We start from the raw sequence: 72089 nt of genomic DNA, 5'->3' as shown, positions 1-72089 counted from the left end.
GCTCACGGGACAGGCAGGCCTCGCGGCTTTCCCAGTAAGGGCCTTTTGCTTCCTTTCCACCCAGATGAAAAAATAATAAACCATCTGCATCTTGCAACGGGGCTAAACTGAAACCACCCGGATCAAGGGGTTTCTCTTCTCCCTCTCTCCTTGTGTACACGTGTGTGTATGCACACAAATACACTCAAAAGAGTGCAGTGTAGCGATGATCTTCTCTGGTAGTATATCATTTTAAGAAAAGACAGTTCGGTTTCTACACTGTGTTTCTCAGTTTGAAATCTTTTGTAAGTCTCTTTACCAGATTTCTTAGACTTCTTTCTTCAGTGCACAATGCAGCTCAAGCTGTAACCAGAGGGGCAACTGCTGCCTTTATGAGAGACGCAATTACTCTAAATTATTTTGGTCCCAATGGTTTCTGAAGACATTTGATTGTTTTGCATCCTGGATTTTTCTGAGTGTGGATGAAAAGCCAATGCTTTTGGAGTCTTTGATATTGCAGATTGCAAAATGTCCCCCATATGACCACAGGGACTCAGAAAGGAACAGAAATTGCACTCTAGTGGCTCCATTCCCTGTGATTTAAGGGAGCTCAGAGAACGGATCACAGAAACTGAAGCTGAGCTGCCTTTTGCTGCTCAGGCTCTCAACATAGGGCTCTTTCACCTTGCCCTGGAAAGCAGCTGGTTGTGACATCCTAGTTAGAAATGGGGAAATCCTCACTGCTTGCTGTCAGGTGCGCTGTTCTGGTATGTAAAGCCTGGTTTGCAGCTTATTTAAGGAGAAGTTTGAGGGATAGATTTTATCTGTGAAACCTGATGTGGTTCCCAGGCACTGGCTCCTGCCTCGATTCCCATAGGAGATCGTGGCCAACCCAAGCACTCCGGCTGGGAAACAAGTGTTTTATGGGGAAAGAACCAGTAGATGGCGTCTTTAATAGTCCCTGGCACTTGCTTATGCTAATCTGCCCCAGCCTGAATTTGTGCCTCTCAGCCCCGCTCTCCTGTGGGGAGAGGAGAGCCTAGGGGACAGGGGCGATGTTTTTAGCCATGGGTATTCGTCCAAGTATGTAATGCCAGGCTTTAGCTTGCTAGGTTACCTATATGCTTAAAAAGGCATTTTATTTTATATCTTCTAATAGTTACCTAAATACTTACAGTTTCTAAGATTTCTCCAAAGACTAACTTAAAACTTTTTTGCATTGTATAAGAAGGTCATCATACAGTTCCACAGAAGGGAACATACTCATGAGGATGTTATGATAAGCTGTCTCTTGGTGTGCCTCAAATTATTTTTGGTAAGACCTTTTATACTGATGCCCATTAGCTCAAAAAACTAGTGTCCTGTATCCGGAGCTTCAAGTTAAGAAAGTATTCAAAGACTATTTGCCTCTAAGAGTTTCAGTATGGTCCCAAGAAACAGTTCTCTGAGAAAATAAATCAGAAGTTTGTATTTCTAACATTTTAAGTAATTTTAAAATTTAAGGAAGCGCAAAATTTAAGGGACAAGCTCATTGACTCAGACCCATTAAAAGCTGAAGTATGATACACATATATTTAAAGAAATACATACTTCTTTAATTTTTTTTCCTGTGTAATCAAGTAAATATTGTGCAGCCGTAATTCAGTCTGGTTGTGGTTTTGTCTTGTAATAAGGTGCTATTCTTTTCCACAACATCGTAGCATTAGAAACATATACCAAAAGTATTGCTTAAATGCTGGCCAATCTAGATTGCTTGTTCTTGTTTGTTCCAAAGCTTCATTCTCAGCTGAGAAAGCTACATTTCTGTGTCCCAGTAGATTATTATTATTATTTTTATTGTCAAACTTATTGGCATTGAATGAGAAAATATAGGAAATGCAAATAGCTTCTGGGTTTTACAGATTGCTATGGAGGAAATTCAATGTACAATCTGTCCAGCTGTAACTTGCTATGTGCTGAAACCTTTATATGCTAAACATATGGTATATGGTTTAAGTCTCCTCATGCTATGGATAGCACATCTTTGAAGGTGTGACTTTAAAATGTTCCTTTGCTTGGGAGACTTACCAATGTGCAGCAGCACTTTTTGGGCTGATGGTCATTGCTGGTCTTTATCAGCAAACAGACTGGGGAGAGGGACAGGTTCAAGCCCTGCATTAGGGGTGGTTTACATGGTGCAGGGAAAAGCCTATAGCCTGAGGACTGTCTTATAGGAAACCTTAAAAGCTGAGCAGAGCTATTGTTTACATACCAAAAATGTGAATTTTCAAGGGAAAAAAAGACACTCAGAAAGTTTTTATTGCTGAAAGGCAAGTTTTCCTTACTGGCGCATTTGTGCCAGCATAAACACTGCTGTGTTGTGTATTCAGAGGTTTTCCAGATCACCCCAACATGAACCTTCTTGTTGAATTTTCTAGCTGTGGATCAACTTTAAAACTCTCTAACTACTCCATGCATCTCTTTATGGGATAGTGTTGCAATGTTACAAGAAATGTCATCTAAAGAGAATAGTGTAATCCTCCACCATAAATTACGTTAGTCAGTCTTCTGGAAAGCTGAATTGCCAAGGGCAAAACATCACCTCTCTGTGTCTGTCAAACTGGAGTAATAATAATACTTACCTATATCACAAGGGTGCATTTAGGACTAATTACCCCTTCTCATGCCAAGGATGAATTTATCCCATGGTGTTTGGTACTGCCACCCATTAGTGGTAATTTGTATAACTAATTATTTTAATGTCTGCCTGCCAATGTTTTCACACACACACACACACACACACACACACAAATACACTCTACAGTAACTTCCTTCTAGTAGACTTTTTGGCACTAGTAGAAGTTCTGAGCAGATCTTTTCCAGCTAGGTCTTGTTCATGTTTTCTTTATCTTTAAAGCAATCTTGACTGATGAGTTCCCAAGCAGTCTGGGCTGTTTGTCCATAAGGTACAAGTATTTCCTGCCGACATTTTAGGACACACTTTCAACTATCTTTTAGAAAAGGAAGCACAGTAGGATCTAGAGAGATCAGAGAAACAAGGCTGTGAAATTTTCTTCTAGGTGGTGACATCAGGTTATAACATGCAGCTCAATGAGAAGACTGTATTGCTTGGTTGTGTCAGGGCTGAGGTAACTAATTTCCCAAAACTAATCGGAATAATAATTTCCATTTCCAAAAGTCATTTACAAACTGACTGAAACGTTAATGTTTAAGGGATTCACCTCTCACAGCTTCAGCAGTATAAATGCCAGCTTTGTAAACTTGAGTGATTCCTCCCATCACAGGGTAAGCATCCAAGGCAGGTGAAAGAGTCTCTCTGTTGACTGAAAAATAAACTGAGGCAGGAGCTTGGCTAGGATGCCTAACATTAAGACAGCCAAAATTAACTGAAATTAAGACACTTTTGAAGATGAGAATTAGTCTGTAAAGTCACTGCAGCCCAGAACATCAAAGGTCAGTGAGCACCTCACTTGGGCTCTTTTCCCAGCTCTGAAAATGTTTTCTCTGCATCACATGAAACTCTGGTCTCAGAGAAAAATGGTTGCCTGGTTGTGTATCTGAACTTATGAATACTATGTCCTGTATACAGCACAGCACACTATACTGTTTGCATTCATTAAATCCTTTTCCACTGGAAAATTGGCTCTCTGGCTTTGGACGTGCATGACACAGAGGAAGGATGTCTGTAATCACTTACACAAATGTCCATATCCTTCTGTTCTTCCTGCTCCTTCTTTGCTGTCTCTTATGCCCAACCAAACTGCATCTTAAACTGGGAAATGACAAGCCATGAAGTATTTTCAATCAGTTAGAATTACGTCTGGGTCTCGAGTATCATAAAAGCCAGAAAAACTGCATTTACTGAAACCTTTTTCTCTGAAAATGTATTAATAATGTATGATCATACTTTGTAGATAATGCAGTAATTGCTTGCTTGATTATGTAGCCAAAATACTCATTTTCAGAGATGCTTGATTTTTGCCTGGTGACTGCATTTTGTAACATTTTCAGGGCAACAGATGCTCAGCTATTTGTTCTGGTTCAAAAAACAGCCCTAAATTGAAAGTGAATTACTGTAAGCCTTCCACAGACATCTAATTTTACTTTAAAAATACATGCAGCCTAAATGGTTCTTATACTCAGGAGGGGAAAATCCACACACAAAGTCCATGTTCAAAGAACTCAGCGCACGACAATTAGCATCACACCCTGCTAAAACAGGCAAATTACACACCCAGAGAGTATGTATTCACACACACACACACGTGCAAAAATGTGCTGTCTTTCCAATCTGGTTTTTAAATGTTGATTCTCCTTCTGTACTCCTACGTGACAGTATTTTATGTATGTTTTTAAAGTATGTGCCTATTTCATTAAATAAATAAAGGTAAATAAACAAATAGACACATAAATAAAAGTATGTAAATAACTAAACAAAAGTTAATAAATAAAAGTTGTGATCTTGGATAGGCTGAAATGCATTTGGAAACCTGTTTGGGTAATGATTTGGAAAGTAACGGACTATGCAAAACCTGACCTCTAAAATGAAACCAATCCAAACATACATCTAGGGATAACAAAACAGTAAAATAAAATTTAAAAGCAAAAAATAGAGAAGAAAAGGAAACTTTGAACTGACTGTTTCCACCAACTGTTTGGGTTGAAAAAAGACCTTTAAGAACATCCAGTCCAACCGTTAACCTAACACTGCCAAGATCATCTCTAAAACATGACTCTCTGAGTGTCACATCAAGTCTGCTTTGCTCATGACAGTAATTGTTAACCAATCATCCTGTCTTTATCTCAATCGATAAGATTTTCCATCTTATTTTGTTGCCATTTGTCAGTACCAGCATGACCAAGGCTTGGTGAAGGTCTCAGTTTACAACTTTGTCCAGACCAGCTTTCTTTCCAAGTGCATAGATGTGTATTTTGCTGCTCAGAGTCATCTCTGTAGATGGATCTTTCCCACCCCTGGTCTGGTGCTGTGCAGCAAGAGCACCATGGCGAGCATACTGCTTGTGGGCAAAGCCCAAACAGAGAGGGCATCCACTCTCATGCTGAAGTGCAGCACAGCTGGTATGTCACCCAGTGAAGCTGAGCCTCCCACTGTGGCATGGCTGCCCCAGGAAGAAGGAGGCTATTTGCAAATCTGATCACACTATGGGCTGTTGATTTTTTTACTGAATTCTGAAAACTTCTGCTCTTGGTTTTGCCAGCTACTTTTTATTAAACAACAAAGTGTTCTAATTTTTGCATAGATACGGGTACATTGTTTTCTATTTATCTTCTCGCTTGCTCAAGTGTATTTTCACCATGTCAGGCCTGCGGTAGGAGGTAATTTAGTGCTTGGGAAGAGAGCTGTGACCAGATGTAGCCAGCAGCGTAAATGGACTCCCTTCTACTCAATCCCACTTATCAGATCCTCATTCGGGGTGTTGCAATTAGATGAAGTAATGTCTCAGACTAAAAGAGGGAGAATGATCTTTTCTAGGGATAGTTTTGTAAATAAGACATATAAATGAATACAAGGCAATGCTGCCCTGAAGAGGAAAACAGAAGAAAGAAGTGGCGAATTTGGTTAGTGAGAGACTACTTAAAATCAGTTTCTAAACAGGAACATGGGGTGGAAAAGGGGAAGAAAACATCCCAAAGGTATGATTGGTCATGGCATGCAGACTAAAGATAAGCATCAAAAAGAGAATCTATGCTCAGCAGATGGAAGAGGTCGGTGCTCAGAAATTATCTCATACGTTTTGGGTGGGAGGTAAGGAAGAGACATTCTCACCCCTGCTCCTACAGGCATCTATCCCAGCCTGGTTGCATTGTGGTGCCTCCTTCTTGTGCTGTCCACTGCAGACATCAGAAAGATTTCAATAAAAATGCTAAATGCTGGGAGACAAAGTTAAAGAAAATAAGAAAATGTAGACACAATCTAAGCGTTTATCAACCACTCGATTTAAGGGGTAATTCTGATTTCAAATGTTAGAATATAATTAATATGGTTAAAAAGTATTCCTTGAATGATCTGTCTCCAATCACAGCCACAGGTCACTGTTCCATGAACAACACGCAAATGTAGATTAGGAAGCAAACCAGGAGGCAAGAGCTATGATACTTCTTGATTTCAGCTTGTTCTTCATACCATGCAGCACAAAATCCTACCTGCTCAAGGACCAGATGTTGGTTTGTGTACTGTCTAAGCATGAACTGAAACCTTCTTTAAACAAAACATAACAGGAAGTACCTCTGTTTCAATAAGGCCCTTAATGGAATGGCACAGACAGTGGTATTAGACCTGTTTTTATTTAATATATTTCATTATTCATGATCTAGAATTTTACAAAGTAGTCAATTAATTGTAGCTGCAGAACAAACAAAACTGGAAGGTACTTACTATGTTGCTGCCAGTAGTTAAACTGTTTCTCTGCCAGGAATATTTTTTTCCTTCCAGTCAAAATTAGCTATGCAGTTATCCCAAATTGCTCTGTCTCCCTGACCCCAGAGTAATTCCTTCAGGCAGTGGAGCTGGGTGCCATCCCCATGGAGTACCTCTCAAGGGAGCTGTATGTCTGCTGGTGGTGCCTGTGCCAGACTGTCTCAGGAGCTATGTGACTGTGCCTCGAGCTGTCTTGTTCGAACTGCACAGACAAAATAACACAGAATCCATGCCTTCCAAGCCCTTAGCACATCTAGCCTATCTACTTTTATCTGTTCTTTATACTTCCTCCCACATACTTCTGTGGTAGGGCATGGAGGAGAAGAGCAGATGCGCAAGGACTACAGGTGGATGCTGGAAGGCACCGGTAAGGATGAAAGGAAGAAGATGCTTTGGCAGTAGCTATCCTAGTAACAGTGAGCATCCTCAAAAGCAACCAGTTAGTTTAGCAAGTTGCATCTGCGGGCAGTTGGTAAAACAGTTTTCTTGATAGAATTCTCAAAAATAATCAGATCTTTTTTCATGATGAAAGGCTTCTTGACACTAAGACTAAAAATGCTTCACAAAGGATAAGTGAAAGAATAATGTGAATTCTAAAGTATTTTTTCATCTTGTAGAGTCTCCACAGTTAGTCTGTCATGCATAGTCATGTCATAATATGCATAATATGCATAAGTCATAATGCATAGATGTAGAGCTGGCTGCCACAGCAGCCCTGTAGAGCCCACCTTCTACACTTGGGTTAAAATGCTAAAATCTGTTGCAAAAGAATTGTATTAAGTCTGTCTGCTTGGAAGTGATAGACTTTCTGAAGCTATACTGATGTTCAGGAATGGTCTTTTCAAGTTCAGCATATAGGTAGTCAGGAGAGAGGTTTTGGACATTACAAGATAACATGAACCATATTCATATGGTGTTTATAAAATACATTTGGTTGTTATTTCCCACTGCAGCATATGGTACCCAAAATAAGAAATGACCTGGAACCTCATTACCAACTGCATCAAGTCTGTACAAAACTGCTCAGGGAAGTAGGAAAATATTTGACTCATTTTCTTTTGAAGAAGGCTTTGCTTACTTTCCGGCTCTTAAAGAGAAGTATAGTGGAAGAGATTCACCACAAATATCCATCGTGATACTGGGGAGTGTGGAAAGTTAGAAGAAATATCCAACCTCATGGTGAAGGGTACCAAACATCAGTCCCTGCCTTGGGTTAAGAGGACACATGCCCGCCACGAGGCAGCTATTCCCAAGGTGTAGGTGATGAGTGACTTGTTTCCATCCTCCTCTGAGGCAGCTGGGGCTGTTGTCCAAGAATGCAATGCTGAATACTAGAATTCACTTTCCAGGGAAACAGCTGGAGTTTCAATAGATGATCAGCTTTGAGGCTGGATCTGCTCAAAGATTTGGGTCTTTGTTGGGTGTTTGACACCACAGACCCCACTGTCAGTATGGCTCTTACAACTCAGCTTTATTGCAGGGTTCCTTCACTCCTGCAAACTGTTGCTGTGTTGGCTTTCCCCCTTCATGTGAGTTTGCAAAAAAGTCTGTCCTGGCCTCCCCACTGAAGGAATGACCTCCAGCTACACCAGAATTCATGAGAGGTACAACTGCCCCACGAGAGGCTCAGCCCAGCCCAGCCTGTTGGCTCTGACATAGTAAAGTTTGGTTTTCCTCCCTCTTCTCCTTTCCACTTCTTGATTCATTGAGTGGTTCCATATTTTGGAATTTGAATCTAGACAAATGTGTGCCAGTGTGCAATTCATATCTAATCTTTCACCAGAAAAATTACTCTTTTTAATTTAAAATAACCATCTATTTGATGGTTGAGCTTTTTAGTAGTTTAGCTGGAAGAAGAACCATCTCAGAGAATAATAATAATGCTTCAGTGTAGGAAAGCTGATTTTAGCTTGTTTTCTAAAATTTCCACTGAGCCCCAGAGGCTGTTTTTTTGTCATGGTGGAGAAACAAAACAGTTTTTGTTCAAGTTCCTTGTGCAAAGGAGCAGATACATTTTCTTCTCCAGCTGATATGCTGTAGATCAGCTTTAACCATATTTGTAGGTATTGCTGTGGTTATGCTGGTATGTAACCACAGATTACAGTTTGGGTGCCAAACAATCTAGATAGCTCATCATATGACTGTAGTGATCTCATGGCACAGTGCAAATGGGGTCCATGATTCTCTGTGCCATTTTGTTTGCTCTAGAACTGCCTGTACACAAGTATAAAACTGCAACTTTTTCATATCTGTTCTTGCGCTGGAAGGAGAAGGCTTGGGTGGGCAGCCATGGTGCACTGATACTTGTCCACAGCTCTAATTTGTGCTTATCCGTGGGCTTATGTGTATATCGGGTTCTGCTTCAGAGAGGCTTTTGGTATCAGAAGAAGAAACCTTGAAAAGACCGTAAGTCTGCATGCACTCTCTGGGCGGCAACACCAGCTACATGTTGCTCTACGAGACTTGCAGGCATCAGGCCAGAAAACATCCTTGGTGATGTTATTTCTGAAAATATTTCTCTTGTCATATAAGTGATGCCTTGGACTGTCCAGATACTAGATGGTAAATAAAAGCATTGAAATTCTTACTTTCCAGTTGGTTAACAGATATTCTTTTCATCATTTGTAACAGCCCTGCACTGTATAATGCAAAATACTTTGATGTTCAATCAAGACCCTCATTTTTCTCTAACTCTGAACTAGGGGCAAAGTATGAGGAAGCAGATGTGTTGTTTTCAGTCTGAATTATTTTCTGCCATGAAAAACATGACAAAACATGGCTCTCCTTCCAGCCTTCCCATTCCCTCCCCTCCTTCCCTTTGAGGGGAAGGAGAAATGCTCCTTCCTTTCAACAAATGACAAGAGTAGGTCCAAGTCACTGTCACATGGTCCTTCACACAGGCAGTGCTCAGGGCAGAGCTGACAGCACCACTCTGATCCCAAGGAGGTAGATCCATCTATTACTTGTGATTAGAAAAGTGCCGGGGTGGTGATTGGCACACATGACCATCATATGGCCTGGGGATCCTACGTAATTGCAACAATAGCTTACAAAGATGATTAAAAGGAGATTTGTTCCTAAAACCGTTTAAAGAAGAGGCCAGAGGGGCTTGGGATAAACTGCTCTGCCTGCCCTGGCAGTGCATTTGCCTGTAGGACAGTGGTTACTGCAGCTGTCCTAACCAACACACACACACACATCACAGAGAGGGAGCCAGAGCCTCCCTGCTGCTAGAGAGAGGCCTTGAGCAGTTTGCTCAAAACCAGAATCTTAACCAATGTTGTACTGTTTCACAGAAAAATCAAAAATATTGAACATGGCAAAAGCTGAGGTTTGTACGGCAACTCTATTAAGGAGCAATTAAAAAAAAAAAAGTGAAGAGGGATTAATATACTTTTTTCATCCCAGCTGTTTGGGACAGAGACTGTAAGGCAGGTAATATGCTTCCTGTTGAGATTAACTGGCAGAGGCCAGTAACAGAGGCCATCTGAGAAGCAAATCCTCTGGATTAACTCTTATCACTCCTGGAGAAATTCCTGTCCCCTGTCAAGTGCTGGTGGCTTCTTTGCAAGGGGCCAATGTGATACAGTGCAGATGTTCTTCTGTACCCTAGAAGTGCCACACGTGCCCCCAAAGAGAAGTTGACTGGTGCGTACTGCTGGGGATGCCCATCCCTGTGGTGGAACCCCAGCAGTCTTGCTGCTCTGGGTCCTACTGGTGCATCCCACAGGGGACCACACAGCAGAGTGCAGGCAATGCAATACTACCTGCAGTAACAGGAGGGATCTATTTTTATGATTAAAAAGATTGTTTTGTTTTTCCACTTCAGTGTCCAAAATCAGCTTGGTTCATTTTCCTGCAACCTTACATGTGAAACCCAAACAACTGCTGCCACTCGAAGGAGCCTGAGAAATTCTAGGAAATCTCTATGGAGATTACAGTTAATGGCCAGAAGTGATGCAGCAAAGCTCATCAGCCATGTCCTCTGGGCTCCTGCTGGGGCTGCCTCCCTCCAACCCAGGGCTCTACTTGTGAAGAGCGACTCCCCACTACCAGGCCCAGGTAATGCCCCAGGCCTCTGAATTCTCCAGCAGCTTAACCATGAACTTTTGAAAACTAATCATAAACCTTGGGTTTTTGACATTTCATGGAGGAGGGAGGGTTACCAGTACTGCTCATATTTTTATATTTTTTTCCATGCCCCAAAATGCCAGAAGCTCTAAAAGAAAAGAATAAACCTTCAAAAATTAGATAACTAATTGTAGTGAAGTGATTTGATTTTATCCTACTTAATTAATTTCATCAATATAGTTCCAAGTATTCTGACAAACCTGCTCTACAAACATTTGTTTTCATTGTTAAAAGAGGGGTAATTTGTACTACACACGGATGCGTACTGATCTATAAGGAAAGCTACATGCTGTGGCGACCTGATGGTTGGATAGTGTTAAACCCGCCACACAAACCCCTTATCTGATATTGTGACATTGCTTAGCAAGGAGCGCATCCTCAAAGCTCAGCAGGCTCTTTGGGGTCTGCTGGTTTCTACTGCCCGTCACAACCTAGCTAAAATGATTTCCAGAGCATGGACAGAAAAATTAAATGACCGGACCTATCACTACTAGTAAATAATCTCTGCCGCCTGGTTGGCAGCTGACAGATAATAATTCTTACCAAGAAGAATGACCAATAATCAATTTATGAAATATAGACAATCTTTCAGAAAACATAGCCTCAGAGCAACTTTTGGACACAAAATTACACTTATAGCATAATCTTTTAAGAAATTAGTGCTCAGGAAACATGGTAGTTGAAAGTCATCTGTAACCATTACTCACAGTTACAGAAGTTTCTGGAAACCACAACTGAACTGCAGAGTAGGTTATCACATTTTTGTTACAACTTTAGCTCTAAACCAGAGGCTAAAGTCTATGCAACTGCTCCTTCTCCTGTGTTGAGACTTAGACATCCTCACAGGACAAGTAGGAAGTTTCCTAATCCATGAAGACGAAAACATTTCACTCTCTTGGTTTCAGCCTATAATACAGTAGAATTAGCGATGCTGTTGTCCAAATTCTCTGGTGATCACTATGAACATTTTTGTCCAGGCTGTGACTGGTCATTCCCTGGTGACTCAGCCCAGGAACATCATGTCTCCATTTACATCCCCAAAGGCCCATATGGCATATAGATGTGCAAAAGAACCAGAAACAAAGAAATCTGGTGGCGGTGATGCATATGATACTGGTCACTAATTCCACATATACCCTAGTGTTTCCATGTTCTTTTTTCTTTTCTCCCACAGAGCCTATAGGTATTTGCTTGTCTAGTCAGTAAAGAGGACAAAAGACAAGTCACTCCCTAGTGTTTGGCATAAGGTGAGGATTTTCTTTTCTACTTCTGGCTAAGTGCATGTTACAGTCAAGATTCTCCAAAGGGCCCTAGCTGATTGCAAAATCACAGAAGAGTTGATGCTGTAAGCCAGGTCATCTGGCCCAACTCCCCTGCTCAAGCAGGGACACCTAGAGCCCATTGCCCAGGACTGTTTCCATATGGTTTTTTAGTATCTCCAAGCATAGAGACTCCATAACCACTGGGACAATCTGTTCTAGTTCTTGGTCCCCCTCACAATAAAAAAAAGGTGTTTACTGATGTTGAGAGGGAACCATTTGTGCCGACTGCCTCTGGTCCTGTCACTGGGCACTGAAATCAGTGACAATGGTTTCAATGTCACTGAAAAAGAAAAGAGCCTGAATCAGTCTTCTTTGAACCTTCCCTTCGGATACTTGATCCACGATGGTCCATGCTAGTAACGTGGTGCTGGTTGCTTTCCATATGTGGGCACAATAATGCTTTGAAGGACAGATAAAATACATAGTAAATGTTGTCCTGATGTGCTTTTCCATGTAAGCTATTGCTTAGAACTGGCACAATAAAATAATTTGGGGGAAATGGGCTGTGTGATCATGAGCAGGGATAGAGGCAGTAATCATTGTGAATATTGTAATAAGAAAATAGAGTAAGATTCTTTCAGAAAGCAGAGATGCCATATCCTGGGGTGTTTCAGAAGGGGAAACATTTCAGGAAAATAAAATTAATGATGCGCTAACCAAATAAATACATAAAATAGCTCCTTTGGCTACGCTAAATGAGAACTCACAGATTATTTGTACAATTCAGCTACTGGAATCCCTCAGTATGAACTGAACTCTGCTTGAATGGGGGGGTGGACAAGACAGGAAACAAAATGAGTCCAAATCAGACACAATCTTGGTATCTTCTGAAGCATTGCTAGAAACAATGACAATGCTAATTGGGACAAAACCTGCACCTCCTGGTTCCTGGCAAAATTGGGTTTTAATTTCCTTAACTAGTTTTAACAAACAGAGTGAAGACCTAGGTGGAAGAAAAAAAAAAAAAGAGAAAAAAGGAAGCTGTTTAACAAAGGAAACTAAAGGAGGAGAGCTCTTCAAGGAGGTCTGCTAACAGAAATGTTTAAGGACCAAAACAGCTGAGGTCAGTCTCTCCTGTGAAATAGCAGGGGTTTTGGCATCTAGAATCTTATGCTTATATGCTCTATATCTACTATTAAACCATGCACCAACCAGGCCTATGAAAACTCTTATGCAGCACATGAACAAGTGTGAGTAGGGCACTCACAGATTTCAAACTTGGAGTAACTAAAGCAGGGGGTCTCCCACTAAGACACAAGGTACCTGCTCAGCAAGGGAAGCATCCTATTTTCTCTTTATGACCTCCCCTCCAAAGAGGGGTCTGAAGCAGCACCAGTTATTTCCTGCTGCCTCCCCTGCAGTGCTGCACTCAGCCAGCCCAGCGTGAGCTTAGTGCCAGAGTGCAGGCGGGGACAAGAGCATGTACATGTGTTTAAGGAAGGGGGAATATTCAGTATCACTGCAGCCTTTGAGTGGCTCCAACTGTCTCTGCAACCAAACTCTTAATAACACTGAGATATCTTTGTTTTAAATACTGTTCATGACACATAGACTGCATCAACAGATGACAGGATCAATCTCCTAATTGCACTTCTTTCCAGAATAAAGCTGCATCCAAGTATTTGTCCCATATATTCACAGGTAAAGAACTCACATAACGAACACACAGTAAGGTTGTCTGGCATATATTTGCAAAAATGTTTCAGAATGCCAAACTTGACCTGTGTGTGGCCGGACACTGAGATTCTGTTTCACCCCAAGAATTTATTAAGACTTATATGAAAATAGTCCATCTTAACATAGGTAAACATCAGTAGCATTTGAATACGTATTTACAGATTTATTTGAACTTTTCTGAACTGCAATTCTACAACTGAGCAACATATCCATAAGTGTTTCATAAACTTTCAAACACATTTTTATACATATAGTTTTTGCATATATATATATATATAAAAATATTTTTGAGACTCAAGGACTGAGAATAGTCAAAAGGACATTATTGCTACATTTCCATATTTACAAAAACAATGCATAAACCCACTCAAAACACCAAGCCATTGCAAAATAAGTTTCAAAAACCCCAAAATTATAAAAATATAAATTTCAAGAACGAAAAAAACCCAAACCTCTTTCAGCTAAGTGTCTGTAAAGTACCGAGACATCTATAACAACTAGTTTGTCTACAATTGCTCTGAAAGCCAACATGTTACAAAAGAGCTTTTATAGCATTAAACTGAAAATGCTCAACAACTATGCACAAGAGTGCATCCAAACAAATGGCTAACTTTGGAAAGGTGCAATAGCCTAAGTTCAGTGCAAATGGCTAATTTTTGACTAAACTCTTAAAGACAGATTTCTGTAACAATAAACCAAATGCACAGTCATAGGAGGAGCATGGTATTCAATGTAACCCAAAATATACCACCAGTGTGTGTATTTACAATTACCTTGTATTTGGGCAGTTAGTTATACTTTGAATTGCATGTAAACTCAACCAAAATCCTGGTAAAGTAAAAGTTACAGAGTGCTTAAGTGCATTGTAAATAAATAGGTACTCAACTAGTACTCTGCCTCTGATGAATGCTTCTCTCAATGCTATTACATATTTCTAGGGGTCAGAAACAAAGGAAGAAAAGAACTAGCAGTGCTCCTGATGAGAATAAAAGGGGTTAGAAAATACTTGAGCCCAACTCTAGGCTCAACAGATGCTGATCCCAAAGCCTCCTGTGTGTCAAGGAAAACTAAAGGGATTCTTTCTTCTATCCCATTTATAAATTCAGCACTCCCCAGTTAGACTCTTCCTTATTACCCTCTCTGGACTACCATGGAAAGATCAAACAACTCAGGGTGGGGAAAATAGCCCTTTCCAGTTAGCACCATCCAAGACTGCCTGTGGGAAGAATTCACCTCAGTAGGTGAAGATAAAGAAAGGGCCCCCAGGAGAGAAATTTTTGGCTCTGCTCTGACTTAGATAAGATGACTCGTTAAACGGCCTCTCCTCCAAACACACAGTTTATTGGAAGCAGCCCTCCTCCTCTATTTTGACCAATTTGGCAGGGCCACTAATCTTTGGTGAACATTTTAGGCATTACTATTAGCAAAACAAACATCAAAGCCCTTGGGCTCTCAAGACAGGAGGGTACAGGAATGGTTCAGGCTCCATGGTGGAGTGAGACCCAATGATGGGCAGCTTTATTCCGGCAGGGAATGTGCCAGTAGGAAGTAGTGCATATATCCGTGGAAATCTTGCAACTAGTTTGCAAGGTTGACAGTGCAGGTGGGAAATAAAGATGAAGATCCATACTCTTTTTCCCTTCTCCTCTGGTTCAAACCCCAGAGCTCCCAGGAGGGTTTCCAGCTGTGCAGATCAACTCTGGAAGGGTCTTGGTCCATTCACCCCTCTTTCCCAGGTACATACAGTGCCCTCACCGGCCTCCAACCTATGATACCTGCCAGGGAAAGCTTCTCGGGCTTGACTGGACGTGGAAAGGGGTTTGCAAAGCCATTAACTTCATATTTGTTTATTTCTTAAATTCAGCAAAACAAGATTAACTAGAAAATTACTGTACGCATTCCAGGCACAGATCCAGAGAAGGATTACTGCAATTTTGGTTTGATCTACATTCATCTCATTCCATATTCTGGCTCAGGAATTCTTTTGTTGGTTGGTTTTTCCTTCGCATCTGGCTCTCTACTGCAAATACACACAACACAGCAAAATATATACAGCTTCAGTTAACACTGTAATGATGCCTGTAACCGTGCTCAGCAGATTAAGTTTTATGTGTAACAGTGCATGGTAAAGGACAGTATTACAACAATGTTTCAACTACACAGTGGTAGTAGTGAGTAAAAGTAAGAGAAAATATTGAAGTCATTCCTCTCTCACCCCCTGCACAATACAAACAGCTCTGAGCTCCTCTTCTTTAGAGGAGCCACTCAAACTTCTTCGCGTACCAGGAGAGGCTGAGTAGATGAAGCACTGCTACCCACTGAGTTAATCCTCACTGAGTGATCTGGAGCATTTCCTTGACTGGAAGGTGGGGTTGAGAAGTTGGCATAAACCTGCAGAAGCCAAAGACTGGTGTCAGTACTCTGCAGACTGCTCCCTTCATGCATTCTTGGAGAGCTCTCCTTTCCTAGCCTTTTCACAATACACACCACCATGGAAGGGTTCCAGCTCAGGCATTTCAAATCGAAATAGTTTCAAAAGGTCTTGGGCTTAACTGCTCTTTTAAAGAAACAAGAATCTTAATCTCAACAACACCACAGCTTCAAACTGCACGCCAAATTTCAACTGAGCTCGAAAACACACAGCTCAGGTTATTACTAAACTCCCCCAGAAACCTCACTAATACTTCCTTCACATTCTTGCTTTTGTTTTAGTAACGCCTGCACCTGCCAAAAATACGCTACAGGATGCAATTGAACACCAGCAGCTTTCAGTTTCCTCTTTTCTCAAATTGTCAGGAAGCCATGTACTCTGCACCTAAACAAGGCATCCAGAAGGTAAAGGGAAGTTTTATTTTTAAACCAGGTTTTAAAACACACTTTTTCAAACCCAAATAACACACAAAGTTATGGAGAGAGAAAATCCAAGTTTTTCATGTGCCTCCAATTTTTCTTTAGACTGTTTTGTCCAGTTAAGCCACTCAGAATAGGCTTTTACTCAGGAAAGAGCAGCAAATACAGTTTGTCATGACATACCTCCAAGGTCATATAAATAGAACTAAGGGAAGTAAGCGAGAAGACGCAGAGGTGCACCAAAAGCTCCACCCCTTCGTCCAGAAAACATTCCTAATAAAAGCTAAATATACTTCATTTCTGTTTCCCAGATTAATAGAATTTTTCATAGTTCGAGATAAAGGAATTTATGTAGTAAATGTATGTACATACATACAACATGTATGTAGTTACATGTTGTAACATCGAAATTGTTGTGACAGGTCTATTTTGAGTGAGAAACATCAATCATGCAAAGAGTCTCCTCCAGTTGGTACATTTTTGGTGTGGGCTTAGATAACTACTGCCTAATGACACAGCTAAGCAGAAGTGAGTAGCCCAGATATCGTTCCTACAACTCAAACTGACAGTGCAAAGCTACATAAATAATACTGGAAATAAGTGCCTGGGCTCTCTGCTCTAGTATAACATCTTGCTTGAAACTGCTTGATCCATAACTTACCCGGGGGGCATTATCTGAAAGCTGCTGCTCTATCATCTGTACAATTTGTTTAAATGTGGGTCTTTGTAAAGGATCAGCATCCCAGCAGCTCTTCATTATATCATACCTGTAAAGATACTGAAATTAAGTACTGCTCATGGGGAAGTCCTTAGAGCTTTTATCCTGCCTCCATTATTATTTTAAAGAAAAGTGTGACCCAGTCCCATCTTCTTTAAACAACTTTTAAGAACAGGAATGGTGTTGCTAACACCTGTGCTTGTGACAAGGGAAGACTCAATACTAATAGGAGGCTCTGGACACAGTTTTCTTTGACACCTTGCTAAATGCCAAAGCATTTACAAAACAGTGAATTGGGGGTAGCTAATAAAGAAGATCAGTAGCCAGTCCTCTTGCCAGTCCTTCTTGTCAGGAAGTACAGCACAAATGCAGATGCTGTACAGTCTGGTTATACATCTCACTGACTTCTTTATCTGAAGTAAAAATGTTTAATTATGTACTGTGATCTGTCAGTAATTTATTGACACAGAGCAGATGCCATGAAAAAGTGATCAGATGGCACAAGGCATGAGTGTATTTCATTGCTTGTAACACATGCATGTATTCTGCTAGTTAGAGTACATGAATTACTTAAAACATGAAAAGAACTTAAAAAAAAGGCAATGGGGCAGTGCAATGAGCCTTAATGCAAGAATGCATCATTACTGATGTTTAGATGATTAGAGGTGCTGGTTGCTTGCTTACATTTCAGGTGGTGCACACTCAGGGCTAAACATCCTGTATCCCTCCTTGATCATTTTATAGAACTTAGAGTCCACGGGTATCCCTGGATAAGGGCTGCTTCCTGTTGAGAAAGCAGATGAGCAACATGATTTCTGCATCTCCAGTAAACCTCAAAATGAAATAGATCTGAAGTACAGATCTTCAAGGAGCTTACCTAAAGAAAAGAGCTCCCAAAGCAATATCCCGTAAGACCACACGTCACTCTCAAAGGTGTAGACGCAATTGAAAATACTTTCAGGTGCCATCCACTTCACAGGAAGACGAGCCTTTCCAGGGAAAAGGGAATGAATTAAGACAATGGACATAAGGCAGACAGAATTTAAAAGATAAAATTAACCTTTTCTACTTTTAATGTGCTTTAAATGCTTGTAAAATAAAGAAGTAGAAATATTCAACAAAAATGAAAATCTTAACAATGTAGAGTCTCCAAGTGCTGCATCACTACTGATCTACCTTTCTGTGGGTCTACCGAACAAATGTAGTTGCTTGCACTCTGATTTCTTGGACACTGTTGGATTCCCTCTGTCTAGTTAATAAAGGGTATCAGGGAAGTCAGAGGAAAATAATATAAATGACTGTGACATGGTTCTTCAATCAAACATGCAAGTCTACTTTCATTGACTAGCTGCCATAGGCACATAGATGAGATTCACATAGTTGAGACACTTTGAGGCTTTAATCAACAGTCAGTAAATCTGCTTTAGCTCCTCAGTCTATGAGTAGACAAATTAGAATTCATATATATATTAACATGCATATTTGGGCCAGGAATGCTGATCAGCTGCAGAGCAGGAGGGCTCTGCAGAGGGATCTGGACAGGCTGGATTGATGGGCTGAGTCCAGCTGTATAAGGTTCAACAAGATCAAGTGCTGGGTCCTGTACTTGGGTCACCACAAGCCCAAGCAGTGCTACAGGGTTAGGGAAGTGACTGGAAAGCAGCCCAGCAAAAAAGGACCTGGAGGTGTTGGTCGACTGTTGTCTGAACATGAGCCAGTGGTGTGCCCAGGTGGTCAAGAAGGCCAATGGCATCGTGGTCTGTATGCAAAATAGTGTGGACAGCAGGACCAGGGCAGTGATCATCCCCCTGTACTCAGTGCTGGTGAGGTCACATTCAGGTGCTGGAGTGTTTCCAGAGAAGGGTAATAAAGTTGGTGAAGGGTCTGGAACATAAATCTTACAAGGATTTTAGTGCTCTCTGCAACTACCTGAAAGGAGGCCATAGCAAGGTGGGGAACAGTCTCTTCTACAATGTAACAAGTGACAGGGCCACAGAAAATGGCCTTAGCTTGAGCCAGGGGAGGTTTGGATTGCATATTAGGAAAAAAGTGCTTTACTAAAAGGATTGTCAAGCATTGGAACAGGCTGCTTGTGGAAGTGGTGGACTCACCATCCTTGGACATATTTCAAAGATGTGTAGATGTGGGGCTTAGAGACACAGTTTAGTGGTGGACTTGGCAGTGCTGGGTTAACGGTTGGACTCAATGACATTAAAGGTCTTTTACAACCTAAACAATTCTATGATTCTGTGATTTTTCCTACGTTTGTGTGGGGCCCTCATGAATGCCAACTGGAGTAGAAGAAAGGACAGAGAAAGCCTTTGCATTTGCTTTCACCTTCCTCTCCTTGCTTTGCCCTTTCCTTGTCTGACTGTAGAAGCCAGTACTAAATTGTCCTAAACATTTCATCAGTTCACAAAATCACAGAATATTCTGAGTTGGAAGGGACCCACAAGGATCATAGAGTCCAGCTGTTAAGTGAATGGCCCATACAGGGATCAATCCTCCAACCCTGGTGTTATTAGCAACATGCTCTAACCAATTAAGTTAATCTCACTTGTCCTGTTTTAGAAGAAACCAGATCTCTTCATTTCACATGGTCTTGCAACAATGTGTCCAAAGATACATTTCAACTATGCCACAGAGAATAGCCTTGATGTCTTGTAAGGAAAGGAGACCAAACAGGAAACGAGGAAAATGGAGAGGAAAAGAAGCAAAGTGGAGGAAAGGCATCATGTGCCAAGGGATGGCTCACCAGAGAGCGAACCAGAGCTGCTTATTTCCAGCTAAAACATTTCTTTGCCAAGCACTCAGCTGCTGTCAGCACCACTGCTTCCCAAGCAGTGCCCACAGCTAATGATGCCACAGCCCCAATCTGCTTTAAGATCACACCAGATGCAACTAGATGCCTCCTGCAGCCACTGCTTCCTCCCTCCCCAGGCAGGTGCAGCATGTCCTCCTCTCACCCTTGCTGGCTTTGTAAAATCCTATTCTCAGGCAACTGTTATGATAAGTTTTGTCAAAGCAAACCGAGCCTTCTAATAAATATTTTGCATGACTCATCAGTTCTGGGATTCCCAGTGCAAGAATGACTGTGGTCATGTTAGAGCAAGTCCAGAGGAGGGCCATGAAAACGATCAGAGGGCTTGAAGACATCTCCTACGAAGAAAGTTTGAAAGAGTTGGTGGTGTTCAGTCTGGAGAAGAGAAGGCTCCAGGGAGACCTGACTGCAGCCTTTAATTATATAAAGGGGGCTTATAAGAAAGATGGAGAGGGACTTTTTACCAGGGCTTGTAGTAACAGGACAAGTTTTCAACTGAAAGGGCATAAATTTAGATTAGAAACAAGGAAAAAAAAAATTACAACGAGGGTGGTGAGAAACTGGAACACATAGCCCAGAAATGTGGTGGATACCTCATCACTGCAAATGGTCAATGTCAAGTTGGATGCGACTTTAAGCAATCTGGTGTAGTGAAAGATGTCCCTGCCCATGGCAGGGGGGTTGGATGATCTTTGAAGGTCCTTCTATGAGTCTGTAATTCTGTGAACTCAGGAAACTTAAAGGATAGCCTAGACAAGTAAAAATTAATTATCTATAGTACATTTCCCTCCTGAGCTGCTAGTCTGAACTTCCTACTACCAGGAACCTTTGCTGATGAAGAAGCTCCTGACCTGACCCCTGAGTCTGAAAGCAGCTTTCTTACACTAAATGCTACCCAGTATTTCATCAGGGCAGCCACTCCTGGATTATTTCAGCTCCTATTGTTCCCTCATCCCAACTTCTAAGCAACCAGTGGCTGCTGCCAACATTGTTTCGAAGAAAACTAATAGACCCGTCTCTTCCATAGCTGAAAATAAGGGCCTGAGACATAAAGGCCTGCTGGGTGACAGCACAAGAGCAGATATCTCAAACATCTGAGGTGCCATGGACTGACTCAAGTGGAATGTGGCACACCCCTTCGGTGATAGATGCTCAGGTGTGGGATTTTCTCTCTTTATCAGCTTGCCCAAAGCCAGGCCACATAAGCTTCAGTTCCTTTGTTGTCATATCCCTAACTAATGACCAGCTGCTGAACACGGAGCCCTCAGCTGGGCTGGGGAGGAGAGTTGCCTTGCTGGATCTTCTCTCCTTTGAAAAACAGTGCAGGTGAAAGCATGTGTAGTCTGAAGGCAGTGGCTGGCTGCACCTATATGACACAGACTAAGAACAGTAGTCTGTGTCATATAGGTGCAGCCTATATGACACAGCATAAATCAGCATAAATCCAAGCAGCATAAATCAGTTTGAGACGCAAAACAACTACACTTCATACGCACTTCTCCAGCTTAACCACAGAAAAACTCAACTTTCTTTTGCAGTAGGACTCTTTTTACTGCACTAGCACTTTAAAGGGGACTTCAAGTGCTGCCAAAGTAATCTGCATCACTTCAAAGTGTCTTTGTACCCCTCTAGAGGTTTCATCAGTACTCATGAGATTGGTACTCTTCTACATGGAAAGTTTTAAACTTTTCTCATCAAAATATAGTGTCTTGTTCCAATCCTGTTACAGAGATTGAACTATAGCTACAAGTTAAAGATGTATTTACACATATGAGGTTAAGATCTCTGTATGGAATCAGAGAAAACTAAGGTCTTTTCGCCTCCCTAATTTATGCCCTAATTAATAAATTCACACTTCAAAATTCACTTTCTATTGTCTGAGTGATCTCTAACAGAAAAGAATGGGCTGCAAACCCCTGATTATTTAGGTTTTTTAAAATATACTCAGTAATGGACAAATAGAGCAATGTTCAGAGAAAAAGTTTTCAAATAATTATATTTAGGATTGGGCTACCAAAATATTCCTATGACAAAACTTGCAATTATTCACAGAGCTGTAACTTTTAGTACATTCAAATACAATAGAAAGACTGGACATTATATCAGTGCAGCAAAAACATCTCTTCCACTACAACATATATTCAGATACCAGTACGTTTGCCAGTATAACAACATGCATATACCCAGGGTTTTGTCAGCACATTATGTCAGAAATTGCCCCTCCTAACCTTCCTGACCAACACGGATATATGCCACAACTGGGAAATCCAGATTTCCATTTAACTAAGAAACACTTTTCTTTGCCTGTCAAGATAACAAGAACTCCTTTAACTTAAAACAAGTGGATAAAGTATCATATATACTTACATTTCCTTTGACCACATAATTTGAGTCATTCCTTATATCTCTTGCCAGGCCAAAATCACAGATTTTTGTAATTCGACCGTGAGTTAGGAGAATATTTCTTGCGGCCAGATCCCTATGAATGCACTAAATAACAAACAGACAAACAAACAAAGCTATTTTATAATATCTTTAAATGGCTGTTCCTTGGTTACATGTTTACTTAGCTATATAAGTTACTGCATTATGCATTTTATGGCAAGCTGAAATCCATGTGCTAATAAGCTTACTCAGATGATTAAACATTCTGGTGTAGTATCTTTACAATCATGACATTGATCCATGTCATTGAGGTTGTCTATACATTTATTTTAGAAAAGACCACTTGCAGTCACTTTGAATTTTCCAGTGTTCCACATTTTCAGCTAAAATATAATGTATTTTCCCCTCTTTTTTATCAAAATCATCATTGGCTTACTTTCTAATAAAGGAGAAATAGGAGAAAAATGTGGTTTGTTTCCAAATTAATTCCAATAGTCTATTAAATAACTATTGTGGTTCAGGGGAAAATCCTGCAAAGCTGAAAATAGGGAAAATTATGGTAACAACTTCAAAGCACACAAACATTGAACTGAATTCCATTTCAGAAATACTTCTTTGGAAAACCCGAATTACTAAATACCTAGGAGAGCTTTATAAGCAGACCCAAATATTTGAAAATATTGGAAATTTTCACATTCCAATGTCTTTCAGTGGACAGTCATGCATTCTGTGACCTAGCTAGCTTATATTCCAGTTTTCACTTGAGAAGTGGGTATGTGTTGATAACTCCAGCTACAGAAGACTGCCTGAGTTTCCCAGAAGCTGCATTTCTTTGTATGCAACTGTGGAGTCCTTGTGTGTTTGTTAGAGAATGGACATGGCTCTCTAACAAAATGATTTCTTTCTCCGTCTGGAAAGGAGAGTATTAAGCTTCTGCTTTACTAATGGCATATAGTACACAGGTGACATCTATCTAAAAAACAACTGAACAACAATTTTTCTTTTTTCCTTGAAATACAAAGCTTTCAGAATTCCCCACGAAAAATTACTTAAAATATCAAGAGTTACACAAATCAAGCTCAGAAAATAATTGCAGATTGCATAAGCAACCTGCAGTCACTTTAGCATGCTTACACAAGGAACTATTTTTAATGACAACTACTGTCTCAGAGGACTCTTGTTCAGCTCCTTATGCAACATATTCTGCACTTTGCATATGTAAGGCTGAGAACATAACTGCTCTGAAGCAGGATGGCGATGAAATGGCCAAGCACCAGCATGACTCTGCCTTGCTCCTCCAGAATCAGCGCAGTTTGCACTGAATAAAGACTTTGTCTAACAGAGGAAGCCCTGTCTTGTGATTAAGGCACCATGTGCTTAAGGCAATTACCCTCCCAGAATAAGCTCCTACACAGACTCCTGCATAGCCTTGATAGGCAAGCAAAGTGCAGAAGTGCAGCTGGGTACTATGCCCTGCTGGTCTGCTTGGACCCTCCTTCCTCGAGGACTTGAGGAGATCTGAGGCACCTTGTCCATCAGCCCACGCTACTCTGCATTACCTAGCTGGAGCTAAATGCATGTACATATACAACGACTGAAGAGGACGAAGCAGACTAACATGTTAGCACACTGCAACTTAATTCTTGATATAGTTGTTAATTCTACATTGCCAAAGCGATACTGCACATTACTTCCCAATCTCAAGGTGAAGTGAGGTGATGTTACATTCATTATTGCCTTTGCTACTCAACACCACCGTGTCTGTTTGTGAAAATGGAAAGACTATGAAGAAAAAGTCTTCTGGGAATGATATAAAGTGAATCCTGGGGCTACTTTATAGGAAAATAGAAGAAATGCAGAATATGTGTGCTCAGCACTGGATGTTCTGAATAGTGAAGGATGCAGGAGCACGGTGAACACCATTAAAATCTGTAACATAATACGTTTGCATGTCAGGCCTGTTTTGAACCTGTTGATAGATGAAAAATAAACTAAAGAGAAGTTTATGGTTTGGTTTGGAAGAAGGAACAGTGGGAGAAAAAAAACAAGTGCAAAAGCAAGTTTTACTGTGCACTTTCCTTGCAGCAGAATTTGAGATGCATTTCCCAATAGTAACACAGGACTCCAGGATTACCTTTCTTTCCCTGAATTGCCTAAATTTGGTTTTGTATTTTATCCAAGGTGCACCTGTAGTATCCTGCGCCTACATTAGTTATAGTGTTTACATGTTAAATGGCATTTTTCCAATAAAATGTGAGAATAACCATTGGAAAATCCTAATTATGCTGTACTTAAGACTTCTATTCTTTATAAATCCCTTTCTGTTATGCAATACCTCTCCTAAGAAACCCAGAGAAATATCTATTATGCTCAGTGTAGCCAAAAAAGATTAAAAAGATTCTTTGTGGGTCTCTCAGCTGATTTTATCTTTCCAGAAAATTAAACATCAAGACATCTCCTGTGAATTAAGCCATACTTACAAAAAAAGCACATAATGTGATAGCTCCCCTGTTTATGGCAGTATTCTACATGAGAGAAGTAGCAGGTGCAGCATTGTTTAAAACTCGTGCAAATAGATAGTTTTGCACTGATTCTACTAGCCTGAACTGCGGATATACAATAGCACTGCTTCACATTGACTACTGTGCACCCTATATTGTTTTCTGGGATATAAAACATCACTTTTGGCCAATAAGCACAGTATGGAACTCCACCATTAGGCAAGCTTCAGGTATGAGAGGGAGTGTACCAGTTTGCAGTGCTTGTTGAAAAGAACATAGAAATATCTGGCATTTAAACACATGGATCACATTAGAACACTGAAAGTGATGCTGAAAAAAAATAAAAAAATATATTGGTTCTGTCCAGCTCTGAAAAATTCTTAACTTACATTTTTGGAGGCAAGGAAGCTCATGCCCTTTGCCACCTGGTAAGAAAAGCTTAGCAGATCTTCAACATCTAGAGCAAGTTCATCATCTTCCGGCATAGAAAGGGTAACATCCTGATCAGCGTAGGATCCTATGGAATATAAACAAAAAAAAGCTTTTGAGTTGAGCAAGTGCAATCATGTAGAAACATGAGTTGTGTTAACGTTAAACAAAACAGTTATTTGAGTAAGTACCAGTCTAGTCACATAAACAGCCCATCATCAAAATGGAAAAAACAACCCTGATACTCCATTTAAGTGTGGAGAAATACAACACACTGTAATTTAGCATATTGTTCTTTTTCAAACCTTCTCATACCAATTACTGAGTTTTAATTGTCCCCATTCATGAGAGACAAATATGATAAACCTGAAAAAGACTCTGAAGCCCCTCTTTCTGCACTCCCACCAGCAAACAGAATTCCTTGTCACTGAACTCACCGGGCTTCACAGGTCGTTTTTTATCAGCCTTTGGTGGGACTGCATATGACACTCCTGGTTTCATGTCCATGTACTCATTGGCAGCATCACTGTAGAGGCAGAAGATCAAATGAAACATAGTTTAACGAAAAAGGTCTCAACAGCCATCCAAACAAAAAGCCAAGGTCACGTCAACCTTCTGAATATATTGCTTTACAAATCATCAGTAGATTGGAAACTAATGGATGGGTTAAAAAGATGAGGAAATGTCTGTACAGAAAGAGAGGTTTGACAATACAGCTAATGATACATCTCAAAGTTTGGAGTTTGGCTCAGGTGAGCAAACAAAACCTTTCACATGAATACTGTTTATACAGATTTCACTCTCTATAAAATAACATCCAGATGTTTCACAGGATATGCTAAGCTTCCTTCTTCTGCTTAGGCCAACTTCTACCAGAATATTTCAGCGGCACAATTGGCAATTGAAATGCGGAATAAAAACAGTAAATAATGTTAAATGCAGAGATTCCCAAGTTCCATAGGGGATTCATATGTATTTCAAAAAATCAGCTGAGGCTTGGGATAGCCATCTACTACATTCTTTTAAGTCTCAATTTTCTTACTGCCCTGTATAACTCAAATGTACAGATTTTCATACTATATGATTTATAAATAAGTAGTTAGGCACCTTTAGAAATGACGGATGTACTTTGGCATTTTTCACTTCATTGTCATTAGAACTCATATACTTCCTTAGCCTGACATATGTGTTTAGTTTATGTCCAATAAATGCAGCCAGAGAGCTAACATGGAAAGGAGCAATGAGATCACCAGCAGTTTTAGTTACCATCAGAAACATCTATGATATATTATTCAGCAGGTACAACTTTACAGTAAATACAAATACGAGAATTTGGTAAATAATCTGCTGTTAATAACTCAATTTATAAAATGTGCTCAAACAGTGAGATTCCTTCACTAAAGAGGGCACAGCTCCAATGGCAAATCAGAGTTTTGTGTTCATCATCTCTGGGGACTCAACCCCTATGGGGCATCCCCAGCTATCCGTCTATTGCCATGGCACAAACAGTATTACGTTACTGGGAAAAAGGACTTTATCATGTCCTATGGCTCTGCCTGGTTCTTTTGTGTCTGCCATCAAAGTAATGGGCCCACTGTGGCAATAAATAGACCAAGAATGGGCAGGTATTGTAACAGACCCTAGGTTTTGGTAAGTTATTTCTCCCTCACTTTGCAAAGGGAAGGAAGTCTGCTTGGAAACGCACTTGGAACAACCCTGGGATGATATCTAAAATGCAGCAGTTAAAAATATACAGATAAAGTAACTGGAAAAAAAAAGAAGTACAAGAGTAGTCTCAGAATTGTGACAACAGGTTGTTTCATCACAAAACGTAGTGAGCTGTCAGTAGTAGCCTGCCTCAGACACTGTAAGGCACCGGTTTGATTTTGTAAAATCAATTTCTGAAGGCAGAAACTTGGTAGAGCTCAGAGTACTAACATCCCAACACTGGAGGAATTGTAATTCATGCTGCTAAATGAGCACTGGTAGTGTTAAATGGGAACAGCAAACACAAATACATATGAAGATTGGAACCAAGGAAGTGCATAAAATAACTGCAGAAAATTTGATAAAGAAGTAAAACAGAAAGTGTATACAATCCATTGCACTCTGTTAGAATAAACCATCCGTTGTACAAATTATCTCTTAATTGAATTGCTTCCTTGTGCAGCAAAGAATATTCAAAGCCTGTTTCGTGAAAGGTTTCTCCACACCTCTTATCTTGAACAAACTTTGATATCTCCTCCTTCCCAATCTTCTAAAAACACAAGTACATTTCAGCAGGTCATACTTACGCTGCAGGCTCTGCCTGATGCAAAAGGTTCTCATAAACTGCTGTATCTGCATGTTCTTCATGTTTTGGGCAAATAAATGAATCTCGCTTCCGTCTAAGAAAATTTAAAAGATCACCATAGCAGCAATATTCTGTAATGACCAGAGTGGGACCTGTAGATGCATGTAAGGTTTATAAAGCTGGTGAATATTGTTTTCAAAGCAGTAAACCCTACATAAAGATAGCATTCAGTGAAGCACACAGGCTGAACTATTAAAAAAAAAATCACGCTGCCTAGCACTGTCTAGACTTGAAAAGTTATAGAAATGTAACCCAGCATCTTCCCTTTCACAAATGAACAACTATGGTCCAGCTAAAGCTGTGTCCCAATTAATTTTCTGCCCCTCAATAGCATTACACTGTACAAAAATTAAACAAATAAGTCTTTTTCTCTTTCTTTGTGTGATAATGTTTCTGGCCAGACACATCTGTTTGATTTTGCTCACTTCCTGAAGGAAGTTATTTGTTCCAAACGTTAAGAGTAATTCAAGCTTCAAACATTAATCCTTTTGATTCACTTGTGTTTACAGTAGAGCTTCACACTCCTTCAGTAATGTTTTGGAAATGATGTAGAGTGTTATATTCTGCAGTATAATAGGAAAAATCATTCAAACAGAACAGCCTGCTGCGACAGAGAACTACATTGCACAAGGTCTTAGAATATTAAAATGAAATCAGAAAAGAGAATCAAGTCATCTTCAGCACGGATGTTTATAGATCAAATATGTGTTTTCTGAGTGAATGATTCCAGCTATGGATCTTGAATATGTAATTGCACTGTGTGTTATTTCATCTCTAATTTTATTCTGTGCCATTGTTTCCTAACCTCACTAGTTTATTTCCATTTTTTTGCAGTTAAAAACTATAGCTTTCACAATAGCAAAACCAGTGTTACTGGCAGGATTTTCCTACAGACACCACATTTTTTCAGCTGAGACACATGCACTTAGGCCAGTGAGTCTACTTTGTTGACTGCTTGAACAAAATTGTTTCATTCTATTTTTAAATCATTAAATGTGAGAAATGTTTTGCCTTTGTCTAAAACTATGAATTTTTACAAGCTCCTTTTCTTTGAAAAATTAAGCAGAAACTTAAAGAACATATATTTGAATAAGAAGCAACACCACCTTTCATATTAAAATGCACAGCTATTAAAAGTACAGGTCTCTATCATTCTGTAAGAACACTTCAGACGTTTTGTAGCTTTTATTATGTATGAAAACAAACTTATGAAGTTAATATTAAATGTGAAACATTGTTGTGCAATACTTTATTCGGAAAATTATTTTTCTCAACTTTCTGCTGCTTAGAATTTGTAACTTTAGTGGTGCCTTAGCAGACACATTTGCAGATTAAACAGAAGACTGGAAGACTATACAAAAGAGGCCTGTTGACTTCAGTTTGGATACCAACAAGACACCAGCTCTCACTAATGAGAAAGAGCGTGTGAGAGAAAAAATTTATACCGTACACTTTGTCATATCTCAAGAAGAAAGCACACAATGGTTCATATGAAAGAGAATAAAAGCAACCTTCTTGTTTAGCTGCAACTACAGCGCTCTTACTACTGGTTTTAGGATTAAGCTAAAATCTGGATTCACTAAATCACAGGTGATAGTCATGATGATCTGCAACCTGTCTAAGCATGGAACGTATTTAAGATTTCTATACTTATAGCAGCACCTTGGATTCTTCTTCACAAGGTTCATTCTCCAGGCAATAAAAAAGGAACAGAAATAATCAATAATGTGTTGATAACCCCACCTCCAATAGTGCAAGCTCCAAGTAGATTCACAATATTAATGTGGTTTCCAAGGTAACTCAGCACTTTAAGCTCTGACATCAAGGCTTCTCTTTCTGTTAAATGGGCACTTGCTGCAAGGCAAAGCACAATGTTCAGTACGTAACACACCGACCAGATAGAAGAGAGAAAAAATTGGTGAGTATACTACAGTAACTTACTTTTCAACATCTTTACTGCTACTGTCATAGCAGCATCAGATTTAAATAAACCATAAGCAGTGGCTTCAACAACTTTTCCAAAAGCTCCAGCGCCAAGGGTTTTACCTAATAAAGCAAACAAAATACTCTGTAATGACTTGGAGTACTTCTTCCTGAAGGGCTCAACATTTTATTTTTTGATATAAAGAAGCTATTGCAGACGCGCCTGCTTGCTTTTTGTCCCAAGGTAAGAATGAGCAATTATCACTATCTGCATTATTGCACAACATCTTTTTGACAAAACCCTGCTGTGTTTGACCAAAGTCTCCTATGAGACCTGAAGGTTTCACCTTGCAGATGAAGTTAAATAAACCTAAACTAACCAAAACTCAAACGGTTTCTTGGAAATTCCCACTTGTGATCGTAAGGAAGCTGTGTTGGGTCTATGTAAACATAGTTGTTTCCATTTATTTCTTCAACAACTTTCCACTGAACTTCATACTTGGGTTTCTGGAAAAGAAAGAGATTGGCTGTCACTACAGAAGCCTCCACAGGCAGCTCACACACTTTTCTAACTCAGGCAGAAGGGCTTCAGAATTTACCTGCAAATATACATACACCAGGATCATGACTATGATGCACATCAGTCCTGCAGCGACTCCAAATGCAGTTAGTAACGGGGTAAAAAGGGTATGGGTACGGATTTTCTCTGGAAAGAAACACAAAATTCTGCTTAAATACTGAACAAGAAAAACTATATTAAAAAGATGCAGGTGAAAACCTTTTCTTAGTTCTTTTTTGTGAAACAGAGTTTAGGGTTTTGACTTTCCCAGATGTGCTTCAGGTATATCAGAATGTCTTTTCTGAATGAGCTGTGGGAGACGGAGCTGGCACAGAAACCATCCAGTCTGATGCCTTGGGAGTCTCAGCTTCATCAATTCGGGAGGTGTGACACCAAGATCAGTTAATGCAAGGGGTCTGCATGATCTCAGTCAAATTAAGTTAAAGAGAGAAGCTTTTTTTCTGAAGTCCTAATTTCTTCTCTTCCCCCGCACCCTCCCCCGCAAGTATAATTTCTACAGCACAGTCTTTACAAGTAGAGGTTGTGCCGAGTAGCGAAGGAATACCATTCCAGTACAACCCATCTGCCCCAAATCTGGCGTTTTTGTTTGTATGTTGTATCTGGGTGTAACAGAGTGAAAACGAAGCAGAACATTTGGTTTCGCAAAGAAGAGTACAGTTTTACACATACATTTCAAATCATCTAGGTTCAAGTGCTTTCCCCCACAAACCCACAAATACTGCTAAAAAAACTCATAAGCCTTTCTGCAGTATGTTGTTGTTACTTCTTTTACAACAGCAGGACCCTTGAGCTCCAGGCAAGTTTGGGACTGCATTTTTCCCGAGACATTGTAAAAACCTAAAATAAAAGGCAATCTTTCCTTGAAAAAAAAAAGTGATGGCCTAAATAGTCAAAACAGACAATGACAAGAAAAGGGAGAGAGAGAAGGAAAGACAGGGTAATGTTGTATGTGGTTTGCCCCTGTGCTGCACAGACAGAATAAAACCAGCTACCTACTGCACTGCAGATCTGGAGCCATACAAGGATGGTACCACAATATTAATTGAAAAATTAAAGCAATGCTTTGACAGCCAGAGTATGTAACATAGTGTGTTATCATACACTCAGCCACAGTACCGTCAACTTTCTTATAGTAAAGGTAAACCACTTAAAATCCTTTTACAGAAAGAGCTGCAGGACACCCTTGTTGGTCTCATTCACTCCAGCCATTACCTTTAATAGCAAAGTTGAAGAAAGCAGAGCTCCTGTCCCCATTGCTGGAGGCCTCGCAGCACACAGTGCCGGTGCTCCTGAACATGCTGGTGTTAATCGTGCTTTCAACCCGGATTCGTTCAAATGATGGCACTGATGAATTTGTGTAACCACTTTTGATAAGCATAGGAGATATTGTTGGTGAATCAAAACACCTGGGAGAAACAATACTGACAGTTACCTGCCATGCATTACTATCTGGAATGCCAGACCAACAGGTAACTAAACAACACTGCTCTACAAAGGGATTCATCTGAAGCTCTTATCCTCCAAACAGCCTACTCATGATGTCTCATTGTCTTTAATGCAGTGGGAGAAACTGATACATAAACCCAGCCTGACCCAGCTGAACACCATGATGTCTTTGCATTTGCTTTTGGTTAGAAATACCTATAGGTCTGAAACTTCACTAGGGATTTTATACCATTCAACCCGCACCTCCAACTTCAGCTTCAAGCAGTTATGGGCTATTACCTACTCCTGAAAACTTTCCCCAAGCATCATCTTATTACAGAAAAAAAAAATGTCCATGATGTACATAAAACACCATCAAGCTTATATGCAGTCAAAAAATTAGCCAGCTCTTTTCTCTTAAGATGTTGCTTCTCCTTCATATATCATGTATTGATAAATGAAGCACACATTGATACATGAGCACACATTTAAGATTTTTAAAAAGGTACTGTTTAAAACAATTAATGAAATAACAATTATTTCAGACATAAAACAAATTACACAGGTGGGAGGGAGACCCATGACTTGCTAGTACGAGACCTACAGCTATGGTGGAAGTAAACCAGAACCTTAAAACTTGCTTCACAAATGCTCACTTCACAGTGAAACTCTACAATCTTTTTAAAAATGCGATGACTAAACATCAGGTTTTATTCATAACAACTCTGGACTTGTATACTTGTCATATGTTTCATGTGAATGGAAATCTAATTACATTATGTCTTGAAAAATTACTTCATTACACAATAAAACAAATTATAACAGCCTTATTCACAAGTGATTCCATGACTGGCATTCAGTGAAATTGCATAGAGAACATGTGTCATTTGAGGCCAAACTGATACAAACCATAGCTAGCTTGCCGCAGAAAGTTTGCCTTTTATGCAGCAGAAAGTGTTGGTTATTCTCCTTTCAAGGACAGAATGCAAAGGAGGAAAATGAAATGTATCCCTGCCTTCTCACAAACCATTGCAAACAATGTGATACAAAGAATGATGAAAACAGTGATGCAACATTTGAACATAACTATTACCAAGTAATTTTATGTTCCTAATTTTTAATTAGAAATTGGGTGTGTTGCACCTTTGGAGACTCCTGTTTACTTAACTCACCTCTGCTCAGTTCCTGGGCTAAAATACCAGTATATGGTAGGGGCTGGGAATCCAGCTGCTACGCACTGAAGTACACCATTGCCAAGTATATCCAGAGTGAGAATTTCTGGTTTTGCTGCAATAAACAAAAACAAGAGTCATCCATTAGGAGAACACAGAATTTGCACTACCATTTGCTCTTCACCCCAGCAACCTGTGTGCATCATCATCCATGGAATCGCCCAGGTGAGCAAGAGCTCCTCATGCTCAAGGATGTCCAGGCCTGAACTGGTGTCCTACAAAAACCAAACATTTGTGAAAATATTAGCTCTTACACTGAATGTTTTGGCTGGATGTCAGAAGAATACTTTATCTCCCCTGAGTATTCGGTTTGATGAAAGATCCTAAACCAGCAAAGCTCAGAGATTAAACAACCCAAAGAATTGTGTGCTTGGAACAACAGTGCAGTTCCCGTTTCTGCATGGTATGACTTTACCCGCCTGTAAAAAAGGACAGTTTCTCCACCGTTATAATTGTACTAAATCTGTCAAACCACATCCCTCTTACATCTGCCCTGTGTATTAAATATTACCACCGCAGCCAGAAAAGGAACTACAGAGCATGGCAACCAGTGCAGACCCCATCCCACAGAGGACAGACATCCCTCTAAGATATTGCTAATGAAATGCCCAACTGCCTGATTCTCTGAAACACTGCATGTACAGGAAACTAATATTTGGCAGAATGTATCAGCTTTCCAAATGAGAATTTGTGATTGCTCTGGTAGTTTAGAAAGCAATCCATTCAGCTGATGCCTTCTGCCACATCCTGAACAGGACTTATTCCTGCAGTTGGTTCAGGAGCTGCTGTTTCAAGTATGGGAGGAAATGAGAGCAGTCAGGTGGACTTCAGAGTCATTAATCCAATGTCACAGGCTTCAGCCAAGGGCACCACCAATAGAGCAAGATGTTTTTCCTGGTGAAACTTGAATTAGAGGTTTTATTTCCCATAACTACCTTAGCTTCCTTGCAAAATCACCCAAACAGAAGCTAATGAAAAAAACTATAAGCAATGATGCTGCTAATCTGATAGGTACAAGTTAAGAGTCCATTATCAGCTAATACAGCTTTATAGAAATGTAAGATGAACTTCTAATTCTAGAAAGTAGTGAAACTGTATAGACTGCAGTGGGAAAACACAGATTTATTTCAGGAAAATTCCATGTACAAAGACTGTATGGTGTTCATTTTTAATGAATATTCTACTCACTGATTAAATTAAAAGCAATAAAGCACACGTATATTCTCAATCACATACCATCTCCTTGTGACTTGTTACAGGAACCAAATGTTCTTTCATTTCTAAATCACATGTGTTTTATGCAAACCACCAAGAACAAAACATTGTTGTAAAATGCTGAGATTGATTTTCAGCATTATTCATTTGGTGAGGAATTTTCTGAGAGCACACAGCATCTCATCCAGCCTCAGTGCTCACAGAATACATGCAATTCACATTTCTGAAACTCCAATCAAAATGGCTGGATTGTGAAATTGTAATTAGTTAAACTATTACCCATGTGCTATTTTTTTACGCATATGCTATGTTTTAGGCAACATTATAGCACAACATAACTCAAGAAATGAGAGACATGACAAGTCAAATATAAGAGGAGTGTGAGCATTAAGCCCTGGTAAAAATATTATGCGAGAGTTGGTCTGCATCTAACATCTTCTGACTTTGAGTGAGGGAAACAAAAATGCCCGTATTAGTCAGGCTCTTTCCACTGTAAAAACCTAGTGCAATAAAAGCCTGTCCTCATGGCCACAATCTCATGTGGACTTATCCTGCAGCAATGGAGGGAAACAAGAGGCTGTGCAGAGTTAACGCCTCCAGCAGCCCAGGCAGAGTGGTCCAGCCTTGGTTGTATGGGACGCTGAGCTGCATCAGCCTCCGAGAACAGCTGACCTAACAGCAGTTCTACCTGTCATGCACCTGGTGAAGCACTTTGATGTGGCAATTAGCATGATCAGCCTCTCCCCACCAGCACTGAGGGCTCCCAAGCTTCCCTGGCTCAAAGAAATTAAGGGATGCATTTCACTTGAGGCAGCAAAGAGCCCCCTAATCCAGTACCCAAGAGGACTGAGACTGCTGCTACTGCTGTCCTCCAGGCTGTGCCTTTGCTGGCTCAGGCCACATATGTGTCTCAGCACCTGCACCCCGTTCTGGCAGCCAGAGCATCTTCCTCAACCACCAATGTAGGTGCTCCAGGGGATGCTGGAGCAAAGATCGACTAGCTTTTGCAAACAGATGCCAAGCTGTCACCAAGCATCTTCTTTTTAAAAGGGATTTTACTGTGCTAGATTTTATGACTTTCACTGCCTTATTACCCCTGCTGTCAGACAGACTCTTAATGACTAGACTTTGCTTATTGTTTTGGCTTTAACCCTTTAAATATTGAACACTTCATTACATCGCTCAGCATATATGCATATTGCCTTCTGTAACTGGTCATTAAAAGTCTTAAACTTCTAATTTCACTAAGTTTATTAATTGCTTTTCAGCTTTTATTGATTCTATTGATTAAATAACCCTAAATGTAACAAATATGACTTATAAGAGGTCACTTGTACTTTAATTCAATGTACTGTATCCTGAATTTTGCATTTAATTTCTTTTTATTGTCAATTTCCCTTTCTTCATTCTTAACAAAGTGAATGTCTAAAAAGCAACACTTAATAGGTATTGTCAGTCGTCCCAGACAAAGAGAGAGTGCTTCCTCCTGGATCTACAATTTCTGGATTGGAACAAATCTTTTTACAATATCATGGCAACTCCTCATTTTTTCACTGCTTAGTTCAACAAGAGGAAAACAGCTGAACTTGGCTTCATGTGATCTATAATACTATGACCAGTTTTCTCTTTGCAGCATGAGCCCCAACTGTGTAGATAATATTTTGTTGACTATAATTAAGCTCAGATATTATTTTGCACTAAACTCAGTTACTACTTGGAAGGTTCCTCTGCTAATTGCTAGATGCACCATACCTGGCCACTCTGAAGATTTCCACAATATCTTAGTTGTAACTGAGTACAGTATGCTGCATGTCAAGCTGTAATTTTCTTTTTGACTCCTAATTTCAGAACTCCTTCCTTACTTACTTTATGTCACATTTACTATGAAATACTATACTATTTCTTAAAGCAATTTAGTATTATTTCAAACTAGCATATGCAATTGCTAAATATGTTTAAATCCAAGCAAAGTATTTCTGCACTAGGTTTTTCATGTCTTTCAGCAAATGCTTTGGCATCAACTTTTGTTTATGTGAAGACATTCTCTGCTGATTATGTATCCTGTTTTACCTGTTTGATTACTTTCTGCTGATTACTTGCCCAAGCCAGACGTGTAAACATCACGATCTACATCCAAGCAATTTATGCAAAATCCCTGACAACGATGCCAGGTCAGGATGCACCATAAGATCAGGATACAACCAACCCACACATAACTTACCTTTGACAATTACTCTACTATGTCAAATAATAGAGTATGTTGTCATGCAGTTTGTGTCTCATACCTAAATGATGAGCATTTTACAAGCCAGTGAAAACAGGTTATTTTTGTTAAAAACAAACCCCTAGAAAGACCAATCTATTTATCACTTCTTTTCAAAATGAAAAAAATGTTTGCAGAAGCTTAGTCAAAATGCCAAAAGAAACTCTTTTTTAGTCAAGTGCCTCAAATCCATCTGCTTCAGCAATGGCTGCAGTCCACCCAGGGCCACAGTGCATGGTAACATGTGCTCCATGGGACTGCTTAAATGTCCTCAGGGCATCCCAAGATTTTTCTTCCTACTTACAAGACCAGTAGTTGAAGCAAGAAGGAAACAGACTTGCTGGTTGTACGGACAAGCCATTCAGAAGAACTAAACTGTCTATGCTCCCTCTTGCCTTGTCCATCTTGCTTCACCATCTTCTTCCTAGTCTGGTTTTCTAACCATGATCTACAGAGATCTTCAGCTTTTATTAAGTAGCACATACCTCAAAAGCAGCAAGATGGAGATCTGCATCGAGAACTGACACCTGATGATGACAAAACTGGTTTTTTTAGGTTATTTTTGGCTAGTTTTTTTGACTTCTTGTGCCCAGACTATGTCCAAGCAGCCTGCAGAGCCTGGGAGAGCTGGGAGAACCATGAACAGCCTCTCGCTCCAAGTACATGTATGACATTGTAAGTTGGAAAACACTATCCAACTTCATGTGAACTAACAGTTCCACAGGTAACCTGGAATTTCTCCCATTCCTTCACAGAAATTAAACTTCTGGCTCAACAGTTTGCTCCATTAATCTGTTAAATACTAGAATTATCCCTCATGACTGTAACCCACACTCATGCACTGAGACAAAAGACATCTGAGGTCACCAGTGCCCTCATCTCAGAAATCACAGCTAGGAAACAGAAAAGGTACAATACAAATGACAACATCCATAAATGAAAGAAGAAATACCACGTTCTGAAAGAAGCTCAAGTGACATTTCTGATCCGAACCATGTCACTGCATAGAGATGCTACAAATGTTGATCTTCAGTGATAAATGAGAAGAATTCAGAAATTAATATATAGGACTTGACGCATTTGTGGAAGTCTTGATAGTCCTCTTCATAAAGCTATGCCTGGAAAAGGACACACTGCTGCTAAAGCATAGCAGCAACACAAAACTGCATTTACAGCACATTCATTTACTTTCTATACAGTTCCTCCTGCTGGGCTCAAAGGCATCATTGCCTACCTCGCCCTAGTTTCTCCAGTTTGCCTGCAGTCCCCTCTTGGCTTAATTTTCCTTAAGCCTAGCCTTTAGCAGCTGCCAATATCTGTCTGCTGAGAGCATGAAATGCTCTAAGTGGATGCTTCTGCTAAGGACAGGGTTTTCTGAAGGTTTCATTGATTTACTTTTGAAGTTTAGCTTTTGTCTTGAAGAATGCTATTTGGAACTGAAGCCAATGCTCTTTCTTAATAAGCACATCCCAAAGATGACAGCACACATATTTGTAAAGCTATGCAGATTTCTCTAAAGCAATGGTGATTTATATTATTATACAGAAGTATTTAGATGCCAAAAGGCATTTAAATGTTAGTAATTCCCCTGACAAGCATTCAAATTCAAGTCAAACAAATTAAGAACAATTAATATCTTTACTTGGTTGACAAAAATGCAAATTATAATGCCTGTATATCCTGCTCCACCTCAAATTATAAAAGGTTTATGTTACATACTTATTTTTGAGATCATGTTTCCAGGTGCTACAGTTGGGGCTTTTTTCTGTATAAACTACCTAGCTGCTCTCTGGTAATCTCTGGAATATGTTTGCTAGAATGTAAGGTCACGCTGGATACTACCTGGATTTGTGTAAATATTCTGCAGTTTTATATCCTGACATTTAGTTTTCCAGCATGTGCTTCGTTTCAGAAAGCCTCTCATATGCTGAACCACGCTGTGACATCTTGTGCATATATTATGCTGTATAAAATACAATGACTGTGATAATGAAATATTTCAGACTGTTCACTTTACTTACTTTTCACATAGACATTAAATGTTACAGAGGAGTTGGCATCAGAATTGGACACAAAAAATGTGTAAATGCCTCCTTCTGTTCCTTTTAATCGTGTAAGGTGAAGTTCACTTGTATAACTGTAAAGAAAAAAATTAAGCATTACTAAGGCACACAGCTTGCTGCACGGAAGCTGAGGAGGGAATGAATAGCGTGTCATTTTCTGCAGACACAGTCCATGCAAACACTCTTATCGTGCATTACAACAGCCCTTGCACTTCTAACACTCACAAGTTTTGTGACTTCCAACATCCAGATGTGTGCCTGGTGACAGCTCAGTACCAGGCTCAGACCTCATGCAGGCACCACCACCTATTCTTCTTCTCACTGAGGAGGGAACCCAGATTTACAATCTAGACCACATGTGCTAGGTGCTTCACTGGATTTTTGGAGGACCAGGGATCAGGGAAGAACAGTGCACAGCAGAAATAAAAGTATAAGCTTTTATCTGGAGCACTGGGGTCTGCTGAAGCAGCAGAGGGAGTTTCTGCACACAAACAACTCTAAATTCTCACTGTTGCTCATTGGACAGGAATGTAGGTGAGTCGTGAGCATACAGCATGCCGGTCCTCAGATGGTGTGGTTAGCTCAATGCTATTCCACATCGAGGTTAGCAGTCTTTGCACCAGTTACTGTGGCAAGCCACATGTACTAAAAGATCTTCTTTAGTAACAATTTTCTCACCATCTCCACTTTCCTCTTTCTAGAGCAGACTCTAGTTTGCTGTTCCCAAGTGAAATTAATAGCACTTACAGTCATGCATATTACCTGTTATTACCCACGCTCCTGAACTTGACATTATGGTCTGAGGAATTCTGTAATGTTTCATTCATGAACATCCAGACTTCTTCCTTTGGTTTTGGATATGCGTCATATTCAACTGTTAAGTTTCCATTTTGTCCTGCATTTATATCTACTGTGGTATTCATTGTTGCAAACAAACGGACAAATCCTTTAGCTGATGGTCATAAGAGGAGAAGAAAAACAATTTCAAGGCCATTTAGAAGATTGACAGTACTGTAACCACGCTTAGAGTACTTCAAGATCAGTGATCAAATATACAACTGTGAAACAGAAAACCTTATCTGCAAAGCAGAACTTGAACCCTCACCTGCCAAAACCAAGGCCAATAGCTATATACAGTAGTGAGACACAGGATTTAAAGCAGCCTTAGTGCCTTAACATCCATAATTCCATCTTCTGGTGACAAATATCCTCTATTTGCTTTTGGAAAAATGCAAGGACATGTTTGATTCTACTCAAGTATTTATATTTTTCCAAAAATCAGAGTTGTTAACTGCCTGGTAAAAAAGAACTAAGAAAAAAGCAAGATAAAATCATTTATGACAATACACTAAAGTATTAAATGTTTCTTTGTCAAGTGTAATTAAGAACAACATTACAAATGAAGCTATTAAAAGCTGTAATTAGAGAAAAATGTGCTAAGTCCATAGGCCTGGATACCAATCATCTTAAACTAAGGCATTTTTGTACATCTGCTGCTGGGTCTTAATCTTTTATTTGGCAGATACCATGTACCATTGTGCAGTTCCGTTCCAAAATATCATGTCTAACAACATCCTTGCTGTAGCACTTTTAATTTCATTAATAAAGTCATCAGCTTCAGGATTTACTTTGAAAAGACAAATTTTTCCATCCTATTACACAAATTCATAAGGGAATTATCAGTTTGATGGGCAGATTGCAATTAAAAGGAAACACATTTACTGAGAGCTTGAATTTAGACCTAAAATCAATCTCAGATCCCTGCTTCTTCCCACTCTTTAGTAATCAAAATGCTGGGGCCAGCTGGGCACCCAAGCTCAGGAAAACCAAAGCCAGTGGGGCTTGGTGAAAGCATATGGAGCTGCCAGAGCACTTGACAGGTGCTTTGGAGAAGAAAGGATGAAGTAAATTCACAGCAGGTAGGTATGCTCTAAAATGCTCTCCTTCACTAGGAAAGAGAAAAAGGTTTCAAATCTGGAAACTGAAGATTTGTTGTTCCTTTGCAGACCTTTTTTCTGTTATCTGCATAAACACAGGATCCTCTATGCAACCTATATTCAAAATCAGACACAAGAGCTTTCAAATAAAACTTTATTATGATGCTATTGGTCCCTGGAATGCAGTTCTAGTAACTGTCTACAGTTAGATAAATTAACTGCTAGAAAAAGTAATTAGGAAATTTACCAAAAAATACACATTATTTCTTGTAAATCTTTTGGCTAATTTTAAAGCCACAGTGATTTAGGATTCGATGCAATCTCAGGATCTCTGTAGTACACACCATATACCACTTCCCAGGACCCTGGGAGCTTCACAGCTCAGGTAAATATAGTCAGTCTGAATGAATGGTGAAAGGTATCCAGAAGTTGCAGCTTAAAAATTTTAAGTCAAATTTGAGAGAGTGGGGGGAGAAAAGTATCTCAAAAAGAAAAGATTCCACCTTTTCTCTGGTATTTTGTTATTAAATACAAAGTTACTAAATAAAAACTTGCTACTTTATTTTCTACTTTTTATAATACCATGCTTTATTTTAAACCCCAGACTTTCCAAAGTCAATCCTTTTTAAAGCCACATTTGCATACGTAGTAGTACTAAGAATTTCTGCAGTCAAGAACTTCCCTCTTCTTATAATAGAAGCTTTCACATTGATTCCCTTGGGGAAAAGATTTTCTTTCATACTTCACACTGTTTCACTCTTTTACATATGAATGTAGTCTCTTCTGTAAAAAAATGAGGAAAATATCCCTGTAGTTCTGAGCCCTACCCCCTCCAACGGCAGAGCAAGGTAAAGGGCACTTAAAACCTCTGCGGCTTTGCTGAAGATCTGACCCACATAAGTCAAACACTTCTGTTTTCTTTATGTTACCAGGGAAAGCAAAACAAGCATTGTTGCAGGAGTGTGTGTCTGTGAAACAGAAAAACGGATTTGAAAAAAAAACAGGATCCAAGGCTACACTTCCCTCAGTTACTACACCCTTGAATAGTACGGAACTGAAAGAGTTGCAGCCAATTACACAGACCAGAATGATACTATTAACATACCAAGATGTCCTTAATTGTACTTAATTTATCAAATGAGCAGCTTTAAAATTTAAAAGGCACTGTGTGTCATTCAAGTTAATATATAGCAGACTCTAAATGCACCTGTTATTAAACAAGAGGAGGAAGGGACTTTTCTCACTGTTTAAGGTCATGATCCAAAACATGTAGATGTGATGGATAGTGGGTTTAATAGGGGGGTGACCTCTGGAACAATTTCATGCTGTCTATGCACATCATGATGTTCCTCAAAGCATCATTTTAAACAGAGGTACAAATATAGCTTTTACGTAAAAACATTGACACACTGTCAGTGAAATTTCCCATTCTTGGAAGGCAGGTATTAAAGACGCGTTTTGTGCTTGTGCTGCCAAATTACTTAGGCACAGGGACAGTACTAGGCAAAAGTAAATCACTTGTTTTGTCAAAACTGGATTAAATTTTAAATTAAACCAGGAAGGATAAGACAAACCAGAGAGATGGAAACACTGTTGGGTGGTTGTTCTAACATCACTTTCCAATAACATGCAAAGGGTTACAGAAATCAAAGTAGTCATACACACCACAACAGTTCCTGAGCCATCCCATATGGTACCAGTCAGCAACAACCTTTTAAGAAAAGCAACTTTACTCATTGAGGTTTGGGGAAAAGGAGAAAGAAGGGAGGGAAGACTCCCTATTGTTCCCACTCTTCATCTCCTGCTCTTAGAAATGTTAAGATTTCTACAAGAAGCATTTACCTAGTGCTTTCAAGGTTACTGTGGCATTGGTTTTTCCGAAAGGGTTTTCTGCTTGGCATATGAATTCTCCAGAATCATTAACTCCCACTGAACGGATGTTCAATGTTAATTTCCTTTCGTATCCATAATCACCCAAATTTCTGCTTTTGCTTGTAACAATCTGTCGGTAAAAAACAATTAACAACTAAAACACTGTGTATGCATCATCTTTCCTAGATAAATTAAAAATAGAAGTAATTATAACTTTGCTATATTAATATTCATAACTTTAAACTGGAATAATAAGCCAGCATGACAAACCTGTCACTAGAATCTCTCCGTGCAAAACAAGTGTGTGATCAGCTGCCTTTGGGAGATAATGTTCTCTCTCTTAAGTCCTATTCCCTCCTCTTATTGTTTTTTTTTTTTCTCTCCTCAAGCTCCCCTGTAAGGCCAGAACGTGGGGTGGGGTGAGTGTGGGGCTGTGCTCACCTGCCTCAAGAAAGCCAAAGGGGGGAAGACCAGCCCAAGCCAAGAAACTAAAACTCTAATTTCTTCAAATGTTTCCATTACATGATGACAACGGTGTTGTGCCCAAGGTCAGGCCCAGCTTATTCTGGCTACATTTTCAATATTGATGAAGGTGAGGAACCAACAGAAGGTTTTATTTACACTAACAGTGCTTCTAGCTGTAGGGCTTAATGCAACATGACCACTGGGTGCTGATTTTTCTAATGCTCAGAAGGTGCAGTTCTCATATGAAGTTATTGCAACTCTGAAGTGTGGTTCACCACTTAAGTGGTGCCTGAAGTTCACTGACTGCTCAAATGGTTGAAATGATTATGTAATTTTGTGAATTACATAAGAGAATTTAAGGTCCTGGGGCTTCATTTTAAACTGTGTTGTTCTATGTTCCAGGGCCACAGCATCTTCTGATTGCAGGCATGCTGCAGAGCCCTGCTGGCAGCAGGCTTTACACAGCATCCTTCCTCTGGTACCCACTCTGACACTTGGTCCTTAGCAATATATACTTACTACTCTTAAACGCAATTGGAAACTTCATTCTCTTAAGTATAACATGACCCTATGAATATGCATAGAAAAAATTAATACTTTGATGTGTTGACTTTAGTTTCTGTGAGAATGTCTGGTATGGTTGGAAAGACTGATAAAATTTACACTGATTAATACAAATGCAGACCTGGACTTATTATGATTTTCTAATTGAATTATTTCAATTCTTAGAGGCTCCAAGAGCTTCTAGACAAATTAAAGCTTCTCAATGCAATTTTGATTCCTCCTGAGCTATAATAATCACAAGAGACGTTTATTTAGTATGGATGTGCTTGCTTATAACAATTCTACTAATTTTCAAAAGTGGTGATAACTTCAGTCATACACAGAAAAAGCGTTTTTTTTCCCTCTCATCTATTCAGGACAAAATGTAATTTTGAATCTACTTAAATATGAAATTTATGTGTACTCTCTCAATACAAAATTAATTTGATAGTCAGTATTTAAAAGACAGCATCTCCTGCTATTTACTAGAAAAGGCAGAAAGGTCAAAAATACTTTCCTTGTAGCTTTTACTCATAAAGCGAAAAATGGTAAAGCACAAAAACTGAAGGGAAGGCCTCAATTTCATCACATATAACAAAGCAAAGGGAAGGGAATCAGAGAAGAAATGAAGCTCTCAGATGAAAGGCTTGCAGCTGACCTTGGCACAGGACCAAAAATGGATCTGCATGTCCCATGCCGCCTTCATGTCACTTAGACCTTCTCAACCTTCAGAGCTGTGAGCTGGGATTTCTGGAGCAGAGAGCACTTAGCAAGAACAGCTTTGCCAAAGCTGGTGGATTAGCTAAGCATGGCATTCCCAGCCCCTGGGAATGGGACTCCTGTTCATTATGTGCCCAAGGCGATGGGATTTATCCAAATATCGCATAAGTCTTTTCTTCCATACACATGGACTAAGAATTACGTATTCTGCTCACTACCATTAGCAGTAAACGACTGGCCAATTAGCATGGTGGGAGTTACTGAAAGGTCTTCACAACGGCTTTTAATTTATTTAAATTTCAGGGTATACCCAGAAGACCTAGAAGCATTCTCAAAAACACCCCAGTGCCTGCTGCTCATTTCAAAGACAGAGCTGGCAGCATGCTGGTTTACCCCAGAAGGAGATCTCTCTGCTCCTCTTCCGCAGAATTGTTGTGCTGCTGGTAACTAACTCACCTGGAGCACCTAGACTGTCAATAATTTAATTTGGTGATGACAGTCAGTAACCTCATCTATCTCTGTCAGACAGAAGCCCGTTCACTGGTTCATTTTTCAGAACTTTTCCAGTTAGTGAAGCACACCATGTAATTCAAATGAATTAATCATTCCTGTGAATGCTTACTACTATTCCTGTCACACACAACCCCATGCTAATTAGCAGGTATTTTACTGTTAATGATAACAACTAGAATATGTAATTTGCAGTCCATGTGCTGATATTTGCAGCTCCCATTGATTGCAATGTGATGTGTAGGCACTCCGTGCTTCCATATTTAGGAGGCCCAATAGAGGTCACCTAAAATTCACATTGAAGAGCCTAATTTTAATTTCTGTTTGGGAAGAGAAGCCCGTGCAGTTGCTTTTCCTCCCAGCTGTCCTCATGGGCATAGGACTGTTGTTGCTCCCTCATCAGTCTGTGGGATGCTGGATCTTTGTAAACGCAACAAATCCAAACTGACATAGCATCAGGTAGCCAAGACAAATGTGAATGTCTACAGAGGGTCTGTGAACTGTGCTGAAGTATACATGATAGAATTAAAGGAACTTACCCCACTTTTGTGAGAAATCCAACTAGCTTGTACGCTGCTATCCACATCTGTGATTATGCATGTAACTTCAAATTCTTCTCCTTCTTTGAGAAGCTCATAGCTTTTTGATAAGGTGATGACAGGAAGAGTTTTGTGAACTGGAAAACAATTTAGAAGCATATCATTTTTCATTAGTTCCAGTGCTTCTAAGGGGGGATAAAAATCAACAGTCATTAACTTTCCAATAAAATCAAGGCTCTGATATGTATTCAAATTTTTCTGACATATTACACAATTGTTCCTTTACAACAAGCACATTTCTGCTTCAACCTCCCTTCAAACTACACTTAAAAGTTAGATAGTATTTGTTAGAACATAGTAACTTGCATGAAGAAACTTGAACGATATTGAACCATCAATGAGATGATTCACTCCATGACAGTGATTAAAAAGTAGCACTATGGAACCGAAAACATGGTGAGGATCAGTCACTGAAGAACAGCAACCTAGCACTAACTGCAAATTTTAATTACAAAACATTACAGCCGACAGAAAGTACTGTCTGACAGGTCCTTGAAAAGCTCCTGATGGACAGCCTAGGAAGGACAGGTAAAGCTCAAGGACTTCTGCACACCTGCCTCTGAAAGCACTACAACCTGTGCTTATGGTGATGGTTCAGAGTTTGTCACCCAAGGAGTAGGTGGTTACAAGTAGCTGTGGACTAGTTGTACCCCTGTTCTGCTTCTGGGTGTCTTTTGTCAACAGTGAAGTATATCTGAGGACTGTGTGTCTCTTGTCTCCACAAAGCTCTTCAGCTCTTCCCCTGCTCCCTTCATGGTTTGTTTTTCTGTTTTCTTCATCCTTTCTTCAAATTTTCTTATTTTATTAGACTCCAGTGAACTTCCCACTAGGGCTTTTACACAGGATGTCTCACTTTCAAACTGTGAATGCAACATAGATAAGGTCATCCAGACTCTTTTCCTGCCTCTGACACAGGTTTGGTAGTTGTCTTAGGTAAATTGTACAAAACTTAGGAAAACACCAGGCTTTTCAGGTATTAGTACTTTAATAATAATGTTTTCCTCATGTTGCTGTAAGTGGCTACAGAAGAGAAGAAACATGTTGCTCTCTTCAGATATAAAGGCTCACACAAAAATGCACACCAGCATTCAGCAGCACCCAAGAGATAGGAGGAAGCCAGTGCAGAAGGCATTCTGTGTTCTCATCTGTCAGAAACATCTATGGACATCCAAAAAACCAAACCCCAAGTCCATAAAGCCCCTCATTGTTTTGAGAAGGGCTGGACATAAACTCTACCTGTGCTGTTGTAGTTGGTGTGAGTCTGAGCACCCCTGCACAGCTCCCTGTTTCATGGATGCCTGTCTTTCTGCATCAGAAACTCAGATCTGGAGGTCTGAGTGCCACGGTGGTAGCTACAAAAACATTACCCACCAAAGGGTCTCCAACACATTTAAATGCTGAGTGAAGGAGAAAGTGGGAGTTTTACCTTTTTTACCTTTTAACTCAAGAAGGACTGAACACTACTGCACGGTAATTACAAGACTGAGAGTGATAATGCTGTTGATGGATTTCAGCAGATGTTTCCACTTACTGCAGGCTTCTTGCAACATGGGCAGAGTGCCGAGGTGCCCCCAGCCACCTACGGCTGCCCACCATCAATGGGCTGCTGGCAATGGTGCCAGCTCAGCACTCTTCCATCTGAAGTCACCACTGTATTGAGCAAGTACAAGCTTTTATCCATTAAAAAAATGAAAAAGTCCAATACTACAACTTGCACCCTCCTTTGTCAGAGAAACATCAGTTATGTCAAACAGCTGGTTTCTTTCTTTGGACACCACTGAAGAAACAGATGAAAAAAACCACAGAGCAAACAACAAACAATAGAGATAGTAAGAATGGACTTGATTTTTGTTTGTCGAAGGCAAATGTCAGAGATGCCTGCACTGACTCAACTTTTATTATCTTCTCATTAATTGAAATTTTATAACTCCTTAAAATTCACTACATCAGGATTTCGAAATCACCAAGAAAAAAAGATTTTTTAAATTTGCCACAGCAAACTCCACACTTGAGAAGGTCCCCACTGCTCAAGTCCTTGCCCCACCACCAAGGAGCACATCACTGGGCAGGTCACAGAGCCCCAGGCAGGTCACAGAGCCCCTGCCACAAAGCAAACAACATGTGCCCTCATTACACCATGGGGCAGACCTCCTTCTCCAGAACTAGGGCCATGATGCTAATGGCCTGGCCTCAGTTCCCAACACCTGGCACAGTGCAGGCAACAAGAAAGACGCATACCAGCTCGCTGGCCCAGCCCTCCTTTGGCAGCAGCCTTGGCAGCACCACTGGGATAGCATCGCTGACAGATGGATGCTATAGGAAGCACAAAGTGAACCAGCATAGCCCCCATGTGCTGCTCTCCTTTCAATAACAAAAACCCAACCAGATACCTGAGCAGAAATGCCCTTGCAGCCACGGCAAACTCCTAGTGCACAGCCTACGTGTGTGCCCAGACAGGGGATGCCCTCTACCCTGACCCCACTGCAGCCCCCACATCACACACACGCCTTAGTAGAAACACGCTCTCAGCTGCAGTGAGGAGTGCCTTCATTCCAAGGGCCCAGAGCTACACAGACAACAAACTCATTTACTTGCCCCTTAGGAAACACCGAGCCGGCCTGGCTTGATGAACTGCTCTCTCCACTTTCCTCCTGGAGGTATTTAGACAGCCAAATAATGACACACAGCGTAAGTGTAGGCTCCAAACTACCCAGACAAAACCAGCCTGTAAAGTACTGCAGACAGGCATTGGGCTTCTCCTCTTTCCCAAACCCACCTAAGCACCCAACCCTAGGGCCCAAGCATGTGTGAAGGTCAAGTGTAGGCTATTGCCAAGCTCACTGGTGCATGTAGCAGCTCAGCTACAACACATTCCTCACCACGATCTGAGCACACAGATGCTGTTCTGATCACCTTCACTCCCAGATATGGAAACAAGGACCTTCTCCTTCCCCAAGTTCTGCTTCTCCACCAAATCCCTCTTCTTCAATGCCATCAATCAGTTCCTCCTGCTGTCACTTGTGGGCGACAGACATGTGAGTCAGGCACTGAAATCTCCATCCTGCTTGCACAAACCTGTCCAAACCTCAAGGCACAGTTTCATCCTCAGAGTTCCACAACACAACGCACATTTCTCATAATGATGAAAAAACCTCCTGGAAATCATCAGGAACAGAAAACAAAACTCATCATGGCCAAACCTTCTCAGCACATCTACAAGCTAAGTGTCACGAGATCAATCTGTGCCCCAACACAATTTGCCCAGAACAAGCTTCCTAAGCTCATCACTTTCCTTTGGACAGTGGTGAGGTTTCACAGCCCCTTCCATCAGCTTCTGGAAGGTGAAGAGTAAAACCAGGCAAAAAAGGCAAAAATCCCGTGTTACCTGGTCTCACATTCAGGTAAATGTTCTCTGATATCTTCTCAACTCCATTGTGCTTGGCCAAGCACTGGTAGCAGCCCTTAAATGACCTCTGGACGTTCTTTATAATGATGCCTTTCTGGGGATTGGGAATGAATGTCATGTTTTTTGGGAGACGTTTGCTGTCACATTTTTTCAGTGTGAAATCCGTAATATTTGGATCTGTTAGCGGGCACACTAGCAAGATGTCACTGTCTTCTTTTCCGTAGATCAGAGAATCAACGAGGAAGAGCACATTTGGATCTGTGAAGAAACACAAAGATCTGTCAGAAAAGCTGGCATTGCACAGGGAACTTCTGATTACCCTAGAGCTCTGCAATTGGGCACTTATATCAAAGAAAGTTTTACTTTCAGACAGTAAAACTGAGTATTGCCCAATTCATGTTTACCAAGAGACATTAAATTTAGTCCTAAAAGAGCAGTATGAGAGGAGATATGCAGTAGCATTCAATACTAGACACACTAAAGAATCATGTGCACTAAAAATAATCTTACTGCTTTTATATTTGGAGATGGAGGGGTTTTTTGCCTTGTTTAGCTCCAAAATACCCCCACAACAGTAAACAGATTTTCACAGACCATTAAAAGTAATTTGCTTTTAGCTAGTCGCAGGGCTGTAAGGTTTCATGCCCACAGGAGGATTTGGAAGAAATTTATGAGCAAATGGAAGTTGAAAAGCACCTAGATTATGGTTTTCACTTCTGTAAAATATATAATCTAAATGAACACACACTGCTACCAGAGGAAGCATCAAACAACTTCTCTCTTTCTCTCCCCTCCTTGAAAGCAGGGATTATTTTTAGCCTCCTTAGAAGAAAAACTGGGCATACAAACAGCGTATCTGATTGAAAAATCATCATGCAATCTTTCACAAGGTAACTTTTCTAAAGCATTTCATCTTAGCCAACCACAGCACACAAACATATAGTACTTTAAAAACTTTTACAACCAAAGTTGGAGCCTGTGATAGGTCATGACCTTGAAATGCAAAGAACCTGGCAAACACAAAAATAAAAGAATGTGTGATGACAAACCCTCTATAAAAGCTTATTTCAGATTCCATCTGCCCTCCCTACAGAGTAGAATGAATTAGAAACACAAAAACAGAGGGAAAAGTTTTCTTTCTTTTTTGCAAACATGCTTACAACTTGAATGATTAGAGATCAACAAACCATGACTTAACAAGGAAGACTAAGAGAATTTGGTTTTAAGATTCTGGACAACAAGTACCAGGCTGAAAATGAAGCATGGGATTTTACGTAAGCAATTTGCTAAGTCGAATGCTGCTCATCACCGAACAGAGAAGTTACTGGCTGGTTTCTAGCTTAGAGTGAGGGTGTAGCTTCAACTTCATTTTATACTACCACCCAAGATGCCCCCACAAACTACAAGTTTTGAAGCATCAGTCTAGAACTAAGGTAAAGCATGTCTGAACAGAAAACGTGACATTTTGCACACAGAGATACTTAGATAAATGCTATGACTAGATGTCACTCCTGAGCTGGAACAGGATGGATTAGAAAAGCTCATCTAAATGTCCCTGCTAACAGAGACTTAACTGATTGGTTTCCACTCAGCCCACTTTTTCTCCAATATGTACAGAGCCAAGATATCTTCATTATGCAGAAAGTACGGCTCCCCAGGAGAAAGAAAAACGACATTTTTTGAAAACAGAAGAAAGAAACAAAGACCTGTTTTGCTAACAGCTGAAACTGTGGGGAAGGCCTTGACTGGGGCAAGCAGAATTGTTGAGGTTCTCCTCTTGCATCTTCAATCCCCCTCTAGAAGGGACATATCACAGTGAAAAGACATGAAAAGATTTCCTGTAGGGAATCCACGCACAAACAAAGCTGCTCATGCTCATGTTCCTCCTTTCATGGATTTCCACCCCATGTACATCTTGGGTTTTACTTGCTTTCTGTGCATACCACAGGTTTGCAACACAAGATAGGGTAGAGCTAATCATTGCTTTCATCTGAAAAGACTTGAGATCAAAATTAAAAGATTTTTCTCTCTTATGTAGGTGTCTGAACTAACTTGATCTTCACTAGTCTTGCTTGGATCAGAACATAAACTGCTTCTATAGACACAACACAGGCCCTTTCAGCCAAAACAGAAAGGTGAAACAGGTAAGCGCCCATGGTTTGTCAACACCGTGTCACTCTTGGTCACAGAAACATAGGAAATTTAGGTTTAGTAGATCCAGAAGAAAGTGAGGTATAAACAGACGCCATCATTTCATGTTCACTTGGGACTGTGCAGGATCAAGGTTCTTGGTCCTGTTCCCTCTTCACTTTCAGCTTTACAAGCAGAAAGTGTATGGGGTGCTTGCGGCAATGCCACAAGCAGCAGAGCACACGGCAGCATCTTATAGGTTATGTAAGATGTCATTAAGCCACAACCTATTGCAAAATGATAACCAACCTCACAAACATACTTATTTCACTGTCAGAAACTTGTCAAAGTGAAGCTTGCACAGTTTTCACACAAAGGACACAAAAAAATTAACAATGTATTGCATGAAGGCCACACAACTTCCCTGATGCTTTGGTAATCATGCTTAGTGGGAAGACTGCCTGGTGTCCTGAGATGAAGGAGTCACTCTTGTAACGGCAGGCAAAAACTTCTCTATGATCACAGCTGTCTGAGATAATTACCATGACCTTCAGGAAAACAATCATGGTAGATAAAGTCAACATTGTTTGCCACATATAGGTAAAATATATGTCAGATTTCTTTTAGTCATAGTCTCAGAGAAACATGTATGGCTATTTGGACAACTCACGAGTGGTTAAAAGAGCATTCTCTGTTAAAAGAGCATTTGCATGGCCACTATGCCAGATATTGTCCCTTGGGAAAATATGCTTTGCTGTGTTGCCATCTCCCTATCTTGGAGAACAACCTTGCAGTAATTTACAAAGGATTGGCAGGGTTCAGAAGAGGCTCTTTGAGACACTCCCATTGGACACAGAATGCTGTCTCCAAGAAAGTGGATGCTGTAGGACTTTTTTCCATCAACAGCGAAGGAAGACCACTAGAGCTATGTGAAGAAGAAGCAAAATAACACTTTCCTTGGAAAGTAAAAGGGAATGCCAGGCATAATAAACTGTCAGCTTGAGGGCAGTTGATGAAGCCACAGATTAGGAGCCAAAACCAGAAGAAATCTGAAGAAAACACTGCAAAAAGAAGAGTAATAAAGGATTGAAAAAATGTGTCAGAGCAGAAGCACTTTTTTTTCCTGTCTGAGATGTTTCTGATCAGTCACAAGGTATATCAGAAGCTGGAGGCAGAGGAATCATTTCTGTTTGCTGGCTGAGGCCTGAAGCACGGCCTCAAAAAAACCAAATCCTTTAGGCTAACTGCCTCACTAAATCAAAAGCTTGGGACCAAGCCTTATATGACTCTATACTGATGGATGGCATGTAATTAAAAAGACATTTCTACATATTGCTTGCTTCCTCACAGTACAACTGACTCATACAACAGACTCAGGTCACCTGGCTAGAGTCTAGAAAGAAAGCTTTGGTATACTTCACAACAAAATAATGGGGATGTACAGAGGTACTCATCCAGAACTTTGCTCTGGTGACGAAGGCCATTGCAAGCAAAGCCAAGAGTGAGGTTTCTTCCTACCGGACAGGGAAGGAAGAAGACTTCTTCTATCACACTGCGTTCTCCCTCTGTACTTCAAATTCATTCCCTCCTCCAACATTTATTGCCCTATTATTTTAGGAATGGGAAAGGGAGTGGGGGGGAAGCAAAAATAATGCCTTCATTGATATTTACCTTTAACAAAAACATAAAAAGAGGTGACAATACTCCCTTTGCTTCTGCATATGTATCTGCCTGTGTCTCTGACTGTTGCATTTTTGGTGTACCACTCTTTCTCATTAGAACTCCTTGCTTTTGCCGATGGGTCTGAGTTCTGGAAATTCCAAGTCACAGGTCCCTCCTCATTGCACCTCAGCCTTAATTCCTCCCCTTTATTCACAACCACTGAAGACTCTTCATGGGGCAGTGAAGCACCTGGGGAAAAAAAAAAGCACAAAACAGAATGCCTGTCAATACAACAGTTTATAACACTCCATTTTTTCTGCAGCAAACTATTTATCATATAAATAGTTGCATATGTGCAGTTAATATTTTAAGAGTTATTTCTTAAAAAATACTAAGCTGCAATGGTACTATGCAATTCTACAAACACCTTTTGGCTAGTAAGACCTTTGATACACAGAGAAAATAACCACTGCAGGTGGAAACCAGCCTCTAAAAAACCTTTTGAAACTAAAGTTTCAAATGTACCACTTTCTGCAATGTTTTGGCTTTTGAATGACAACAGACCCAAGCTATTTAAAAATTATATTCAAGAACATATGAGCCTGATTCTACATGGCAGCACTTTTAATCATTCTTTGTCATTTACTCAGTATGTTGCCAAGAACTATAGTCTCCTTACTCAACAGTGATCTTTTTATAACTGCTTTCTCACGTATTCAGAAGCTCCACTCACACTTAGGTTAGCAGTATCCAATTTAATGAAGGCATCAGTACATGCTTTCCATACTTGCTTATTTCTTTACCTGAAGTTCCAATTCATCATTTCTTACATTAAAAAAAAAAAATGCAAAATATTTAAGCTTCCATCCCAATGCTACCAAATTAGTTTCACTGCAGCATCTATCTCCCAGTCACAAAAGCTGCTCTAAATGACCATTTAGCTTCTTTTTCACTGAACACGCCATAACACAAAGTTTTAAAAGTTCTCACAAAATAAAGCTCTGTAAAATTAGTAGCTCTAATTTACAATTCCCAACCACTTCCCAACTGACCACATGGAGAAAGGAGGACATTCAGGGTTCTCTCGCTTGTTAAGACAAACCAAGCAGGGGGTTGCTGAGTTAGCACACCCGTGATGTGAAAATATTAGTGAATCTTCAAAATGGAGTTCACTCCAAAAAAACAGATAAATTCTTACTTTTATGGACCTACTTGTACACCAGAAGAACATATGTAAATGTAGAGGTGATCTTGCAGGAACAAGCCCTTCCCCTTTCAGAGTAGCTCTTTAGTCCTACAAGTAATCCTTAGCCTGCAGTAACTATGCTGCTAACTCATATCACCCAGTTGTACAAGACTGTACAACATCCGTGTGTAGTAGTTGAGTCATGCCAATGAAAATACTACTTGCATGCAAAAACACATTCTGCAGCTCCATTCAGAGGTTGAATTTCCCTACCCACACAGATAACAACAGACGTTCAAGAAAAACAATTGGATAATTAGCTGGGATGAGGTTATACTCTCCAGACTTAATTCACTCATCTCACAGCTTTAGTTGTTCTTAAGGTATATACTGGATTAAGATCAGGTCAGGTAACTGCTCCTCATCCTGACAAATCCACGACAGAGTAGGAAGCAAAGGATGGTAGACCACCTGTGGAGTCTAATAACTTTGTTTGTGGTCTGGAAGGAGCCTTCATTTTCTACTCATCTCCTTCAAATTAGAATTTATTTATCAGTGCTAAACTCAACTGGCAGTCATTTTTCCAGTGTCACCAGAAATTTTCCACATAAGTTTCACTAGCCCTGCATATATGCTTCAATGACTGAACACATAAACAACCATCCTAGAAATAAAAATTGCCAGAAAAAAACCAAGTTTTAATTTCAAATCTTGCCCCTCAAAGTGGAGGTGTGAGCCTGAGCTGTAATGCAGCAGCTCAAATGAGAAGAGTGAAAGTCCAAGGTCTCAGAAGCACAGGTCCCAGGCAACAGTGGCTGGGCAGGAACAAAAGCTGGAAAAATCCTTTGCTCTGGACGAAGAGGTGCCTGACAGCAGGGTAGAGGCAAGAAGACCTCTGATTTGCAAACCCCTCAGATCAGAGCCAGGAACTTTGGCACCTGAGAAGGCAGAGGGCAAAGACCTCTAAGAAGGTCTTATATATGACCATGCAGGTTCTTCATGGGGATGTCTTTGGAAAACTTCTCTGCTGCTTCCCACAGACCATAGGGCACTTCCAAGAGAAAAATCACGAGCTGCATAAAACAGAAGTGCAATGTGGTGTATATCTAATCTGGCAGTAGCTTCACAGACAAGTCAGGGAAAGTTGAGAAAGGAGAAGATCTGGATAACCTTCAATGGCACCACTCCACGCCTGCAGCCAGCAAGGCCTCAGCCTGGGGCCTGCCAGGGAGGTGCACATGTGGCTGGACTGGGTTGGCCCCACTGCCCACCCCCTCGAGGAGCACAGTCCTGAGAAGGTCATACAGCACCCCCCATGCAGCAAACACCAAAGCAGCCCCTCATCACACCATGGGGCAGCCCTCCTTCACCAGAACTAGGGGCCATGCTGCTGATGGCCTGGCCTCAGCTCCCAACACCTGGTATGACGCAGACAGATGCTCTCAGCTGCAGTGAGGAATGCCTTCATTCCAAGGGCCCAGAGCTACACAGACAACAAACTCATTTACTTGCCCCTTAGGAAACACCGAGCTGGCCTGGCTTGATGAACTGCTCCCTCCACTTTACTCCTGGAGGTATTTAGACAGCCAAATAATGACACACAGGGTAAGTGTAGGCTCCAGACTACCCAGACAAAACCAGCCTGTAAAATACTGCAGACAGGCATTGGGCTTCTCCTCCTTCCCAAACCCACCTAAGCACCCAACCCTAGGGAACAAGGGTGTGTGAAGGTAGAGTGTAGGCTATCACCAACAGGTTTGAAGAGTAAAAGGGAGCCGCTGGAGGTTGCAGTGCAAAGATCAATATAACTGACCTATTACATGAGGATGGATCTGTCCAACCATACACATCACTGTGTTGTGTGTAAATGCTGACAGGTTCTGCAGCCACAATCCCTTCCCCCCATGAATGTTGGCTCAATAGTCCTATAAATTCAGATCGCTTCATGTCCCTCTGATGCACAGCACAGTATTGCACAGCTGGACTGGACATGTAATAGCCGTGCTTGAGCTGGGGGGGAACATTTCTCAAAAACCAACACCACTTGCATGCAAAAACACACTCTGCAGCTCCATTCAGAGGTTGAATTTCCCTACCCACACAGATAACAACAGACATTCAAGAAAAACAATCGGATAATTAGCTGGGATGAGGTTATACTCTCCAGACTTAATTCACTCATCTCACAGCTTTAGTTGTTCTTAAGGTATATACTGGATTAAGATCAGGTCAGGTAACTGCTCCTCTTCCTGTCAAATCCACGACAGAGTAGGAAGCAAAGGATGGTAGACCACCTGTGGAGTCTAATAACTTTGTTTGTGGTCTGGGTTTTGAAGTGAGCCTTTGGTTCTCTCCCCATCTCCCTCAGATGAAGATTTATCAATGCTAAATCCAATAGACAGCCCACCAGCGCCTGTTTTTCCAGTACGATCAGAGATTTTCCACATGTGGTCCATTAATCCCCTGCACAAACTCACATGACTGAACACATAAACAAGCATGCCACAAAAAATAACTGCCAGAAGGATTAGAAAAACATAATTTCACATTTTTGTGGAATGTTTATGACTCTTACCTACTCTTTCCCCTAGCTCTCCTCCTACCCATTCTGGTTAGGAGTTCAAAATTTTGCAACACTTATTATAAGGACTATCTAGCAAGTTGTTGGAAAGTTTTTAAAGGTGGTAAACAATGCAGCAGGGCATGACTTCCTCCAGAAGCACAAGAAATACGTTATATACCGGAGCTGGGGAAAAAATGGAGAAGAGGGAACAAGCACACTGTGGTGAACTATCACTCATCCTTCAACATGACTTTGCTGTGGTTCCTTGTACGCAGACTATGAATTCTCAGCAGAATAATTTACAAATGGAATTAATGCCTTCTGCAAAGAATTGCCACAATGTAAAGGGCTTTTTTTCCTCTTGCCTTCTACACCGCCAAGAAAACTATGGCAGTGTAAGGACAACAGGTTGTAAATGCAACGACTACTATATTTGCTTTGTATTATGCACCTAAATAGCAGTCTGTCTTTAAAAAAGAATTAGAATGGTGTTTACAAAGATGAGAATGACTTTGTACCATCTTTTTGGAGGAATAATTAAGCGACAGAAATCCAAGAGTTTAAGCAACAACTCGTAATCCAGTGCACTAATCCCCACAGCATGTGTCCATCTGCTCTCTCTTCATCTTTTCTCAGACTCACATCTGACACTGCTCCATTTGTACGGCACCCAAGTGATGGGGCTCTTCCAGGCCCACTGTTGCTCTTGGGCACTCCAGTGAAATCAACCATGTAATCATAACCATGACACTAACCCTAGTAATTCAGGAATCGATTGTGTTGGTAGGCTACATGCCTGGGATAGTAAGAGATCTCAAAGTGCCAAACCCCATGGGATACAGTGTCTGCTGTCTCCTACCAGGGCTCTATGTTCAGCCCAGGCAGGACCATGACTTTACCAGTCACCAGTGGGACTGTAACCTTTCTGAGCAATGGGATGGAGGAACACATCGCTATGTCTCCCCTGAAGTTTTCCAGGTGTGGATGTGAATCCTTACTCTGTTATCTTACCCATATATGGGCATGCCTCCACCATCTCTCCATCTCCTTACAGCTTGGAAAAGGAGGTGGACTGCTACTTCAATACTCAGCTGAGTGTCCCCATCTCAGTGAGGGGGACACCTGACCACGGGAACAACTCAGGACGAGGAGAAGAGAGGAAACCCATCTTCTGCCCACATGGTTCCTGTGGACTCAAGTGGGTTCTGTGATCCCACTGTCAATCATAGACTGTGGATCCCACTGCAAAACATCCAACATTCCCCATACACTGCATAGCCAGAGTATCACACTGGGGCTCTAGAGGACCCACTAGAGTTGTCTTCAAGGGCAACTTGCAGGTGTAGTTATTATATGCTAACAAAAATAAGCTGAAAAAGGAAAATATTTCATAATTAACAATTTTTGAAAAACCACACAAATTGCCAAGCTCAGAGTTGGATAGCCCAAAATCTATTTTGGATGTACTCATTTCGTGTCCTACTGCTGAAAAGATTCACTTCCACCACTCTAGCTTCTCCCTGTAATATAACAAATTTGAGTTAAAAACTACAATGCTGGGATCACTTGTGAACAAGGCTGTGTAACCAAAAAAAAGAATATATGAATATATTACAAGCCGCTCTCTGAGCCCTAAAAATGAAGGGAGAGGGAGGAAAGAGGGGGAGTACAGCAGTTGTGATTTCTGCATGCAGAAGGAACATCTGGAAAACCAGACTCAAGGAATTAGAAAATCAAACAGCTCTATATAATACTGATAGGAAATGCAGGTCAAATTGCAGGGATATGATTAAGGACAGCAGAATGTTCCTGTAACAATTAAGGGATGTACAAACAAAAAAAGCTCTGACTAAGGAGTGCACCATCCTGGGGAAAAAACATGGTTTATGTTGGAGCTTTTCGGCCTCAGCACAACACTGCCGTAGCACGGAAAAGCACATCAAGTGCAAGTCCACATCATACTCACAAGCAACTGGAAACCATCTCCAGCTGCCAAGCAAACAAAGGATGTGGGACTGCCATGGAATAAGATGAAGAGTCGAGCACTGTGGATTTTATTCCCACCTCTGCCACAGATTTCCTGCACAACCTTAAGCCAACATGTTAGTCCCTCTGTGGCAGCTTCCTCTTTCAAGTCTTATCTAAACATTAAAAGGAACAAGAAGTTTGTGGCAGCTCTATAACACAAGCTTCCAGAGAAAAATAAAACAAAACAAAAACCCCTGTGCCTTATCCCACCCCCATCCACATTAAACTCACCTCAAATATCTCCCAAGATAGAGGCACAGCACAGCTTCACAGTACAGCCACAAACTGCTCACATCCTGTACCAGCCTCTCTGCCAAGCCTATGGGACTGGCAGCGCCCTGACAACAGGTTCATTGCTGCTCAGTGAGAGCAAATCCTTTGCCCTGCCTCCCCCAGGGCTGGGACACATTGTAAGGGCATGGCAGTCTCTTCTGAGTTTCTGCCTTTTCCCCTTGCAGTTGCCATAACCCCCACAGTCATCATCATGTAAGCTGTACAAACACCGCACAACGAAAGCTATGACCTGGCTGTGACCTGATCCTGACCATGATTTCTAAAGCAGTTAATGTTTTTCTATGATAAACGCACAGAGAAGCTAAACTTCAAGTGACAAAATGTCCGCAACTTTTGTGTAAGATTGTGGGGATTAGATACAACTGGAGAGTGCCTATGCATTCTGAGCACTGGGTTCATTTCAAAGGCTATCACACAGACCTCCCTCACCGCGGTTTCTCATCTACAACAACATAAGAGAGCAGAAACAAGAGATATGCATTATCAGTTAAAGTAGTAGCACTGTTGTAGATGCAAGGGTCCGGGGATATCAGCAAGACATGGCTTGCAGGGAGGTAATATTCCCTTTCAGCATACCCAAACATCTTAGAAAAAATAAACATATTTTCAGACCCAAAAGTCCCCTGCAGGTCTGAAAGAAGAGCAGAAGCAAAAATATCTCTTTTACACAAGTGCAGAGGTTCTAGCCAGAAGCCTGCTCATTCTTCTCTATAGTATTTATATACGTGTCTAATTGAAGACTATCGCCCTTCCAACTCTGCCTCTTATTTCTTAAAGCCACTAAGACACTTGACATATGCTATGATGGACATGAATGTAAAACCCTTTCAACTATATTTTCTTTGTCCTGTCATTTCATGCCCCAAGGAAAAAAATAAAGCATCAAACTTGCATGTTAATTGCACTGAAACAACTTGAATTTAGTCTGATGTATAAAATCTCCCAGATTTTTCAAAGCAGAGATGCTATCATATGCTTACTTGTTTTGTTCCACTTCACTAAACAGACACTCTCCCTTATGCTAGATGAAAAGTTTAGCAATGGCAAATGTCAATTTTAAATGATTTGATCTGAAAGCTACATCAGAACCCATTTCAGCCAGGCTGAGGGGGAAAAGGTAGATAGTAGTACAGGCTCTTACTTTGCAAAAGAAGCCATCCATGCCAACACCCATGCTAGTGTCTTCCTCAAAGACATAGTCCAAAAAAAACCAAAGACATGATTGTCCCTACAAGTGTCACAGACTCTCAACATATATGAATGACACAAATCTTTGCTGACAAAATGCTGACCATCTCCTCTGCCCCAGCTTCATTTCAGAGACCAAAAAATAACTGTCACCAGACACATATTTAAGAGTCTAAGCTGATTAGGCTTCCCTGCAGAACCGACCAGTTTGTTTCTAACCCATCTAACAGGGCCAGTGCTATCTGCTGACCAACAGACTCTTCAATGCTGTCTTTCCCAAGCAGAAACACCAAGCTCATGAGCTTGTGCTTGTTCTGACGTTTTGTATTCTGGGTGCTTATATGTTACTAAGCAGAAAACCAGGGGAGAGGATTAATGGGGGCTTTGATTTTTAACCAGCTGCATGAGGGCAACCCCTGTCTTCTCATCCAGCCTTGCCTGTCCCCACACTCTGAAAGGAAAGGGGGCAGAGGAAGGGCACTGTAGAGGGCAGAAGGCAGGAGCTCGCCAGCCCAGCACTCAAAGGCACAGCCAATCTCCCTCCATCTGCAAGCAGCATCAAGGCAAAACAGGGAACTTCCAACATAAAGAGCAAGTGTGGAACCAGCCAGCTGATTCCAACTCATGGCAAACCTGAGAGAGGAAGTGGTAGGAGGCTAGAACAATAGTTGTCTTTATCATCTGTGGAGGCATGAGCGTGGAGAACCGGAGGCAGCCAGACCATGGCTGTGGCTGTGAGACGTCCCCCTTTGCAGTGATGCCCCACAGTAAGCTTTCAGCTTCCCAGTTTGGGATTGCTCCTACATGGACCTCCCTCAAGAAACAATTCATGCCCTGGGAGGGCACTCCACAGAACAAGTAAAAGGCACTTGGTGCTTACCCCTTTCAGAGAAAGCAACTCAGGTGACTGAGCCGACACCCAGCTACACCTGAAGAGAAGTTATGCAGCCCTCTGAATGAGATATGGTGAATCAGAAAGAGCCAGCATCAGAGACAGGTGGCAAGAAGACAAATCCAGCCAGCTCTCCAGCCCCCGCACATCTCACTCTCCAAGAGAGACACTCACAGGATCTTCAGGCAGGATAAGCATGGGCACTTGGGCTGATCCTTTGTTTGTGGGTAGAAGCCAGCACATCCTCCTGGAGGGCATCTTGCCACAGCAATTAGTGATGTAGCTAGGAATACTTTGCTTCTGTACTTTGGAAGCAGGCTTAGCAGAGCAGATTCTGCACATGACTTCCAAAACCGCGTGAGAGCTGCCCTGTCCATGTAAGTGCAACACCACCAAGGCAGGGGGCTGGGGAAAAGCAACTGCACCTTCCGGAGACAGAGATGTAGCTTCCTTTTCCCCACTCGTTTTGTTTTCCCTTGCTGGCATGAGGAAACTCCAGCCATGGAAACAGTCTACTCTTCCTGCCTGCCGAGCAGGTTGCCCTTTCTGCAGGCATTCCTCACTCTGCTAATAGAGGAATTCGTAAAAGGCAGACACAGAATATAATATAATTCGAGTTTAGCACAATACTGAATGGCCACAGCAGGATCAAACACCATCTTCCTTTCCAAGGCTGAGTATGATACTTTCCTGAATCCTCTTTTTCTGAGAAGTCATGGCTTTGGGGCTTTTTCTGTTGTTTTGAGGCTTGTTTTTTGAAGGAGCACCATATGCACCACAGCAGTTCAGTCTCTTATCTTGAAGTCATGAGCTACAACCTATTCTATATGATTAATTTTATTATACCCCACTGATGCACTGTGGTGTCTCATACCTAAACTTCCCACCACTGAAGGAATCTACAGGCAATGTACTAATGAACAAAACTGAATCCAAAGCATGACTGACCCATGTTTTTTTTTAACTTGAATGGCCTATGCTTAAAACAACTACCTGATAATTCTTATTCAAAGAGAAATACGGGACAGCTAAATATACAGAAGCAGGATTTGCAAAAAAAAAAGAGCAATTGTTTTCCACAACACTTGTCAATATTGAGATTTATACATTTAGACTGATCTCTACTTCTACTGAATTATTGCCTTCCTTTAAATTCCAAAATTACTTACTAACCAGCTGTTCCCACAGTTAGTTTTGTCAGCTACTAGACACATAAATAAACAAATTATAAACTAAGTGTGGAGAAGGATTAGAAGGAATGAAGAAGCACCCTAATGCATAGTGTATTCATATTCAGCTGTCGTGCGCCCCATCTATTCCTTGAACGGTTCTTTCTTCTCACTTCTCTTTGCTGACATTTTCATTAAAAGGTGCAGCATCTTTCAACTTCCATTTTGAACGAATGTTCCTTGTAATGAGCAACAGGGGCTCAAAAGCATGTTTTCTGAAAAGCAGTGAAAGGTAGTTTTAATGAAGAGAAATGAGAAAACTGGAGAACAGTGAATCGTTTTGCAATCTGAATTAATGCTTAGTTGGAAAAGGCTCAACTGAGGAAGGAGATGTAAGACTTCTGGCAAGGCAAATTCTAATTATTTCAAGTCTTGGCAGCATTTTTACTGAATTGTAGCAATTTCATTAAAAGGTGCACTGGTAATCATCTACATAAGGCCTCCAGAGGGGAAAATATACCAATAATTGCATAATTATATTATCATTGCTTGTATGATGGACCACATTAAATACCACACAGAGGAGCACTGCTTTTTACTTTCTCTAGATATTTAGCTCTGTACATTTTCCTAGAAGATTACAGAATAAAAATGACTGCCAGATTAACAAACACATTCACCAAATTTTGTAGAAAAGACACAGCTACCTTATATTCATAATACTTTGTATTCTCTTTTCACTGAAAAAAAATGACAAATTAATGGAAAAAATATTGGGTTTAGTAATAAGATGCAGTATTTATATAGTTCCATTACTGAAATACAAGTCATTGCATCACATGTCATACAGCCACATGTGTCTCTGTAGGAAGCAGGTTTTAGAATATTTCCATATTTTCCCATATAAATTAAGTGTATCTATCCAGAGATTTCCAATAAGCCTGCAATAAGTTAGATTTCCTTTGTCTGACTAATGCACAAACTTTCCCACTAACTAAGATGTTGGTAAAAAATTCTTGTAAAAGTGCTGTTTTACAGACAACACATACCAAAACAAGCAAACATTTTTTTAATGAGGTACCCAGTATTAGGGAAGCATCTTTGTACGTGCCTTCTGAAACTGTGACTAGGACATCTTCTGGAGGAATCTTTGGCATGATCTTCAAAACCTCCTCGGATGAAAAATCTCACCTCAGACATCACACTAACACCCAGAAACATCTGTCACTGATTTTGTCTTAGAAATGTCTTAAATACCGAGACCTGGGTATATTTCTGACAATCCATTTCATTTCCCCAGTCTTCTGGCAAGGAGATGTAGAACTCAGCTACTGAACTTCATCTCCAATGTCAGCAGAATTCCCACTTGTAGTTTTTGCTTTTAAATTGTATTTTAAATTGTATTAAGTTTCTATTTTTTTTTTATAAGCCCTATCACAAACTGCATATACATGGCATATATATAGCTAGCTGCTTATTGAAAAGTGGTCCTTCCTCCTATTCCAGGAGAGATACGCAGAGGACGTTGCACTGGGTGCAGCCTGAGTACCTGCCTAAGCAGGGAATCCCATTTCAGCATCACTTCTGAATGTATCTAGACTATGGAAGGAGACCAGAAATACAGGGTTTACTTCTGCTCCTTCCATTTGACCTCTTTTATTGTGCTGCATACCTCAAATCCTAGGGATGATAATATTAGCACTACTGCAAAGTCAGCAATTTTATGTATAATACCTGGAAGTTAGACATACTATGGAATAGGAAACTTCAACAGCTTGTGTTACAATGAACACTATTGGGACAAAGTTTTTATTTTGTAGAAGATAACATAATTTCTTTTCAAAGTTAAAAAGTTATGCTCATCCAGGCATAAAAATCACTTCCATGTCATACAAAGTAGCAAACAAAGAGGTAGCAAAAATAGAGAATCCATCAGTCACTGAGCAGCAGAAAATAAATGCCTCAGTATCAGGTCCTAGAGCAGAATTGCATACAAATCCTACAAACAGAACCACTTCAGGTAAAAACACACTATTAAACCACATATTTAATTTAATATTACATTAAAAGTAAAAATATAGCATTTTTATAATGCACATTTTCCTTTTAAAAGGGAAAAATATTCAACAGTGATTCTGAAAATACATAAATTTAAACTTACAGCTCCTCTTATCATTTAAAAAAATAAAAGAAAAAATTATTCAAGTTATACTTGCTGCCAACATTTTAAAGATAATCAAACTACTGGATTCATGGAATTCAGTCACTGAGCACCTATAGGGAGTGATAAACCAGCCTTTTACATCTGGAGTTTCCTAGCAGGTGCAGAGAAAATATTTTCTTTATTTCAGTTCATTCAGTACCACTTAATTAAGCAACTAGACCACTCAAAGGGGAGCTACTGATCAGGAGTTAAGAAAACCTCATGAATGTTTCCTTCCATTACCATTCTAAGAATAAACAGAGGATGAGATGGACTAGTTCTAAAATTTCTGTAGTATAGTGATTCAAAACCACCAGTTTTGACTACAGATAGGCCTTTCAGATGTTAATTCTTTATTTCAAAACATTTCTCAATGAGTTTCTTCTTCTGAATTGGCTGGCTTCTATGTGGTACTATTTATCTAACGGAAGAACATTTCAGAATTCTTGTTTCCTTCATTGTAATCGATGCATATCATCAGTAAAAATCAATTATCTAATACAAGAAATGTCAATACTTTCTATTTTCATACTAAAACATACACATGAAGAATGAGTGTATATATAACAAGATACATAATTGCTTAAATACAGGCACATTGATTAATCAAAGTGTAACATTAACTGCAAAGGCTATATTTAATTAAAACTATCTCAATGGTAATAAAAGAGGTTAAAGCTTTCTTTACAAAATGATTAAGTACAAATGCAAAACAGTTAAAACGAGGCTTACTGTTGGTTGATTTAAATCATGATTAAAATCAGATTTACAATGCTTTGAATCAAATTGGAGCACGTAGTACAGGGGAGGTAACTTTTATTGAAGTGGTAACTATATTTCTCATGTGCAGTCAGATATGAATTTTACACATTGTATCTGGAGGAAATGAAAACAGTCGGAGAGGACTAACAAGAAGAGGACAAGGAGATACAAAAGATACACTAAAAGAAAACACTAGAAAAGGTTTATCACAGAAAAGCGAAGTCAACGGTGTTATATTGTCAACATGTAAAATATTATTATAAATAGCACAGTGATCAGAAGTTCATTCTATCCAATAGACAGGGGGGGAAAAAAAGGATGCACTTAAGCAACCAGCAAGGGAGATAAGGTTAGGTATTGGAAGAAGCTTTTGACCTTTAACAACTATGTGCTGGAAAAAATGCGTGGTAGACTCTGCACCACAAGTCTGCCTTACAGCAGGTTAGACAAAGTCTACATGCTCTGTTTTACTGCAGGGAAGAGCAGGGGATAGACCAGATCTCTGCAGGTCTCCTCCAGCCTTACTCCTACAGTTCTGTGGGAGCTTCCCAAGACTTGCCGTGTCTCTTAGAAACCTGGCTGCAGGAGGCAGGTGAATGCATGATAAAGCCAGATTTCATTCATCAAAGAGTGAGGTTTCCAGTCCTGAGGGCTGTGGACAAATCCTTCGACATGTGACATAACTGCTGCCATTAAGCCCTGAACAAAAAACAGATTAAGAGAGCCACGAGCAAGTTTTAAATCTCATGATATCCTTCAGCAGGAATCTAGTCAGTTCTGAACAGTCTAGGTATGTGAACATCCAAAATATTTCTATTACCCAGCTCACTGAGATGTTTCCTCCCCCTTCAAAGCATGCAAGCTCTGAATGACAGGTTATAACCAAAAAGCTTGATTTCTTTTTCCTGTGTGACTTTTGCACAAAGCCTTTCTGTAAAAGAAGTCCACTCCATGTCATAGAATCATAGATTGGTTTGGGTTAGAAGGGACCTTAAAGATCATCTAGTTCCAACCCCTTGCCGTGGGCAGGAACACCTTCCATTAGACTATGTTACCCAGAGAAGTTGTGGATGCCCCATCACTGGAAGTGTTCAAGGCCAGGTTGGATGGATCTTTGGGTATCCTGGTCCTGCATCTCACCACCCTCACAGGAAAGAACTTCTTCATAACACCTAATCTAAACCTCCCCCCTTTCAGTTTAAAGCCATTACCCCCCGGTGTACCACTATGTGCTTTTGTAAAAAGTCTCCCTCCAGCTTTCTTGTAGGGGCCCCTTTTGGTAGTGGAAGCCTTCTCTTCTCCAGGCTGAACAACCCCAACTCCCTCAGCCTGTCTTCATAGGAGAGGCGCTCCAGTTCTCTGATCCCTCATGAGGAATATGTTCATCCAGCATAAGCAGAGGAACACTGCTTAGCTTAAAACAATTACTGATGGGAAAAGAAAGGAGATGTAAGACTAACCTGGCATTTGCCAGGCTCCCAAAGAACATGTAAGAGATGCATCTCTCTGATTTTTGCATTTCCCTGCCAGTTTTCATCTCTTATTAACTTAAATCAGACTGTGCATCCTCCTTAGATTTACAACTGTCAGTGCCTAGTTGACCAGAGAATTCTTTTCCGTATCAAATATTTAATGATCGTGTTATGTGATCACAGATTCAACTGTCAAGATGGCATTTAAAATTATAGACATTTAATGCGGTCAGCACACCCCCCACGCTCCCCACTCCCAGTGACAAAAAACCCTGTAGCTCATGTTTTTCAGTGATGCTTCATTTTAGTTTAATTTCCAGGATCCACATGGAGCATCCCAGGAGTTGCGTAGCGTAGTAGCAACATTAGAACCTTTTCTGTTATTTACATGCCTGTTTGCTGTTAAAGCCAAGAGCTGCGCTGTTAAAAAAAATAATAAAAAAAAAATTCTTTGGCCATGAAAAATTGTCATGGGTTTACTCTGGCCCGATTTTTCAAACCCCCACGAAAATATCATTAAAAATCCATTAAATCTGAAAACTTATGTTTTCAGAATAAATCAATATAATCCCCTAGAGTAAATCCACTGAGAGAATAACATTTACTGTGCTTTCTAATTGGTATACCCTAGAAAATAGGAGTCACAATCTCCCTTCAAACACAGATATTTACACTCTCCTTACGCTTTTATCACTAACGGCAGCAATCTTGGCCAGTGGACAAACAATACACTTCAGTTGTCATTAGGTTTGGCAACCAGCCAAGGAGACTGCTAACACACATAAAACTACGTTCATTTATGACTGTTTGTAGGATTCATTGTCAAAGAGGGTCCTGTTGGAAAAAACCCTTCTGGTTTCCTAAAAGTCACTGAAAAAGCCAAGCACAATGCTTCTGCAGTAAAACAATATAGAAGAATAGTAGTAATTTTAAAATTCCTTTCATTTCAAGGTCTGGTAATTTCTATGTACATTCTCTTCAGATTTTTTTAATAAATGTGCAAAATATGTAACACACTGAAATTCAGTGTGAAATTCACCACTTTTACTAGATGCCTTTACCATCAGCTCTTCTCTCCTGCCTAAGGTTACAATGAACACCTTAAGCCCTGTTATGGCTGAAAAGTCTCAACCAGGGAAGATAAGTTTCTAAAGGACACAAACATCAGCAAGGGGAGTGGGGAGTAGTCAGAAAGACATTCAGAAATTTTTAAAAACCAAAGTTTTATACTTAAAGTGAGAGGGTGCTTACAGTAAATATAATGCATTAGGATATCAGACCTCATTTCCTCTAGCCATTCTCTGAACAGCTGAAAGAGACTTAAGGAAATGAGTCAAAATCCTGGAAGATGTTTGTACTAGATGAAAAAGAAAACAACATCTGTAAAATCATGTGTCACAACCATACAGCAAGACAATGTGCAACACTTGATCTCTGCAAAGGCATTCATCTTTGTGGACAGAGAAAAAAAGTTGAGAAGCGGCTTAACCTTGAGCAATTACTGCCTCTCTTCTACAAAACTGATGAGATTATATCAGTCGTTGTGTATTGTAGATAAACATGTATGTTGTTGAAACTCTTTGATGCTGTGTCGTTCTCTTTTTATCCAGAATTTGTTATTCCTTACCTTCAGAATACACCAGGGTGTTTACTGTTCAGTCTAGAAAGCAGCTTTCCTTCAAACTACAAATGTCTAGTATTTGGTATTTAGTTTGACATCTCCAGATATGCCTTAAAAATCTTTCTGATAGCTCACACAATCCAAATTATAGTTCAGACTGAAATCAAAAGACTATAAACGTATCATTAGAGTCTCTCAGAACAGACCAGAGAATGAAAAGGACAAATTACACTACAAGGACCTCCTACTGACTTGAATATGACTCAGATGTTCCTCCCAAGACCTGTCCTAGCTTGTGTTTACATGTGCTAAAGACATATCCCTTCCAATTCCACCTGTGCCCTGGTGCAGCATATCCCTTCTAGAGGTGACACAGGATCCTGTGATTAATTCAGGCACCTGCAAAGAAGCATTACTGTTTGGACAATCAGTGAGAGATTTCTGGGAGAGCTGAAGCAGGATGGAAAACCCACGGAGAGCCAGTAAAACTTAACAGTACTACAGCTGCTGTCATCTGTTGACAAGAGGCTCTCTCTGGCAAAATAAGCACATGGAAATGCCTCCAGTCTCTATGAATGGTATTTAAACAGGATGCAAATGGGAGTCTCACTTCTTGCCAAATTTGTCACATTCTTTATTATAAAGCCTGAACAAAAATCACTTACGCACTTGCTGGCAGAGGGTTCCCAGTTGTAACGCAGGAAAAAGAGTTGAATATTGAGCAATCTTTGACATTCCCATTCCTCTCCTGGCAGTGGCCTTGGGCTACATTTCTGTACAGGAGAATCTGCACTTCCATGAGGGAGGGTGGAAAAGGAGGAGAGAGCAGAAACGGAAACAAGGGAGTAGGGAGGGCAGGATACTCAGATGGCTTGAGGGGGGTCAAGGCAATGATTGAGTGAAAGCAATCAGAATCCTCATCAGATTCAATCTTCCTCCTTCAAGCCTCCTCTCTCATGGCTGACAGGTAGCAGGAAGCATCACACAAACATTCTTCCCTCTGGGCACAGGGAGAGTCTCCTATTACTCTGTAGCTGACTGAAAAAAAAAGGTTGCACTGATAGATGCTGAAAGGAACCAGGCTCGGTCTTCCATGACCACAGGATGGAAATGCCAGAGACTCTGTAAGAGTACTGGGCAGTGGGGGACAGGGCAAGCCCTGAGAGAGGACAGAAGAGGCAGACAAAAGGTCATTCCAGAATATTGCATCAAAATGAGGATTAGGCAATTCCCAAATGGAAGGAAGTGTGGAAGCATATGTTAGGATGCAAGAAAAACAAAAAGTAGAAAAGGGCTATGGACAGAAGAGATGAATGGTTTACCCTTTGAGAAGCTATGTTAAGCTCTGTTTTCTACATCCTCCTTCCCTGTCTGCAACCAAAGGAAGAAGCTCTTGACCAACAGCCAAAGAAAAATACTTAATATAAATGTGTATACTGATAAACAGGATAGGTCTCAATAGGGAATGTGGGAGATTATCCTGGCCAAGTGTCTGCACTGAGGCAAACCCAAAAGTAACCTAGGATCATGCCAGCTCCAGAGCAATCCAGAACAGCAGATTAGCTCTGTCCTGCCTGTCACTTCTGATGTTCCCTAGGCAGTTGCAAGGACAGGAGCCATCACTCTGATACCTCCTCCAGCACCACAAAACTAGCCCGGAATACTCATACACTCACACATCTGTGTGATACGCAGATGAGACGCATACATACCCAAAGACAGCTGTCTCTTGCAGCAGCAAGTAATTTCTGCCTACAACACGGTGTGTTTTTGTTTACACAAGTTTGTCTGATGTACCCCTGAGGTGAAGTCTCCCACAGGTTAAGTGTATGAATCCAGAACAACAGGAAGGATCATGACAAAGGTTCCCTCCTTACCTCTCCAGTACTCTGGAACTTGCATCTCTGTCTTCTGGGAGATGCTGCCAGTGTGACCTGTTCCCCAAGCTCTCTTTAAGGACAGTCTAACCATACAATAAAAGATAACCTTCAAGTGCAGGCAAGAAATAAACGAAGTAAAGAAAGTTGGCAGGTATTGATAATTTCAACATTTTTAAAATTTCTTTCTAGGAATAGCTCATTGGTAGGTGACTTTCCAATCCCCGTGGCCACAGCACTAGCATTTTGCAGCCCTATGTGGATATTTCTTAATAGGAAAGTCCAAATTTTCAGATACCGCTTTCTCGTTCAGATTATCAATGAACAAAAGGGAGCAAACACAAGAAGTTACCTTAACAAAACTACAAACAAAAATATTCATAAATTAGTGAGTGACTCCCTCACATCCCTAAGTAAACTGCTTACAAAAAGAAATATAAATTGTCACCACAGTTAGTTCCTGATGTTTTAGTTGTATTTGCTCCCAGCAGCATGGGCAGAGGCTGGCGGAGCCCTCCCTGACTGTCTCGCACAGGGTGCTCTGCAAGGCTCCTCTCTGCTGGTGGCAGCAGACGTTAAACACCTAACGCCGTGCATCGCTTCCCTGGATCCTCAGTTTGCTCTGAGATAAGTAGTAAAATAACCTTCCACGTTATCTGCTTTCAGACTTATATGCCCAGGGCCAAATTCCTCCACGGGTCCAGCACCGACCTCCTTACAGCACCTTGCCCTGGACACTGCCAAACTCCTCATAAGCCTACAAAACCAGGCAAGCAGCTGCACGGTGACTCCGAAAGCCATGTGCAAAGTTGCCCAGCGCTACAGTCAGATGCAGCATTTAAAAATCACTAGCCCTGTGCGCCAGGGCTGTCAGGTCAGGAAGGTAAACCCCCTTTTTAGCAAGGAGTGGAAGGGAACCTCCGACACACCAAAGTTTTACCACCGGTGACATCCCGAAGGCCTGAGCGGCACCGCTCACCCTCCCCTTCATCGCGATAGTCCGTCAGTGCCAGAGCATACCGGGTCCGATGCCCCGTCCCGCGGCGAGCGCCGCACCTCGCCCGTCAGCCCGCCGGGGAGGCTTCGCCCCGCCGGGGCGCGCTGGACACCTGACGGAGGAGGCTCGTTCCTGCCCATTGTTCAACGAGCACTGAACCGCGGGGACATTTTGTACCGATCACCGAATAGTTTATTGTCAAAACAGCCCGGCGGAGGAGATGGGGCGGGGGAAGGGGGTGGAGGGGTCCCTGCCAGCCCCTCTCCTAGCCCCAGATACCCGCGCACAGCAAACAAAGGACTTTATTTTTCCCCGGCGGGGCGTCCAGCAAGGGCAGCGCGGGGCGATGCTGGACACACCGTGGGCTGCCGCTCGACCTCCGCTGGAAGGGGCCGCCAGCGCTGAAGTTTTCCCCGCCGCCGCCCGCCCCGGCCCCGGCCCCGGTCCCGCGGGGCTCCGCGCCCCCCGCGCCCGCGGCTCCCACCTGCGGGGAAGAGACTCAGCAGCAGCAGCGCGGCGTGCGCCAGCTCCCGGACGAGGTTCGCGCCCTCCATGCCGCCGCCTCCGCCTCCACCACCACCCCCCGCTCCCGGTGCGGCTACCGCTCGCACCGCCCGGCGCGCACAGATGCCCGAGCCCCCGCGGGAGGGTGCCGAGTACAGCCGGCCCCGCCCCGCTGCCCGCCCCGCGCCCCCGCCCCGCACCGCGGGGATGGGCGCAGGTGAGCAGCTACCCCCGCCCCCCGGTGTAAGGGGAGCGCCCCGGTTTGCTTCGTTTGGGCACGACATAGAGATCCCCGAACAAAATGATTTAAGAAAGGAAGACCCCAGTGGCCACCACTCGGTGCTGTGGTGAGGGAGAGCTTGCCCTCCTCACGGGGCAGCATTCTGCACCGCCGAGCCACCCCGAGGGATGGGGGCCGTGTGGCTGGGGAAACCCGGGTGGCAGTGTGGTCCGGAGGAAAGTGGGGGGAAGCGGCCAAGCTGGGGCCTGGAAGCGGAGGGAGCATCCCTTAAAGGGCAGGTACAAAGCCATTTGCCTAGCTCTAAAATCCTCACTGAGAGTTCCTGGAGATGTTAACAGCAGATTCCGTGGGCACCGAAGCTATCGCTTCCAACGTGGCTCGCACTCCTGAGATCAGCTGAGCCTGCTCTGGGCTGCCACCTATTAAGGGTCAAAGCACCTAGAGTGAGACTTAAAAGTATATGCTGTGACACAAAGAGAAGACTTGAAAGAACTGACTGATTTGGTATGGAAAAGAGAAAGCTGACAGGGAACTTAAACATGGAAAAGGTTCTTACAAAAAAGATTGTGAGCAATTGTTTTTCATGTCCCTCAAGGGCAAGATAAAAAGTAATCCATTTAGTTCTCAGAAAAAAAAAATCACTTAAGTGTAAGGAAGGCACTTGCAAAGAGAAAAGAGAATTTAGTCTACAAATGCATTGTGGAGAAGAGGTTGTGGAATCCCACAGAGGGAGTTTTTCAAGCACCAGTGAGACAACTGACAAGGAGGATCTGGGAGCACTCGCTTCTGTAGCTGCAGAATTGGAGTGGAGCTGCTCTTCAGGCAGAAATAACACAAACTACGGAAATGTCTGGCTTTACCACTGCTTTGTCAGTCAGTGTCACACACTGCTGAGGTGAATCCTTCCTCTGCTGCAAAATAGAATACTCTTTTGTTAGCGCA

General features: G+C 41.0%; 1 protein-coding gene across 5 annotated transcripts; it reads right to left on the bottom strand.

The window, feature by feature from the left end:
• Nucleotides 1–13621: 13621 nt before the first annotated feature.
• On the bottom strand, nucleotides 13622–70971 carry KIT (KIT proto-oncogene, receptor tyrosine kinase). Of its 5 annotated transcripts, none has more exons than XM_032686799.1 (21): nucleotides 70887–70971; nucleotides 52160–52399; nucleotides 48338–48616; nucleotides 44893–45029; nucleotides 42086–42245; nucleotides 39069–39258; nucleotides 38265–38380; nucleotides 32706–32820; nucleotides 31321–31514; nucleotides 30128–30234; nucleotides 29909–30035; nucleotides 29547–29651; nucleotides 29349–29459; nucleotides 27547–27697; nucleotides 25690–25778; nucleotides 25213–25340; nucleotides 22305–22427; nucleotides 17994–18105; nucleotides 17801–17900; nucleotides 17060–17165; nucleotides 13622–15939 (listed from the first exon to the last, which is right to left on the bottom strand). In XM_032686799.1, exons 1-21 carry the CDS (start codon nucleotides 70954–70956, stop codon nucleotides 15814–15816), a joined length of 2886 nt encoding a protein of 961 aa, XP_032542690.1. In that variant the 5' UTR covers nucleotides 70957–70971; the 3' UTR covers nucleotides 13622–15813. The 5 variants fall into 5 exon arrangements, with proteins under 5 accessions (XP_032542690.1, XP_032542693.1, XP_032542692.1 ...); XM_032686802.1 differs by lacking the exon at nucleotides 70887–70971 and adding an exon at nucleotides 54863–54932; XM_032686801.1 differs by lacking the exon at nucleotides 70887–70971 and adding an exon at nucleotides 54755–54855.
• Between the last annotated feature and the right edge of the window lie 1118 nt (nucleotides 70972–72089).

Source organism: Chiroxiphia lanceolata, chromosome 4 (genome assembly GCF_009829145.1).
Source record: "Chiroxiphia lanceolata isolate bChiLan1 chromosome 4, bChiLan1.pri, whole genome shotgun sequence".
In the NCBI taxonomy this organism is placed as follows: domain Eukaryota; kingdom Metazoa; phylum Chordata; class Aves; order Passeriformes; family Pipridae; genus Chiroxiphia; species Chiroxiphia lanceolata.
Note: the sequence above shows the minus strand (reverse complement) of the source record. Positions and strands in the feature narration are given on the sequence as shown.

Excerpts from the sequence above, each read along its gene's own strand:
- KIT (XM_032686798.1), bottom strand. The coding sequence starts at position 54,639 with ATGACCTTCTCAGGACTGTGCTCCTCGAGGGGGTGGGCAGTGGGGCCA. Across the intron at positions 29,652-29,908 it reads AAGAAACCGTTTGAGTTTTG|GTAAAACCCTTGGCGCTGGA; the intron begins GTTAGTTTAGGT and ends TTGCTTTATTAG. Across the intron at positions 25,779-27,546 it reads CATCAGGCAGAGCCTGCAGC|TGATGCTGCCAATGAGTACA; the intron begins GTAAGTATGACC and ends CTGCCTCTACAG.